At 31.7% G+C, this 72,089-nt stretch overlaps 6 protein-coding genes and 3 pseudogenes across 7 annotated transcripts; 5 read left to right on the top strand and 4 right to left on the bottom strand.

Annotated features, from left to right (window-relative positions):
• Positions 1-4,715: 4,715 nt before the first annotated feature.
• LOC107021038 (glucuronoxylan 4-O-methyltransferase 3-like) lies at positions 4,716-5,784 on the top strand. The gene has a single exon (XM_015221608.2). It carries the CDS (start codon positions 4,839-4,841, stop codon positions 5,670-5,672), a length of 834 nt encoding a protein of 277 aa, XP_015077094.1. The 5' UTR covers positions 4,716-4,838; the 3' UTR covers positions 5,673-5,784.
• Positions 5,785-6,277: 493 nt separating this feature from the next.
• Positions 6,278-10,609, top strand: LOC107021039. The gene is made up of 3 exons (XM_015221609.2): positions 6,278-6,549; positions 9,693-9,807; positions 10,395-10,609. Exons 1-3 carry the CDS (start codon positions 6,325-6,327, stop codon positions 10,466-10,468), a joined length of 414 nt encoding a protein of 137 aa, XP_015077095.1. The 5' UTR covers positions 6,278-6,324; the 3' UTR covers positions 10,469-10,609.
• Positions 10,610-12,416: 1,807 nt separating this feature from the next.
• LOC107021144 (GDSL esterase/lipase At1g71691) lies at positions 12,417-14,993 on the bottom strand. The gene is made up of 5 exons (XM_015221748.2): positions 14,672-14,993; positions 14,341-14,462; positions 13,251-13,481; positions 12,909-13,158; positions 12,417-12,837 (listed from the first exon to the last, which is right to left on the bottom strand). The coding sequence occupies exons 1-5, from the start codon at positions 14,940-14,942 to the stop codon at positions 12,617-12,619; spliced, it is 1,095 nt and encodes a 364-aa protein (XP_015077234.1). The 5' UTR covers positions 14,943-14,993; the 3' UTR covers positions 12,417-12,616.
• A 4,313-nt stretch (positions 14,994-19,306) lies between these two features.
• LOC107023840 (suppressor of mec-8 and unc-52 protein homolog 1) lies at positions 19,307-30,926 on the bottom strand. Its single transcript, XM_015224656.2, has 16 exons — positions 30,769-30,926; positions 29,292-29,502; positions 27,526-27,678; positions 27,106-27,154; positions 26,252-26,335; positions 25,993-26,096; positions 25,366-25,452; positions 25,207-25,260; positions 24,562-24,657; positions 21,981-22,108; positions 21,687-21,813; positions 21,502-21,561; positions 21,273-21,380; positions 20,910-21,010; positions 20,440-20,491; positions 19,307-19,661 (listed from the first exon to the last, which is right to left on the bottom strand). Exons 1-16 carry the CDS (start codon positions 30,798-30,800, stop codon positions 19,563-19,565), a joined length of 1,545 nt encoding a protein of 514 aa, XP_015080142.1. The 5' UTR covers positions 30,801-30,926; the 3' UTR covers positions 19,307-19,562.
• A 12,726-nt stretch (positions 30,927-43,652) lies between these two features.
• On the top strand, positions 43,653-50,538 carry LOC107022584 (agamous-like MADS-box protein AGL11). Of its 2 annotated transcripts, none has more exons than XM_015223178.2 (9): positions 43,653-43,845; positions 45,319-45,500; positions 48,225-48,306; positions 48,458-48,519; positions 48,634-48,733; positions 49,333-49,374; positions 49,483-49,524; positions 49,697-49,886; positions 50,342-50,538. In XM_015223178.2, the coding sequence occupies exons 2-8, from the start codon at positions 45,319-45,321 to the stop codon at positions 49,883-49,885; spliced, it is 699 nt and encodes a 232-aa protein (XP_015078664.1). In that variant the 5' UTR covers positions 43,653-43,845; the 3' UTR covers position 49,886; positions 50,342-50,538. The 2 variants fall into 2 exon arrangements, with proteins under 2 accessions (XP_015078664.1, XP_015078663.1); XM_015223177.2 differs by lacking the exon at positions 43,653-43,845 and adding an exon at positions 43,933-44,227.
• Positions 50,539-50,625: 87 nt separating this feature from the next.
• Positions 50,626-51,272, bottom strand: LOC107022970 (protein yippee-like At4g27745). Its single transcript, XM_015223526.2, has 2 exons — positions 51,180-51,272; positions 50,626-51,063 (listed from the first exon to the last, which is right to left on the bottom strand). Exons 1-2 carry the CDS (start codon positions 51,270-51,272, stop codon positions 50,836-50,838), a joined length of 321 nt encoding a protein of 106 aa, XP_015079012.1. The 3' UTR covers positions 50,626-50,835.
• Positions 51,273-51,406: 134 nt separating this feature from the next.
• Positions 51,407-53,875, bottom strand: LOC107022414 (annotated as a pseudogene).
• A 7,286-nt stretch (positions 53,876-61,161) lies between these two features.
• LOC107022415 lies at positions 61,162-64,998 on the top strand (annotated as a pseudogene).
• A 3,542-nt stretch (positions 64,999-68,540) lies between these two features.
• On the top strand, positions 68,541-70,153 carry LOC107022416 (annotated as a pseudogene).
• The last annotated feature ends 1,936 nt before the right edge of the window (positions 70,154-72,089 follow it).

Genomic DNA, 72,089 nt, shown 5'->3' on the forward strand with positions numbered 1-72,089 from the left:
GATGACAAACTATACATATGTCTATCTACATTATATACTTTCCCCCTTTTGGCATCATTGAAAACCAATAACCAAAGAACTCGAATAACATTCAATGAGTGCAATATCATTTTTAACTCATAGCCACTTGGGCAACACTTTCAAGTACACTTCTGCTAACACTGGATGTGATAGTCTCCAGGTTAGCCATACTACGTGGTGATCGAAGATCGTCCAAAATCATATAATGTGTCTAATCTTCCTTCCCGAAGATGAGAGATAAACCTTCCTTTTGGCATCGTTGCATTACCCTTAATTCCATGTCCGAAAAATGGAGTCTAACAAAATCTCTGTCCAGCACTCAACATGTTATGACTTGTCACTACTAGCTAAAAAAACTGTGAATACCTTCTTTTACATCCAGATAGATAACTTTATAATTTCGAATTTAGAGAACCTTTAACTAGTAAGTAGTGCCCGCAAGAGCATGAGCAGATTACCACAAAATGTTCACTCAAAATATAATAGAGGCTGTGGGTTTACCTGCTGGGGATTCCAAAAAAAGAAAAAAAAAACATGATTAGTAGCTAGTAAAAGCTTGTTTAGTCAGTACAATAAAAATAATTTTTAGCGGCATTAAATATTGATATTAATAAAGAGTACTAAAATCTTTACCGGCATTAGTTAAGTGTCATTAGAACTAATGTCGCTAAAGGCTTTAGGGACATATACAAAGAGTGACAATTATCGCTAAAAATATATATTTAGCGGCAATTAAGAATTAAATGCCGCTAATGGTCATTTTTGTTGCAGCGAGTGAAGATTCTTGGGACCTTAAACCACTTCTTTATTGCAAATTATTTTGATTAGTTCTCATCACTTGTATTGATCATTATTAATCATACATGTGAGTGTGCACATTACTTTAGATCTAGAATATATTATCATAATTAAGTTGATTTTTTATTCTAAATTCTTTCTTAACCAAGTCTTACTATAATCCTTTTATTTAAGCACCACCAACAACAATTAATTGTATTAACTCTAAACCAGAAGTTGACATACCATAAAATTTATTTTTGCAAGTGGAAAATCAAATGGTGCTAATAGGTTCTTAGATTTGACACATGAAGGATTGAAGCTGCGCTAATAGTGACACAACCACGCCAGCCTTCATTTATGCTTTAATTGAGGGTTATAAAATCACCAAAAAAAGTATAATCTCATATATCATCATAGTGGTGACAAAATGGGCGAGTTGGGTTAAATTTGAGCGGGTTCAAACTGGATTAACATAAAATGGAAAATAATTCAATACACTCATATTTGATATGGGTAAAAATGAATTGGGGAACAAATGGTTGGGTAAAATACTAGTTTACCTATATCTACTTTAAGAATTCAACAGGGAGAAATATTGTAGTCTTTTTTACATGAAAAATGTTGAAAATGCTTCAATTAGTTTTATTGTATCATAAATATAAAATAAATTTATAATTAATTAATGTTATAACAAGGGGGGACATATTTTTAATCTCAAAGTAGATGAATATTTGCATTTTAGGACTAAAACATGTTTAATACACTTTAAACAATGTCAATACTACTGCATGATTTGTTTATACTACATTATTATTTATTATCCAATATAAAACTAAACAAATAAAAAAATATAATTATAATTAATAAAAAAAATGTACATTTAAAATATATTTTTTTGGAGGCCAAAGACTTCACCTTTTAGAGAAAAATAATGTTTTATAGAAGAACATAAAAAGGTTAGGGAATATACACAAGTACCATCCTAGACTATGACTGAAATTTCAGAGAAAAATAATGTTTTATATTCATGATGATCTTGTTAAACAATTATCATTGAGAATATCAGTTTGATAAGATTCCAATGCTCGAGTCTAAGGAAAGTACAAAGTGTTTTGGTGAATGTTCTAGATCCTTGGAATTTATTGAATGTTCAACCCATGGAAAAAATCAAATACTTTACCTTTACTTGTTAAGTTAAAACTTTTTCGGGTGTTGCATTTTCCTTATGAGGATCTGCCAAGTTCTTGGCCTACCGCAGTACAATCCCTGACTCACCTAGAAATTTCTGTTGAAAATTTTTATTTCAAACTCTAGTGGTTCGTTCATCTAATATATTAAGGACATCGCCTGCAACTATCTGGAAAATGAAGAAGCTGAGGCATTTGAATGTAAACAAACTTTGCTTGGTATGGGATTTTTGAAGAATGTTCAACAAGTATGCTAGAGAACTTGAAGACATTTTGCACTTATCGTATATCTGTGGATGATACGAATCCAAGGTTCTGGTGGAGATTTGCGAATCTTGAAGAACTTAGCCTCCGTGTTGAAGCTTTACCTAGTTGTCCTTTGTTTCCATCAGCGGAAGTTCATACTCATACTCGTCTTCAATCTCTTAATCTGATCATAAGCCCTCGAGGATTCTTTGATTCAGTTGGTTGGGAGAGCTACTTTGTCTTCCCTTCAAATCTTAGGGATTTGTGCATTGGTGGTTGTTTCTTAACGAAAGGAATGATTCTAAACATTGCAAGATTGGAGAAGCTTGAGAGTCTCACATTAGATGGGAATCAGCTTACTATTGTTGGGACGTCACAAATGTGAAGTTCCCTGCACTCAAAAACTTGGAATTACACTATGTGAAGATGGAAAAATGGGAAGCTTCAGAGGAATCCTTTTCCGTGCTTAAGGAACTATCTATAAGAACTGGTTACTTCTACAAGGAGATCCCTCGGTGCTTTGCAGATATTACAACACTGCGACTTATTAAACTGTATGACTACACCAACTCTCTAAAGGTTTCAGCTATGAATATCAAAAAAGATATCGAAGATAACACAGGATGTGACAGCCTCCAAGTTCTATTATTGTAGTATTTGTTTTGCTTTGTATTCTTTATTTATTTTGTATCAATTATATTTGAAAGGGAAAAGGGTCTGATATACCCCTCAACTTTGTCATTTGGAGCTGATATACCCCTCGTTATGAAAGTGGCTCATATATACCCTTACTGTTATACAAATGGTTCACATATACCCCTGCCGTTACAAAATGAGCACACATGTGAAAAAATTTAGTTTTAAATTTATATTTTTACTTTTATTTTTTTAAAACAAATTATTTAGGGATATATATGATTCTTTTATCAAAGTTCAAGGTATATTTCATTTTTTTTCAAACATAAATTATTTTTTTGACTTATTTTATTATAATTATTTGAGTTTCTTATTCTTATTTTTTTCTTTCATTCCTTAGTGTAAAGAAAAAATATTTAAAACTAATTTTTATGTCTATATTGTAATTTAACTTTTGTACTCGAAGAAAAAAATGGTCATCTACAATAAGTTTTACAAGAATATTAGTGAAACTTTAATAAATTTGATCATCAAAAATAATAATTCTAAATTATTCATTAAAATAAAAAAAAAATATGTTTGACGAGGATTAATTTTACTCATATGGGATTATATTTTTAAGAAAAAAATAATAAAAAATTAGATTAAAATTATTATTATTTTCATTTTCCGTTAGGAAAAGGGTATATGTGAGTTATTTGTTTATAAGTAGGGGTATATATGAGTCACTTTCATAACAAGGGGTATATCAGATCCAAATAACAAAGTTGAGGGGTATATCAGACCCTTTTCCCTATTTGAAATACAACTGTATTCATCCTTTCTTTGATTGGATAAGAATACATTTGACACACATTGTATTTGTATTTATACAAATATACAAAGTGCAGTTTCTCAAATACAATTGAAATAAAATACAAAACTCTAATAAAATTGATACTTTTACCATTTAAACCAAAGTAATGTATGATTGGTAGACTATAACAACTTGTATCTACTCCCAGTATGGGAAAGGATTATTAAGCTTAATGAATAGATATGTCAAAGTTGGAACTATTTAACAACTGGAGCTTTCAAACAGCTCCATATACATTATAGCAAGTAGCCAACCAGGTGTTGTGAAGTTACTTACATATTGCCATTTCTTTTTAACTTAGTGCATCCGCTTCATCAAAATCTACAGATTTCTATATCACCTGCTCGTAGTAGTGGAGCCAGAATTTTCATCTGGGGTGTTCATGCTTTAGGACAAATAAAAATATAAAGATAAACCTTACTGGTCAGATTATGAAGATTAGCTACAAAATAGTCATACCTCAATAGGTGGACTAAAACTGAAATTTAGAATAGGTGGACTAAACCGAATTTAGTCCACCTATTCTATTGATATTATGTATCAACGTTACCATAGTTATAAATATGAAATGAGACAGGAGTAGGGGGGATCGGAACAAGATCAGTTTTAGTCCACCTATTCTATTCAGCATACTTTGTGTATACGTTAACAGAATCAACTAAATAAAGTATAAACAATGAATTTGAAATTCAATAAATGAATGAATTGCAATAAAATATCAACTTCTCATAAAGTTGAAATTTTGAATCCGCATATCCATCATAATTTGCTCCTAGACATGTCTTGTTCCAAATAGTAGTTTATAGTATGTCATAACAAACACGTTTTCAATTAATTTGTTAGGTCCTCTGTTTCTTCTATAGTATTGTACAAAAAATAACTACAAAATGCACTTTATCATTGAATTTTCATCTAGAATATTCAATGCATATGAATATTAATTAAATCAGCTCAAAAGCATTGTATCTTTTTTCATTTCTTTCACTTTAAACTAAGAAACAAATCATGTAAAATCACTATTTAATTGTGAACTCTTTCCCCTCTTCCATTTCAAATCTAGTTAAAAAACCAAACCATCTAGCTCCTCCATATACCCTCACAAGTCTATCCCAATGAAAGAAAACCAAATAACATCAAAAAAACAACAAACAATGATCATGAACAAGCTCATATTATCATGTATTTTCTTCATCTTTCTCTTGTACTTGATACTAAGAGCAAACTCCCCATCTTTCAAGCTAAAAAACTTATCAATAAGCTCATGCAACAAGATTCCACCATCTCTAGCTGAATCAATTCTCCACTATGCCACTACCAACAAAACAATACAACAAAAACACGACGAAATATCAATAACACTTAAGGTCCTTGAGAAGAAATCACCATGCAATTTCTTAGTCTTTGGACTTGGATTAGATAGCTTAATGTGGAGTTCACTCAACCATAATGGACGAACCGTCTTCATCGAAGAAAATATACATTGGATCCAAAAAATTACTAAAGAAGTACCTTCACTAGAAGCTTATCATTACATTTATGACACTAGACTTGATCAAGCTCCTGAACTTCTAAGTATTGGTAAAAGAGAAGATTCTTGCAAAAAAAACTTAGGTGATCCAAGAAATTCTAAGTGTCCACTTGCCCTAACAAATATGCCAAAAGAAGTGTATGAAATTGAATGGGATTTAATTATGATTGATGCACCAACAGGTTCATTTTATAATTTACCAGGGAGGATGAAAGTGATATATACTGTTGGATTATTGGCTAGGAATAGAGAAAGTGGAGAAACTGATGTGTTTGTGCATGATTGTAAAAGGTATGTTGAAGATAAATTCTCTAGGAATTTTCTTTGTGAGGGATACATTAGAGGACAAGTTAGAAATCTTAGGCACTTCACTATCCCAAGTTATAGAAGTGGTTTGGTCAAGTCCTTTTGTCCTTGACTCCTAGTCTTGTCACACTGTGTTTTGTAATCTTTCAATTATCATATAGTTTTACATTTACACGAAAGAGGATCTGTCTTGTTGAAAGCTAAGAATACGTGTATTTTGTTTATTTTTCCTTTTATTTGATCTATTCTTTAAAGGTTTCGTGTATATGTAAAATTTTCCCTTGTGGATCATAAATGGTTTGATCGAAAGCCGTATGATATCGATACGTTGAACATCGAATTCTCACGAAAGTTTCACCTTGAATAAATAAATTAGAAGTATGAACAAATTATGAGAATTCTGAAGGTTTTATTATGTTATAAATTTCAATAAATACGTAAGCAAGAAAAGAAATGCATCTATATAACATATTAACATTAAATTGATGTACACTAAATATTAGCAAGTAAATCAATGATTGATTATCTAAATTTCGAGATGTTTATAGTATGAGTTGGAACAATTTGTGGTGTTTAATCGAAGAACCGTGAGGTTAGAGGACTGATTTTACAAATGTACAAAGTGAAGGCGTCAATTTGTATATATTAAGCTAAAATTGAAAATGACGAGAACGGCGTCGTTTGGTCTCGCCAAACTCTTCTCTCCTTTATCTTCTTTTCATTCGTTGTCCTCCTCAGACTGCAACTTTTTTGGAGCTTTGAAAATGGCGAAAGGGAAGAAAGAGCTGTTAGCGTCAGCACCATGGAGGGTAGACCAAGAACAAGATGAAAAATTCAAAGACGCAAGGCTCAAAGTCACAAGCCAACCAGGTAAAACATCCACTATGCACGTTCCTGGTAAAAAAACCGTGAATTCCAAAGACAATGAAGCAGATGATTCACTTGAAATTGATCCTGAACTTCGTTACAGCTTCCAACGTAACTTCCAGGTCCCTCTCTCTACTCTCTCTCTCTCTCTTTGTTGTTTGTAGATATGAGGGGCGGAGTCAGGTAGGGCTGAGTGAGTTTATCCGAATCTCCTTCAGAGGGAAATCACACTATTTATACCTGATGAAACCCCTTTGTCTTAGTAATGTGTTAAGTTCTTCGTATTTTGAAGCCCCCTTAGTGAAAATCCCAGTTCCGCAGTTGGTGTACACATAAAGTCATAAACTTGTGTTGTTAGTATATGGAAATTGTTACTCCACTATTGAGTCTGGGATAAGGAAGGATTGTTGATTTGCGTAAAACTAGTAGTCCACAATTTGTGATAAATTCTGTGATTAACAAGATTGGGTTTATATAGGCTATAGCTGAACCGACTGTGTAGGTGAACAGCCACTGTAACTTATATTGCAGTTATAAACTAATTAGGCTTTGAGTATTTGGAATTTCTAACTGTATGTGGGTTGGTTTCGCTGTTTAAGTTGGATTCAAAAGGTTGCCGATTTCATTTGAGAGATTAAGAAGATTGTTTATTTCTTTTGATAGGTTATTGCATTCCAGTTATTGAGAATATTACCTTCTAAGAATTGCTTTTGGCTATTTGCTAATGGAATGGAAAAAATAGTTTTATCAACTTTATGTCAGAGAAATAGTGAATTGTTATGATATAATAGTGAAGATGAGTCAATGAGGATTTTCTCTTGGCAAAGTTGAACCACAAACACTTTGAGCATTACTCTATTGGGAAAAGCATAGGACGCAATTAGAATAATTTCAGGGTCTTCAACTCCTTCTGTGTGACTCTATAAGAATGGATATGTCGCAATAGACTTGATTTTTATAGCTTTAATCTTTAGTCTGCCAAATAACAGAAAAAAAACGAGGGTGATGGAACAGGAGACAGAATGAAACTTCCATGTATGTGTTTTTCTGTTCATAGAGCTTTAATCTGCAAATAAAAGACCGTTAATGACTCTCAAACTTCAAAGAGAAGTGATGGGATTACTCTTCCAAAATATGGGAGAGTGAGAAAACTAAGGTAACTATGCTCATAGATCATAAATGAATTTGTGGAACTAACAACAACAACAACAAACCAAGTGTGATCCCACAAGTGACGCAAAACCAACTAATGGTCCAAGGTATCCCAATGTTGGCACTTGGCGATGTAAGTTTGTATCATGAAGACTAGTGTGGTACTTGACTTCAGTCACCAAGTGAATAGATAGAGAGAGCTGAATGGGCTCCACATGCTAAAGTGGTCATATGTGTGAGACCAGCCTGCCTTAAATAGTTCCACTTGTGAGGTGGAGGTGGTCTAAACATACTAACATTTATTTTGGTGAATTGTTTTGGTTCTCATAGAATATAGACCTTAATATAACAACTTAGACCCATCAAACCATTTTTTTTCTTGAGTCAGAAGTTGTGTTGCATCAAAGTGGCTTTCAGTGTATTGCATGTGTCAGACAAGCAGTACATTTAGTAGAGATATATTAGGGTAGATTTTAGAGAAGTTTTGGTGCAGTGACGAAACCTGTATTTTTTGTGGTTTGATTGCAATTACATGCTCTCCATGCAAGTGGAGAGACAGTAAGTGAATTACAAAACTAGTTCCAGTCCATAGTTGAACAATGGTTTTTCCTCAACTAAATTTTTTTTTCTTATTTTGTCCTCAATGTGAAGCATTTGATTTTAAATGAGCCTTAGAGGCACATCTAGAGTAAGACAAAAATTAATTGAAGCAACTTGAAGGTACATGAAAAATAAAATAGTAAAAGGAAACTATAAAAGTTAAGAAAAAGAGAAGGGCACAAGGAAGAAGCTAAGGACATCAATGACAATGGGCAGCTATTCCAGCCATACATACCTGGTATCCCTTCTCAATTTGATTAGCTCCAGCCACCTCTGTGCTTCAGTACACCCTTACCTGATTGCTCCTCCTCTCTCCATTTGCTTTTTCACCATCCTTGTGCTCTCCCTCCCACTCTTTCGAGCTCTTCTCCAATACGCTCTATTCCTCTCGTCATATTTGTTACTTATACTCTCCCCCATCACCTTAGTGGTTGTTGCATATGCCTTTCTCAAACTATCCTTTTTAACATCAAGAATTTCACGTCATTGATAATGCAGAAGTACTTGCCCAATGGGCTGTCTTATGATCTTCTAGTGCTAAAATTCAGGGCTTGACTTGGATTCTCACTTTGGTTTTAGGTTTTTGTTGTGTATCAATGAATGATATGTTGAAAAATATCTTCTGCCCAATGGCCCAGTGGTTTGGGCTTGGGACTTCCATGTTGGAGGTCTCAAGTTCAAAACCCTTTGCAAGAGAAAGCAAGGGGCTTGCCTTCTATGTCGAGCTCGTCATCGAGCTCGCCTATTGCGGGTAACCTCTCATGTGTGGTTTGCAAACTATTGCATAGGAGCGGGGTTTTTACCGTGTATGCACCCAAAGAGTACGGATGCGGGTTTCCCTTGTAATAAAAAAAACATATCTTCCGTTTTTGCATGACAGCAATCCTAGATTAGCTTTAATGGTTTCACTGTGCCAAGAATCCCTGTACTTGAAATTTTGGGCTTATTTTCGACCAAATACATAAATATTTGGAGTAATTGGATGATCTAAGCTGACAAAGGATGAAGCTCGAGGGATTTGGATTAAACAAAATAATAGATGTGTACTTGGAAGTTTGATTGAAGATTGGACTGAAGGAACTGTGGCATATAAATGGGGAAATGTTGAGAGAGAGATGAATGGAATTGTTGGGGAAGATAGCATATTTTATAAATGTAAAATCAATCTGATAAATATTTGGATTGACAATGCTAAACCTGACAATATCTAGAAGAATTATAGATGACAAAAATACATTCATCTGAACCTTTTCTATGATTGTTTATTAATATGTTTGTTCAATCTTTTTACACCATTAGAAGTCCAAATGCAATCTAAATCGAAAGTTAAAGCTGTGTATCTGATAGACTGATACTAGTACCTGATAAAGGAAATTTTAGGAAATTAAGTGGATGCTCTTTTGTGGATGACACTCTTCAATATCAGTATCTGTTTTACTTTAAAAGCTATGGAACCTTTGATATCTCTTGATTTATTAGAAAATAACAGTACCATTCTTTCATCTCTTTGCAGTTTCTTCAACGTGTCTTCAGCATTGACACAGTTGTTAAACCTCTGCCTCCTACAATGGCATACAATGTTTCTCGTAACTTGACCTTCTTTACGAGTATCTTTACGCAGTTCTTTGGTAAGCCTATTTGTCTGTTGCATATTACAATTTGCTTTTAAGGAAAAAGGTCCTTTTTGTGCCGTTCCCTTGGGAGCTACTTTTTGGCTAGTTTGGTTATTTTCATCATTTTGCTGAAATGTTTGTTCTTGTGAAGACCCCTTTTCAATTTGCTTCTTTTGGAGTATCTGTCCTTGCGTCTTTTTGTTTGGAGGTGGGGGATCATTTGGAGTTCTTTTTTCAAATAAAAGCTTGCTGGGAGGTTTGAATCTTTGAGTTCTAGGTGTTAGGCTGGAGATTTTACTTTAGGTAATATTTGTTAAGTTGTCTATGCAAGTTGCAAATGCAAAGGCGGGAATGAAGTCAAGACTAGCAGAGTCTCCTGTGGTATGGCTAAAAGATGAAAAGGAGAAAAAGATTTTCTTTTGTTTCCCCCCTAGTTTTTTTAGATCTTAATTCTTTCCTTATGGGTATAGTACAGGTAAAGCAAATGAAGTATAAAAACAGATATGTTTTTCCCCTTCTAAAACCTTTTGATCATTTTTGTTTCCTTCCCCTTCTCTTCTTCTTTATTTTCGCGCTATAATCTATTATTTTCATTTTGGCAGATCCTCAAGGAATAGCAAATGCACAGAAATCTCTCGGCTTAGGACAGGAAGAAAAAGTTCGTAAGGTCCGCTAAAGGACTCATTTAATCTCTGCAAGGAGTAATGTTGAGTTCTCTTTGTCCTTTGCTTGTACCTCTGATATTCTGGGCAATTTTGTATTCTATATACATTTGCTGATAAATGACAAGTAATCTTTGAACTCATCAGTTTACCAACATAAGTACCAGTAACTCCTATTTAGATATATCCCGGTGCTACTAGCCCTGTTTACCTTCATCCACATCGGTACACACTTCTAATCATTTACATCTAATTTAGCCAAAAAAAAGTGTTAGATCTCTTCTGAATGGTATTTTCTTGATCCTTGACGAAATCTTTTCATCATTACGGTAAGACATAGCTGGGTAACCAGTATTTCTGCTAGATTTTGAATCATGAATCTGTTTCTACTACAAGCATATATTCTTGAAAACTTCAACGAAGGAGTTGTTGGTGCAATTGTCCTCTGCATTCCAAAAACTTTAAGATCCTAGATTTCCATTGTCTAATAGTTTCTGAAGAGAAGTCTTAGAGCAATTGTAAAGTTGTTTTCGTGTAACAAAGAGGGTTATGGTTTCGAGCCATGAGAGATGTTTGTGTGAGAATAGGTCCCTTGTGTAAACGCGCCATGTTTCGTGTGTTGGGTTCCTTTCCTTTATCTAATCGTTCTTCACATCTGTGGGAAATTTTATGGATGTTACAATTTTAAGGTATCATACCTTGGAAATTAAGAATCGTACCCGTGATTACTTATAGCAACTGGCAGATAAGTACAAGGCAGTGGGTGTGAGCACACTCATAATCTTCAACATGAACTTAATTAATAATTGTTTCAATTATTCAAAAACTATATAGTAAATAAGTTCTCACCTACAATTTTATGGATGTTACAATTTTAAGGTATCATACCTTGGAAATTAAGAATCGTACCCGTGATTACTTATAGCAACTGGCAGATAAGTACAAGGCAGTGGGTGTGAGCACACTCATAATCTTCAACATGAACTTAATTAATAATTGTTTCAATTATTCAAAAACTATATAGTAAATAAGTTCTCACCTACAATTTTATGGATGTTACAATTTTAAGGTATCATACCTTGGAAATTAAGAATCGTACCCGTGATTACTTATAGCAACTGGCAGATAAGTACAAGGCAGTGGGTGTGAGCACACTCATAATCTTCAACATGAACTTAATTAATAATTGTTTCAATTATTCAAAAACTATATAGTAAATAAGTTCTCACCTACAATTTTATGGATGTTACAATTTTAAGGTATCATACCTTGGAAATTAAGAATCGTACCCGTGATTACTTATAGCAACTGGCAGATAAGTACAAGGCAGTGGGTGTGAGCACACTCATAATCTTCAACATGAACTTAATTAATAATTGTTTCAATTATTCAAAAACTATATAGTAAATAAGTTCTCACCTACAATTTTATGGATGTTACAATTTTAAGGTATCATACCTTGGAAATTAAGAATCGTACCCGTGATTACTTATAGCAACTGGCAGATAAGTACAAGGCAGTGGGTGTGAGCACACTCATAATCTTCAACATGAACTTAATTAATAATTGTTTCAATTATTCAAAAACTATATAGTAAATAAGTTCTCACCTACTGTTAAAAAATAATAATGGGTGCAACGACACTCCGCACTCCGAATTCATTAATTCAAAATCACAACCTCATTTGTCCATCTCAAACTCCCTATCGTGTTTCTCTTCTATACGCCGAGTAAGAAGATATTAATTAAAAGAGAGTTTTGACTATTTTGTCCCTATTTATTTCTTAAGATATAACCTCTCTTTCATATTTACTTTATTCCAGTGTTTGCATTAGAAATCACGACAGATAATTTGAGGGGAGCCTACACTCTATGTTCTTCTAACAACTTTTTCTATCAATACCACTAATATATACTGTCATTTTATATGTTTGAAGCACATTAATGTGAGAATCTTTAAAAGAATGATAAAATTGTAGAATGTCACACATTCCTAATATATCAGTAACTGCCTCATGATTCTCCACAAGAACAAGACAATTACATTCTTAACTAAATATAGAAAAATACCCACAAAAACATATTAAAGCAGAAAAAAGCAAAGCTCAGTTCACTACACATAAATGGTAATTAGTAGAAGTAATTCAATTTCCTTCCATTACATCAAAGAGTGGCAAGTTGCTGAATATTCACTGGATAAACAACATCAGGTCCACCACTAAAAGCCTTCCTTCCAAACAAGACGTTTACTGCTTCAGTTGGATGAAATGCATCCCAAAATATGTATTGTTCCCTGTTAGAACATGGCGTTTGGAATGGTAAACATGTTATTTGCCCTCTATTTCTCCCTACTCCACAACATCCAAGATTTACTTCACTAAATCCTGTTACATATACAAAAGTTGAAATTACAAATTTAGTTAAAGCTATGGATTAATAACATATATTGACTTACCGTATTGTCTGGAATTAGCAAGAAGATCTCGAAACATATTCCTAATGTCAATGTAAGAAAATTTGAAGCCAGGGAGATTGGTATTTAGGCTGGTGAGCATTGATCTAACATTGTTATGGAATGGAAGAACAAGTTGATTCACTTCCTCTGAACATGCACCATTTTGACTTTGTGCAAGAATACTTGGAATACACCCCATTAGTCCTACTCCACCAATCACAAATTTTCTTGCTCCAAGATTGTATAATCTCTGCAATTTTGTTAAGTAAATTAAAAGAATATCAGAAAACAAACTAGTTTTGTATAATTACAAGAAATGAGATATCAAAAAGAGAATCTTACTATAAGTTGTTGATTATACTGTTGAGTCAAGAGAGTAGCATATTCTTGAGGATTATATTGATTTTTTGTATTATAATTAGGCATAAGGTAATTGTTAAGGTAGTCATTGCTTCCCATTCCAACAAAGAAAATTGATTTTGCTAGTGCCTCTTCCACATCTCCATTGTTTCTTAATTGGTTCAGTGTGCTCTCAAAATTTGTGATTTGTTGATTGAATGGAATGCGCCCTACCTGTATAAAATTCATAATGATAGAACAATTAATCACTACATGCAAAATTCTACTAATTAATAAAAAAGTAAAAAATGTAAATGTACTTGGGTAGGTGGTAGGTAGGTGTAGTGCATTTAAGTTTATTTAATTGTTCATGGATTCATTGTTGCTATATTTGAAGTATCATTTATTAGGTTCTACTTGTGAGTTAGATGCATCATAATTCCTCAAGGTTACCTACCACAATTACAGTGAGATAGATAAGAATTTCTCCGTTTTTAATTAGAGGTTTTGAGCTCAGAGGAAAAAATCTTATCAAAAAGAGTTTCTTCCCTTAATTAGGTCATCTGTTTCACGATTCAAATTAATTAAACCTCCGATAAATATGGGACGCCAAAAAATTAAGGTTTGTAGGCCATATGGTCTCTTTTTTCTTCCTTTCATCCAAATGCAACTTATTTGAGTCGGTGGTTCGTCAAAAACTACTTCTTTAACATCAAAAGATAGTGCTAAAACACTAAATTACTGCATACACATTGGCCTTTTCGAACGAAATTATATTGAATACGTTATTATTGTCGTGGTCATCATCGAAATGCCTAGTTACTTTTTTGAATATAACTTATTTAACTTTTATACACTACTCTAATTACACTAATTACATGTCACTATAGGCAATTGAGCGTTATAAGGGAAATTAATAACCTAAGACAATATACTTTAGGAAAACCTTACTACAACAGGATAAATTACATCAATAGGGTAAAAAAAAATACAATAATAGTGTACTATGTACAAGTTTACTCATTTTTTTTCTAATTTTGCTTTGAGGTTGAGGTGATTTTTGCCACAAAATAAATAAATAAAGAGTACTTACAAAATTTCTTCCAGTATTATCAAGAATGCCAGCAGCAGCAGAGGCGTAATTGACTCCAAATCTCATTTGGTCTCCAGAAGCCTGTGAGTATGGTGGAGTCAAAGGCAGTCCAAGCAATTCAGCTGCATGTACAATGCCATGTGTTAATATTAAATTTTTAAACTAATTTTTATACATTCACTTATATAATAATAATAATCAACATGCATGCTACCATCAAGAATTATGATAGAATAGATAATATACAATCTCTCTGCTTTTAACTAAAGGTTTTGAGTTCGAGCAGTCAGTTCATGTTTTTCCCGACTTACACGACGCGAATTATACGTACCAATAACATCAACCATAGTGAGACCATTGGAGAAGCGACCAGTAGGGCCACCATTAAAATCAATTCCATAAGGAAAATAGTTAGCCTTAGCTAAAGAAGCTAAGTTATTGTTATTGCCATTGTCTATCAATGAGTCTCCAAAAATAAACATGGCAGGCACCAATGCACTTTTTGTTCCACTTCCTTCTTCTTGACATATTACATTATTATTATTCACTAGCAATAAAAACAACAAAAAACACAAAGGAAATAGCCTAAAATTATAAGCCATATTTTATTTTATTTTTGTGTAAAATGGATTTTCTAGTATGAGAAATGTAAGTTGAAATTGTTATGAGAAGGTTTAATATAGAGGTGGGGGGGAAATAAATATGCGGTTGGTTAGAGAGGAGTAAATGAATTCACCTGTATGTTGTTGCTTGATGCAGTAAATTAAATGAGAAATAATTGATGAGTGAGTATATAAGAATTAATTAATCTTGAGAAAAATATTTAATTAATTTCTATATCACGATTTTGTATATATGCCAAAGTGCTACTCACTCTACAACAATAATTAATCATCATATAAATAATGTATATTTATGCTAATTGATGAGTGTGTATTGACTCCATAAGAATTGATCTTGAGAATATAATTAATTAACTTCTATGTCATAATTTTGTATGCCAAGTGCTACTCACTCTACAACAATAATTAATCATCACATAAATAATGTATATTTATGCTAATTGATGAGTGTGTATTGACTCCATAAGAATTGATTTTGAGAATATATTTAATTAACTTCTATGTCATAATTTTGTATGCCAAGTGTTACTCACTCTACAACAATAATTAATCATCACATAAATAATGTATATTTACTACTATTATGCTTATTCATTTCACTAATAATTTGTCCATGTGCGTGGCTATTTGGAAAGTTATCATACTTTTCATGTATTGATTCTTGAGTAAACTGTTTTTATATATTACAATATTTATTTAAATTTATTGCTCTAATTTAATTTTGACTTGATAGCAAATTTTTTAAAAAAAAAATTTAAATTTTGTGGTCATAAGTTAAAAGATAGAATGTACTAAATTATCTTTTAAGCATTTCTTGAGTAAAGTTATTTAAAAAGTAAATATCTTTTAAACAAATTAAAAATGAATTAGAGAAACAAATTGAATGGAAGGAGTATTTATTATTCTCTGTTGATATTATAGTCGTTTGGTAGAGTCTATTAGCAAAAACAATGTTTGCATTAGTTTTATGTATATTTTTTCGTTTTATGTATGATTAATGCTTGCATTAGTTATGCACTCTATTGTGTATTGGAGAGTGTATTAGGGGAGAGCTATAGCTGCGGAGAATGGTCAGCTAAACACTAGTCTTCAAAAAATTAAATCATATATATAGATAAAATAAATGTATTATAAGGATATATGAATAAATGAACACTCTTTAAAATAACAAAGGTTTGTGGTGCACCGGTAAGCTTATCTCAGTTAAGAACCTAAGGTCTCTTTGGTTCGATACGTGCATGCCCCATAATAACAAAATAATGCTTGTATTAATAATGCAAAGAAATTTAATACATGCATTAGCTGGTTAAAGACCTAATTATTCCTTAAAAGTCCTTTTACACTTTCACCATCATAATTGAGGAAGATACTTTTGTCAACGAATATTTTTATACATTATATATTTTTTTAATACAACAAATAAAGCATAAAAATATATTCTATGCATAATTAATACAAACATAACTAATACAAACATTACTAATACACTCTATTTAGTATTATTTTTATAATAATTTATTCTACCAAACGATCCTACTCATTTTTAACATAATTAAAAAATAATCTTAGCTATAAGAGTAAATGCTTAAATTATAGAAAGGGGTCATAGTTGTTTTTGTAGATTTTTCTTAAAAAAAAGTTATATTTGTCTTTCGGCATATTCTTTTTGTATATTTGCTCTTGTCTTTTAACTTTAGGCACATTGATTTAGCACTTCTTAGGGGTTTATTTTGTTAAATTAATCTTATTAATTATGTTTTATATATTCGAATTTAACTAGTACTTTTTTATATAGTTATTAATGATAAAGATAGTGTTGAAAGATACGATTTCTTTTGATTCATTAAAATGGACGATTATAAAAACAAAATTTTATTTTAATATAACAGCCAAATAAAATCAAACCGAAAGAGTACTTCCCTCACTTTATTAAGGGAGATCTTTTTATAGAAAAAAAAACAGTTAAGATCAATAAATGTTTTTCATTGTACAAAAGCATCATGTATTTCAAAACCAATTCAAACTGACAAACGAATATATTAAATTAAAAAACATTAATTAAATTCTTTTTATATACCCTTTTAAATAATTTTTATTTGTTAAAGTGTTCATATTTGTTTATGAAATTTTCAAAAAGATTTTTAAGGAGTGAATTGATAAAATTATTTTTTTATTTATAATTTTTTAAACAATGTGCAAAATGAAAAGTGATCAATTAATATGAGACAAAAAATAGTAAATTTTTCAAAAAAATAATAATCGAAAACAAAGTGAGAAAATCATAATCATCACATGAATTTAGATTAAATGATAGAAATTCTTCATTTTTAATCAAAATTTTTAGTTTAAAGTAATAAGTATAAATTTAAAAAATCATGTTAGAAATGTTATCTCAAGAAATAACCTTTTAAATAGGAAAAAGACATAAATTCTCCCTTAAATTTGTCTCGAAAAATCAGTTACACGTTTGAACTATCATATTGACCTATTACCCATCTATACTATTCAAAGTGAATTTTCTAACCCCCTAAAATTGACATGGCAAAAAAGTAAAACAAAAATAAAAAATAGGCCCGTCAGTTTGGAAAAAAAAATAAAATAAAAAATTATAATCCTCTTTTCTACCCCCCCCCCACTCCCACGCCGCTTCTTCTTCACACTTTACCCATTGTCTTCTTCTTCTTCATTCTTTATTTTATCACATTTTTTAATTTTTTTTATTCGCAATTAGGTTAATTTTCATAAATTTGTTAGTGAATAATTATATTTTATCTAGAAAAATTTATATTGATTGTTTCTATCTTCTTTTTTTTTTTTTTTTAACTTTGTTAACGAAATTTTTTTGATTGTTAATCAATTTTTGAATTTGGTGGTGATGGATTGGGTGGCGCGTGAAAAAAATTAAAATAAGTAATTTGAAGGTGGTGAAGAAGAAAAAATCGATATTGATAAAGGTTGTGGTGACATTTGGTGTTGGGTGACAAAGAAGAAGAAGAATCGAAGGCGATAGTGGTAGTGAAGAACATAATCAATAGTGAAGATGGATTTGGATATGATTTTCCGATGAAATGAAAATTGAAAATGTGAGCTTTAGTAATGAAGAAGATATAATTATTAAAGAATTAAAACAATCAATTTAGAATTAATTAGAGTAAAATATAATTAATAAAAGAAAAGTTAATTAATAAAGAAAATAAAATAAAAAATATATAATTTATGACATGGCGCTGATGTGACAGCGAGTGTAATTTACTAAATATTGTAAGAGCCATGTTATATGTTTTGCGATAATAATAAATTTACTTTTGTATAATTGTATAATAGGTTACTATAATAATTTAAGTGTGTAGCTAATTTTTCGATTGAAAGTTTTTAGAAATGATTGGTCCGTTTGGGCGGAGGGATCATTGCGCGTTTTTACATTTAATAGTGCTCTGCTTCCTTCATTTACTTAGACTTCGCTGGCCGGTAACAATATAATCAAGTCTCACACTTCCCAAGAAAATATAACAAAAGAATGCATGTTTGGGAAGGTTGCAAAAATACACACTTCATTCATACTCACTACCTAAAAGTCTCATCTTCACCCGTAAAACTTCTTAACAAAATGCATGTGCAAATACAAATTCAAATTGCAATTTAAAATTTTATAACCAAACGAGAAAGTTCACTGTACTGTGCAACTTGTGCAGTGTAAGTCTGCAAAAAACTTGTTTTTGTGTGTAGGAGACAGTTGAGAAGGTTTTTTCAATAATAAAAAAACTCACCTAATATTCGACACATTATAAAAGGGTAAAATATTTCCTAATAAATGACTTACGTGAAGTCGAGATGGTTGTTTAGCATTTACCAGCACATGATGGCTCTTTTGTTTGTTAGGTTCACTACGAGTGTATATATATAAATATATTTTCCCTACTATTTGACATGCAAAAATGCGTCTTTTCTAATTGTTTCAAGTTTTTTTATTAGTTCATACTTCGTATTAAGTTCCTCCCAAACCATAGATAAGTAATATGAAATTGTAACAAGTAAATATATTTGTTTTCAGTATCTATTTGCGGACAGACTTTCATTTATTTGAAAAGAAACAATACCTCATTTAACTTTTCAAATCTCCTTTCAATATCACAAACAGATGTCATAATTTTGTGTTCATATTTATGCAAGACCTAGTTAGTCACGTAATGTCAATTCTTTTAAGCCTAAAGTTTTATAATATTATTTGGTTTAAAAGAATTTCAATCCCTAAGAACTTGTACCTAAGTGTCAATTCCACAATCAGTGTGTCAATTGACATACATAAATAACGAACATAGCCTTATCGATCCCTCTAAGAAAAATCACAAAAGAAGATCTAGTACTCATAGCATAAAATTCCTTTTGCTGCCGAAGGTTTATGAAGAAGACACTTACATGAGGCATCTGATTGAATAGACTAAAGTTCAAACAAACAAAAAATATATCAGAGATAAATATACATCGATTATGAAAATAGCGATACACTAAACACCAAGCTTTACTAGTCAACACCAAGAAACAATCACACAGATTGTTAGTCCACTTTTACACGAAGGTGACAACATGGCAAAAGAATGTTTAAGGCTTCCATAGCTTCATGGTGCAGTCTTCTCCATAGGTGGCAACAAGGTTTATATGGGGATGGTGAGTGATACCAATTACATCCTTTTCATGTACCTGCCATGATGCACAAACTAAAACTCAGTAATTTGGCCTTTATCCTGTTCCGAAAGCAAGAACAACAGAGTCCCAGGACTTAAAACCAACAACACTAAGAAGCCACCTACAAATATAATGCATCTGTAACAAGGAATAACTACCATATTCGACATTCAACTTGACACTATGCAAGTGTATGAATAAACAAGTGCATTTGAATAAACAAGTTTGTGTTGTTCAGGGAAGCTGTACAAAATGCCAGTACGGGAGGATAAAGAGTAACCAAATGTAACATTTGGTAAACTGTGAGTGGAATCGAGACCGGGGAGAGAAATAAACACAAAATGAATAAGCTGATCTTTCTATCATTTTATCTTCTTTCGCTAGCAGATTGGTTGGAGATGTATTTTATGAGAAGAGAAATGAGACATGTTAAACCAAAATATTCAAGCTATTTCCCCTAATTTTCTTCGTATAAATATCAGGTAAGAAACTGAAAACAAGGACACATCACCAGTAAATCATGATTTTTGAAACAAAAACATTTTAAGAAATCAATATCCTCCTGTACTCTGTTATTTTTCATCTTTTGACAAATACAGAAAATATTTAACTTAGCCTCAGCCGCATCCACATACGTGAGTACGTCTGAGGTACATACACATATGTCCCAGCAATGATTGAGCGAGCAAACAAGAGACAAAGAAAGCAAGAAAGCCTAGTAATGATACTCTAAATGTAGGACTTGTAACTTTGACAACAAGTAATCAAACTTCACGTCAGAGTTGAAGCTTACCTTCATCAGATGCTCCAGTTTGTTTGATTGATAACTAAAGCAGTACAAGTTTCTGTTGAAATGCACATACCACATGATCAGCATAAAAGGGATAAATCCTTGCATTAAATACCAATATCATCCACTTAATGAAGTTCAAAACAAGTAGCACTTATAGTGATGGAAAAAAGACAAAAAATAATTGCCACTGTACAATCAGCAATGACAGTTCAAAAGATCTACAAGAGAGCTGTAATAGTTTCAGAATAACTCGAAAAAATTAAAGTGAGTAACTACGTTCAATCTTAGAGACGAAGCAAGTCCTTGAAGTTTGTTAAATGTAAGAGGAGAAGAATCCTCAAGGATGAAATAAAATCAAAGTTCACCAAGGTTTCATCAAAGTCACTCTCTCTTTTCCCTTTGAAACAAGAAATGATTGTACCAATCTTGGAACTCCAATGAAGCAAAGGGACATAAATTTCATATCATACCTGTCTTCACCTACACAGTATATCCATTCTCCTTTTGGTGATAGACAAGCAGCCACGAAGTCTCCACCTTCTCTTTTACCAGATGAGAAACTTTTGACGACCTACATGACAATGGCACAGCATAAGTTCACTTATCGTTTGTGCTCCCTAATATTTGGAAAGATTACAACCACTTCAGTTCATTATCCTTGTGTTATCTTCTTTTAGAAAATAAATTTGACATTTTGATTTCTAACTGTTGTTTGTCGGAAATGCTTCCACTCCCCAACTTGTTCACTCCTTGCTTTGGCAAAGGGAAAAATCTCCCAAAACAAAAACCTAACGAATGGGAAAGAAGAATGATCCACGAATAACAATGCTTACCTGTCCTTGAAGTGTCATCAGATAAATAGATGATGTCTTATTGCACACTATAATGTGATCATTATTCTTAGGGAAAAGATGGACAGAATTCACAGATGCATCGCCACCCTGTAAGAGAAAGGAATTCAAAGGAGTTCAAAAAACAAAATCGTGTAAAAGAAGGTATCCTGAGAAAAACTAACATATAATAAGTAATATAGTGGTAATATGCCCCAGGCAAGTTGAATACCCTTAAAGGAGGAGGTGGTCTAAATGTCTGCAAACACTCTGTAGTTTTGGCATCCCAGACCTGTTTTGAGGCAACTCAGACAAATTATGCACACAGAATAAAGCAGATAACCCCAATATAAATGGAAAAGAAAATAGCATGCTTCTCTCTACCTTCACTTGAAACTTGAAAGACAATAATCTTACCTTCACTGAGCCGTCACTAGATGCGGTGATGACTCGAGACCCATCAAAGGTAAAGATGGCATCATTCACATAAGATGAATGTCCGCGGAATTCTTTTAACAATTTACCTGACTTCAGGCCATGAATTCTATAACAAATGAAACAGAGATATCAGGCATGCTTATCCCAACCAAGACAAACAGTAATTAATTAATAGCTATAACGGTGGATCTGAGGATATCATTTAGCTTAAACCACTACGCCTAACAGCTACTGATGACATGCCATCACAGTAAATGGTCAAAGGAAAAAAACCTCGCTGTGCTGTCAAAGGATGTGCTTAAGATCTGAGTTCCATCTCGAGAGAAGACAAGACTGGTGACACCCTGAGAATGTGCACGTTCAAGGCGACGCAAGCACTGACCAGTCCTTATGCGCCAGACCTATAAAACACAGTAACATAAGAACAAGCAATCCAAAATCAAATCTAACACGTTTACAACAGGAAAAGGACATAAGATGGAGGTGTTTATAAGGAAGAACTTTTATTATGGTGAGCACAAAGCAGCTGTTGTTCTGTACATGAGCAGAAGTATATATGTTTTTTTTTCACTTTTTGATGACCGTGGTGTCTGAACCAACTTTCGCGCACCTCGACTAATGGCATGGGATACCTGCCACCTCCCAGTATATATGTTCTACGCCTACACTATAGAGAAATTAAGATCTCAAAGGGAGGTCTACAAGCAACTATGATTCAAAATATGTTGCAACTTCTTTGTTCCCGAAACACCTTGTGTTCCTTGCTTTCTAGATTACCCGAAGTATGCGTGGATGGGTAGAACACAATCGCTTACTGCTATTTTCTCCTTCTCCTACCCATCATGCATATCCAAGCTGTATTCAAGTCACAAGACACCACCCATTTACCTAGTAACAGACCCATAATTGGAAACTATGAAAAGATGTAGAAAAAGGTGATTTATATATCCTCATTCCTTAAAGCACAGATAGCTTCTGGAGCCCGAGGACCCATTCTAACAATTAAAAACTTGAGGAAGAGGGTGGCTCACATCAGTTGGTGCCACATGTGCACATGGTCGGGGAAGATGTGAAACATTTACTAATTCATCGCCAACTAGGGCAATGACTGTGGGGCATGACATGGACTATGGAATGTGTTTGATATTGTGTAGGTAATTTTGTTTCAGTTAAGACTGCTAACAAAGTTGGGCAAGATGAAGAGATAATGAGGAATTTAGAAATAAAAGGAATCAAAAACTTTTGAAAACTTCGTGAACTCCTTGTTACAGAGAAGATGACCGTTGTTATTTCTTGTAAAGTTTTGGAGCACCTACAGGATTCCAGTTAGTATAAATTGATTGTTGGTTTTTTGGTAGTAAAACACAATCTTAACTATTCCCATATACGACTAGTTTTTGGGGTTATTCAAAGAAATATAAGTAAAACACATCATCAGAAAATATCAAATTCAAGTCTGGTATTAGTACTGGTACTAGATATACTGGAATATGCACCAGATACAATAAATTTGACGATTTGTACTTCAGCGTCATCAATTTTATGATGAATTGTAATGTATTCCCTAAATTTCATAGCTTTCTTGACTTCTAATTCTAAGTTGTAACCATACTGATATTAAATATGACACTCCGTACTGTATACAAAATACCGAACCAAACCGTTAAGACGTGATGAGCTTGTCAGATTATGTTCTTATATTATCTTAAAAAGCCTATAAAAAAGTTCAAAGATGACACTCTGCTAAGGGCTGTCCAACATTCTACCAATTACCATCTTTAACTAGCTAAAATAGAGATATGTATAGGCATATGAAGGATGTGCCATAAACTTGGACTCTCGGACTGATTCACTAATTAAAGTTTCTGATAAAACAGGCGCTAAGCAAAAATAGCCATTATAATTTTGTTTCTTCTCTCTTTCAATTGATCATTGAATCCTTCTCCAGCTCCAACAAATGTTAAAGATGATTTCTTTATAAGCAAATTATTAAGGATCTTTATGAAGCTGTTTTCAATTAATTTAACATATAAGGCAACACAATATGTTGCTTCATTTGATTGCTTCAGCATGTTACATCAAATTGCATTTGCACATAATACATATCTGAAGTTCAATCACATCAAATTGCATTTGCACATAATGCATATCTGAAGTTCAATCACAGCATAACAATGTTAAAACAGATTGCTCAAGACCTAAGTTGCTCGGACTCTCCAAAAATGTTGCCGCACCCATGTCGGACCCTCCAAAAACTGTACCCGTTTTGAAGGATCTAATACACACCCAATGACATTTTTGAAGAGTCCGAGCAACATGGCTCAGGACTTCCTCACGTGTCTCAGTTTTCTCATAGTCAAATTGGCAGGATGGAGATAATAAGAAATCAAAAGGTTTTACTATATATCTGGAACATGTTCTTCTCACTTTTTAAAATTGTTTGGTCGTGCCTAATAATGTAAGAAAGCCTATCAGTGCTGACGTTCATTGAGAGTTGGAAAATCCATCAACATCTGGAAAATGGTGCCTGCTTGTATATTTGGGTGCATCTGGAATGACAGGAATTAGAAGATGCTTTGATGGTATCACAACTCCTAATCATGTCGCAAAACCTAGTGCTTATTAAACCTTTTTTTCTGGTTAAACAAAGGCACATGTAACTACTCATGAACTTTCGTTCTGATTGTATCCTTTCAAGTGTTAGAGTAAACAGTTGTACATGAGCCGACACATCTTTATGTCGTAATCTATGCTGCGCATCTACTTGATGCATTTCGAATGAAATCTTATACTACATCAAGACAAAAGGTTTTACTGTATAAACTATAAAGCAGAATATAAACTAAACGTTTACCTTTATTTTTCCATCTTGTGACCCAGACGCAAGCATCTCCGAGTCTCTGCTAAAATCAACACAAAGGACAGCATCATCATGCATCATAAAAGTTTCCTACATAAATATGCAGCAAGTCAGAAAATACAAAAGATCCAACCACAAGCATGAACATCCAGAGTTCAAAAAATAACTAAACACAAATTCAGATGCGTCAGCTGCTGATTAGGAAATGAAAGAAGCAGGAATCCAGCACGATAGACAAAACTAACACACACACACACACCAAAACAAAAAGGAGGAAGAAAAACAAATGACCCTATATTTATAAATTCTAGATAACAAACAGCTTTGCAACCTTTTTGGTAAAAACAATTTGCTTTAGATTTAAACTACCTGCATATTGACATTTACAAAGGAATAACTGCTTAAGGCAATTCATAAGACAACTAGCAAACCAGCAGCTGAAATATTATATATCTTCTATTGATTTAATATTTGGCAAATACAGTGTAGAAGTCACAATACTGCAATTGCTCCCAGCAAAGATTTAGCATCAGTAGTAACATACAGTAATGAAACAGCCAAAGAATTACACTTGAATTCCAAATAAATACAGCCCAAAAAATAATCAGAAAATTTAAAAGAAATAAATGTATAACTCACATCAGCCTGATATTGAAGATCCTTCTTCAGTTTTCCACTTATGTGATCCCAGACCTGGTGAGTAATGTAAAAATAAATTGGATCAACTCATCAATAAAACATAAAAGAGAAGGAATAAAAGTGAAAGATAGCATGGGGAGAGACTTAGCTTTAGCATACCTCAATAAATCCATCAACTGAGCATGAGACAAGAAATTGTCCATCCGGTGAGAACCTAGAACATTCTGGATGACTCTTCTTACCAAACTGCAGCACAAAATTCAGTACTTAAATGAAATTATCAAATTTAAGTTTCTTATCCCCCCCCCCCCTTATTACTACTGAAAGAGGAAAACAGACAAGGCTTGAAACAAAAGAAAAAATCAGAGACTAGGAAAAATAGCTGGACAAACTCATCCAGTGAGAAACCTATTGACAGAGAAAGAAACCAGTAAAAAGAAAAATGGAGAGACAAAACATGCATGAAGGTCATAACCAGCTGAGAGCAGTTTCAGCATGTGGGTAGATTCATAATAGGGATAACAAAAAGTAAACACCCCCTTCTGCTCTAACCTTCCAAAGGATAATGAGCATGAAAAACAAATATAAAAGAAAAATAAGAAAAACAGATATTCAAAAAAATCTAGGTCACCATGTTTTTGAATTTCACAGAAACTTCTGAAGCAAAATCGAAGAATTGAAAGTTTGTGTCAACAACATATCTCTTTGATGAAGTTATAACAAACCTAACATGAAACACAAATTTAAAACCTAACATGCAAAAAGAGCTTATGTAAACCAACAAACCTTAATAGTGTGACCAAGTGTTGTCGGATACATATCCTCTTCATCTTGTTTCATAGCAGCTGTTCCTCGGAATAGATCAAACTGTGTTCCAGGTGGAAGTAAACCTGAAAAGTGTTGTCGGATACATGAGCATGAAAATCAATGTTTGCTTACTCTTCAACAAAGTGAAAATGCTCGGAAGTTTCATGTTAATTACTAACAAGTCAATTGAGAATCTAGAGGTGGGATTTCCAGCAGTGATGAAAATGATATATCTCACCTTGATGTTGTTGCCATTTCAAGGCTTGACCAATCAAAGCCATTAAGCGTGATGGTGGAACAACAGAAACCTCAGCAGAAAGCGCTGCATGCAGCCAAAGAAGATATATTATAATCTTAGTTGTGTTGTTAACCAAATTATGCATTAATAAGTACATATAATTGACAATGACACTCCAACCATTTCAATCCTGAAACATCATAAACTGCTCAGCCCTATTTAGTACTGTAGAATTGGTGTACTTCTTAATGTATTACAAAGACGTGGAGGACCACTATAAGGCCATCATTATGCAGATAAGATAATACAGATCTCAGAATATAACATATTCAAAGATCATATAAATTAGAATAGAGACGGATCATAGAAGGAATTGCAGCAATGAGATGTTAATCTAGTGGGAATGTGGGATAAAGTAATAGGAATGATAGTAAGATGCAGCTTTTTATGTAGTGGTTCTTAGAACGGGTGAGGGATTTAGGAAGTACACCTTCCTTTTACTTGGTAGGAACTTTACGAAACTACTTCAAGGGATTTACTTCAAATCACATCTCAGGTGGTTGTACTTTTTTTTCTGATGAAGTAGTCACATCTCAGGTGGTCATTCAATACCTCTTTGAAGAGTTATACAGGCTAAACAGCTTTACATTCATCTCGCACCATGCATCTATGTCTATAATATCAAGACAGATTGCTAATATTTAATTACTCTGAGTACTGAAACGAAACAGTTGTTCTCATAAAACTTGCTACCGTGTTACATGCAACATTTGCACGTATTGCAAATATCTTTGTTTCAAGATTTTCTTTTAAAATTCAAACTAACAATCTAAGCAAAGTGGGATTTTGGCAACCTTGGGAAATTTGGGCACGCCTTTTCTCCTTGGTTGAGTCATTATAAGCCTGCACATATAACATTTGCAGGCAAGGTCAAAATCCACATTCAGGCAAACCTCAAGTCAAGGGTATCAAGACAACTTCTAGCAGTTAAGGATGCGGCAGACAGTTAACGAAGACAATTATTTTACACCATCAGAGATCTAACAGGAGGTTGAGCACATGTAAGAAACAAGTATAATATTTTCTTCTTAATTTTTTATGAAGAACAAGAATACATTTTCTTTTGGAGATGAAAAAGTAAAAGAAGTATACTTGCGCAGCTAATATTGCATTGTGAATAATACAAATAACAACTGAGGGTGTTCAAACCTCAACTAGCGACATAAAGAAAAGACCACATAGCTTAATCTCTTTTTTTTAAGAATGATTCTAACCTCATGGGGATCAAAGTAAGTCCGGACTAGTAGATGCTCGAGCCGCAAATATCTTTCTGGTTGCTCCTGTTTCATGACACCCATCACGTTGGTTTGCCTTAAAATAGCTCGTGCAGTATCCATCTCTCGAAGTTCAATCATTTCTAAGACAATCTATCAGATAAAGGAAAGAGTAAGGAGCAGAAAAGGTTGTACTGAAAAGACAGCAAAAAGTGATCAAATACATCAGAGAAAAGTTAAAAAAATTTGCACTTCAAGCTGAAGCTCATCTGAATACAAAACCAGATTGCCAAAGAAGCACATTGAACAAAATTTTGAAGTTCTACTGAGTGCATGAGTCAGTCACACGAAACTGAATTCTAAAGTTCTGCCCAGGTGCAAGTATGCAGCAATCACGAGAAACTAAAGTCCAGCCCAGTCCAAGCATGCAACAATCACGAGATATGAAATCAACATGGCAGAGATACTTGGATGCAAAGTGGAACCCAACAACCACATGCTTGGGGATTCCAATTGGGAGCCAAATACAAATGCTATACCACTTGCAATTGGTAAAAGAGATGCTTGAAAGGATATTGTCAAGTTGGAAGAAGCAAAATTTGTCATTTGGTTTTTTGTGTATGTTGGGGGCGGGGCAGGTATATTAACAAATAGTGAATTAGACGGTTAGAAAATAAATTGTGATGTCACTCTTTCCCCTTCCAGAAAAAGGAAAAGAGAATAGGTCGGCTGAGAAGAGATTTCCTATGGAGTGGAAACAAGGAGAACAAGCTGTCATTACAAAAATAGTCATCCCAGCAGAAATGACGTTTAGGCATCAACAAGCGTAGATTGCACAACAAGAGCCCTTTATTAGAATGACCATGGAGGTAGGAAGTATAACTTAAAGAACAGACAATTGTGGAAATACACTGTAACTGCTAGGCAACGGAAGAAGGAAACTGATCCAGTATGCTCTCAAGGAGTAGAAGTGTGGAAGAGTATTAGACATCTATGGGAGGATCATGTAAAAATATATGCTTGTCAGTGGGAAATAGAATGAAAAAGGGGTTTTGGCAAGACACTTGGACTGGCCATATTCCACTAAAGAATGAATCCACAGATAATTAAAATATGGCAGTTAATACTGATGTAACAGTGACACAACATTGGTCAAAAAGAAGATGAGAACTACATTTTAGAAGAAGTTGTTAAGGCTAGGAAGTCGAAGGGATTATTACTCTGTTGGGGAAGCTGGAGAAGATAGAATTTTCCAGGTGTAAAAGGTACAGACGTACAGTTAGATAGAAACATCAAAATCATGGAAGCACATTGTTAAATCTGGGTACACATCAGAGCAAGAATCAAAGTACCACCATACAATGGCCTTGGAAGATAATACAGAGAAAGAAGCACCACCTAAAGTGGCCATATTTCGTTGGATTACCACAGAGCATGTTTGACACAAGAAAAAATGCAGAGTTGGGACATCGCAATGTGCGGTATATGCAATATGTCTGAAGAAAATTAGGAGGAGGTGAATCACTTCTTTATTCACAGCCAGGCAGCCAAGAAGTGGTGGTGCACGTTTCTCAGTATACTCAATCTATTACCTCACTAACAAATACTACTCACTCTCACATCCAACATATTTAATACGACTCTCAAAAATATTGAATCCATAAAAAGAGCAAGTAAGAGGATAATAACCTTAAAAAACACTATTTAAAAGAGGATGACATATTTTAGGCACTAAGCTTTCTTTGAAACAATGAAGAGGTGCAAACCTGCTCATATAAATCCTCCAGTATCTTTCTAGGAAGCTTAAGTTGTGCAACTTGAGGTAGTACAGCATCCCATCTTCCACTATTAATATCAGCTATAAAAGTTTCAAGGCTATCCACAGTATTAAGAGAAACCTGGCACTCATTTTGCAATGTCTGGAATGATTGATGCAGAGAGTTCTCCTTGCAGAATTGAAGAACTATCTTAATGACACTGCAAAAAAGAAAGATAACATTATCTCTCACATGCAACAATAACAATAAGATACTCCTATGTTGTTCCCAATTGATATGTCTATTGTCTGCAAGGTAGTATCTTCAATAAGAGCAATGTCAAATGGCGCTCTTGAGAAAGAAAATGGTCCTGACAACAAATAGCTCAACTAGCTAGAACTGCTACTTCTACATGCATCAGTTCAGAAACAGCTTCTATCCAGTAATGTGGTCATAAGGCTAGCTCCAGTGGCAAAAGGTGGAGGATTCATAACTTAGGTCGCAGGTTCAAGCCCCACACCATGCAAAGGGAAGCCCGGTATGTAAGTGGAGAAGGGTAGAGGGGCGGGCCCATTATCCACCGAGTTAAGAAGGCTGTGATTGGTCCAAAAAGGGTGGCGAGTCACAGACGGATTTCTTGGTTATTAAAAAAAATATGGGTTGGATAAATGCAACGGGCATTGCAAGAAGTCTTCTTGTTATACATGGTTCCCAAAACAAAATTTGCCTAGCCTGATCAAGGATGTGGCCTAATGGTGAATAAAGTGGGTTGAGAACCACGGGCTATCAGGTTCAATTCCCAACAGAGGCAAATATATTAGGTGATTTCTTCTCACTATCCCAGCGTTGTTGGATAGAGTTATCCAGTAGCAGATACCTATACTGGTGGGAGGTGGCAGGTGCCTCGTCGAATTAGTTGAGGTGCACACAGGTAGGTCTGAACACCATGGTTATTGGAAAAAAAAGTTGCAAGTGCTGCAAGAAGTCTTCTTTATTATACATGGTGCCGTTACTTAACTATACAAAAAGGTAAGGCAAGAGTTGCACCCTTGATAGTGGTAACCCCTCTATATTACTTCTCCTAAGAAATCAGTATCTCCATACTGTTATCAACCACACCTCACTAAGGATGACTATACATGAATCCTCAATATCCATTCAGCTCGTCTTCTTTCCTTTTTCAATAATGATGGTGCCCCAGCCAGTGGCAAAGCTATTTATTTCTCATATAAGATCAAAGCAGAGGTACTACAATTAAAGTTTCGATTTTCACCTTTCTTTTGGTCAGAATAAGCAAATTCTATAGTCATGAGGCACCATAGACAACAAATAAAACTTCTTTATCACATTCCTCTATTATATCAACAGATATACTTGCTCATTTCAAATTCCAAAAATTCTTGATATAATTTTTCCACACATCCAAAAAAAAAAAAAAAAAAACTCATTAGGCGAACATACACAGAGAGACAGAGAAGAAGCTTACTCTCGAGCTTCGATTTCCAGTGTAGAAGACATTTGTTAAGAATGAGAGAGCTTATAATCCCTAGCTAAGCCCTGCTTTTGAGAGTAAAATCACGAACAGAAATAAATACATATACACAGAGAGATGTAAGGGTTTTGTCTATGAACTGAAATTCGCCAGAACCGTTGCGCAGTTCTCCAATTTTCTCACTCGTGGGCCTGTTAAGTGGGTTGGGCCTCGAAATGTTCTTTCAAGCCAAACCAATGTATTACACAAGGCTTTTACCTCGACCCGTAATTAACGGCCCAAGTTTTTTTTTTTTTTTATAGAATAATTAAGTTAGTTTACTTATTATCATTATTCTATAAGTTTCACAAATCTCCAAGATCCCTCATTTTTCTCTTTAAAACAAAAAATGCTATTAATGTATCCGACACTCCATGAGTGTATCTGACCCTCTTCTTAATGTACCAGCGCATGTATCCGACCCCTTTTTTTAATGTATTAGCGCTTTGATTTTTTGGTCATTGATGTATCCGGACCCTCCTTTAATATATCCGTTTGAGAAATTTCTGTAATTATAAATTTTTAAGGGAAAGATTGTAATTTTGCCTTAAAAGTATGTGATTTCTGTAATTTGCCTTTTTTTTGCAAACGTTGTAAATCAACGACTTCACCAATCACATTTTGACCTCACTAATTATGATGTTCAACGTGGCTTTGCGCTGATAGGTCATGCGCATGTCTGGTATTCATGAGAGCTCTAAAGACTAGATAAAAGTCTCAAAGAAGTGGTCATATTTCCACTTCTCATATAGGTGATTTCATCAAGTGTATACTGTATTAACTACACTATTCTTAATTAAGGACTATGAATTGATTAAGCGTTAATAATTTATCCTTCATTTTTAGTAGCAATTCAATCACTCTCAGTTAGTACGCAGTGTCAATATTGACTTGATATTATTCATATGAGCTTACTTCATGAGATCACTAATCACATAGATTGAGTTAAAATCTCTATTGACAATCATATTGGCCTTAAACCCTCCCCAAACCCCACCCAAGAAAAACTATGTTTGATTAATTGACAATGATTTTTCTTTGGACTTCCAAATATTTATTTCATATAGCTTGATTGTCCCTCAAAGCGATCGAAAAATAAAAAAACTTGTTACCATATATATATCCAAGATAATTATTTATTTCAAAATATTATTTTAATTCACTTCTAAGCGTGGTATATATAATTTTTTGCACAAATAAGATATTTTCATACCACGCTTAAAAACTATCACTGACTTTTACAATAGTTCATATATGGCCTTTTTAAAAAAAAAAAATCAAACTAAGATATTATTAAGTTGAGTGCATGAAGATGATAAAGTAATGTCAATTGCGGCATGTAGGTCAAGACAAATTGATAAATTTTGATGTTATATTCAACCAATTATCTTGTTGGACAACTGACAATCTCCCATATTGTAATAATTTTTAGTTTTCGCCGACGGTAATTGGCGTGAATTTCTTATCATAAATAGATTTTCTTTTAGAAAAAGATTTTAGGTTGTCTAGTCTTTAATTTTTCTATTAGGAAAAGATTTATTATTCAATAAATAGATATTTTTTTCTTTTAACTTAATTAGCATTCACAATGTAATTCTAGGATTTTGAGGGTTTTGGTTGTGGGGGTAATTTTTGTGAACTTCCTTGTATTTTGGGTGAATTGGTGAGGTTGTTTCTCTCTATATTTTGTACTCTCATATTTATAATGGATTATTCGTAGGTCGATTGACCGAACCACGTTAAAATTGTCTCTTTAATTTTGATATATTTCTCGTTTGTCTTTTTACTCATATTATTTTGCTAGCTTTCGCATTACACCTACTTATTTCGATCCTGACACAATACCTTATTTAAACTTGTATTTACTGCACTTAAATGGTATGTTTTTTTTTTTGTTTTCACTCATCACCTCATGAAAAATTATTTCATTTACTCTATTTAATTATCGTGATGTCTAAATAAATCTCATGCCACTTCATGTAAAGTCATTTCATTTAATCCACAAAATTATCAGGATTTTTAATTTTCACTCAAAGTAACCTCGTATAAATTCATTCATTTACTCCGCAAAATTATCATGATTTTTAATTTTCGCTCATTTTATCTTATATTAACTTATTTTATATAACTCTACCGAGTTGCCATGGTTTCTAGATTTTTTCACATAAAAATGCAAACATCCCTTGACACATTAAATAATATACATGTATATACATAGATATATGTGTGACAAAAATGAGAACTAGACACATCGCAAGGATGCACTGATATTTGCTTACCTATTGATTGAAGCTAGTGGAGATCATCATCAAGTGTTATTTTCTGCATTCTAATTTTTATGGTTGAATATACTGCGAATTATACGGAGATTTTTCTGTAAATTAGTATAAAAATTTACTGGAAATTAAATAACTTGTGAATTTCATACCAATCTCCTAAAAAATTCCCATGTAATTTACAAAAAAAAAAAATTATAGTGTGAGGTGTTTGAAAATATATTTTAAAAAATAAATATTTAAAAATGATATTTTAAAATTCACGAGATCATAATCTGTCTTATCAAGAAGTTCATGATCTTCACGTTATATGACTAATAAATGTGTAGGGTTAGGGAATTAAGTTGGTTAGTAATTAGGTCAAATCAAAATCTATCCCGTAACTTCTGAATGGTGTCTAATCTAATTTTTTTGTTAGGAATGTGACATTGCTATCCAATGCTCAATGCAAATATTCAATTATTTAAGCATTTGTTCATCATTCAAGTAATTTACATTATTATTCTAAGAGATCGAATAAGATTTTTTTTTCCTTTCAATTATCATTAACTATCCGCGTAACTTTTTAAATATTTTTCAATGCTTCAAACCTTAAATCAAGAATTTATGAATAATTGAAATAATCCTATTGCTAAAGACCTTACTCAAACAAATTCATTAATAAATGAATTTTAGGACAAAATCAATCAACCAAAAACCATAACTTTAAAACTACAAAGAAAACAAGAATAACTTTTATTATTCCACATAAAAATCATATTTTAACATGAAAATAGAAATTATTACTTGATCTTGGAGTTGGAGTAACTTGAATAATCCCTTAGAACTAAGAATCCAAAGAAAGATATATATTGTTTTATTGGTTTACCTAAAATTGGATGTGGTCCAAATTGTATAATGGACTTATAAATGGTAAGTTACTCTATTAAGGATACTTCCCTTTTTAGTCTAGGAAATAACTCTCAGTTCACACCATATGATATGAGCTTTTTCTTTCAAATATTCACACACTGAAACACCAGCTTTAATTTTCTTATTTGTTGACTGATCCAAAAATTGAACCCACCACGAAATTATAGAAACATACAATTTTAATATTTATGATGATTGATTAGATATTTCAAATTTAATTTTTGAAAATAAAAGAAAAAATCTTGAAAAGAGTACCTCTCCGGTTCTCAGCCGCCTTCTTTTGCACTAATGTTTCTTACGACGTCTCTTCTCTTATGCAATTCCTAACTAGTTAGTAGTTTTTACGACGTCTCTTCTCTTATGCAATTCCTAACTAGTTAGTAGTTTTTCTAAGGACCTAAATAAGAGGTTTCAACTTTTCAGCGTATTTAACATAACCAATAATTCTATATTGGAAAAATCTCAAAATTGCAAACAATTTTAATCGGTATTCAACTGAGGGCCCTGTTAAGTAAGATGGGAGCCAATACGAAGCTAACAAACTTTCTTAAATGGAACCCTAATCTAGATACAATAAGATCAATTGAGTTAGCAAATCTAAAGTGTGGCGTTTTGCTAGTTATAGTTTTCGATTGTGTATGCATCAAAAAATAGAACCTTAATTTTAAAACCATATTCATTATGCTACACATGGACATATAATTTTCTGTCAAATGTAAAATAATGTATTATTATAAATACAGGAAAAATGAAGTTTCAAGCGATTAAGATTCAATTATTTAGTTAAAAATGTAATAATTGTAGTGATTAAAATTATTACATAGCTGACTTTTTCTTTTCTTGAATAATAAATACCCTCAGGAAGTACAATAATTTGATCCCCATATTAAGCTAAACTGCTCATGCAGTTTGTTGGATTTTTCCTTTTTAAGCAGCAATTTGTAAAATTAATCTCCATGTATTGTTTGCCTTTATCAAGCTAGAATTGAAGCAACTGATTGAATTTTTTTTTGAAAAAGTTAGTATGGTATTTTGCTAGTGGAAGACCTTTGATTTCTCTTTCACCCTTTTGACCTTTAATTTTGTCTTAGTATTTGTAAATTTTATTATTCATTAACTTTAATTATTGCTGATTTATCAGAGCAAGTCTCACTCCTAAATCATGTAGTATAAAACAATAATTGATTTTAACATATATTGCTGATTTATCATAGCAAGTCTCACTCATAAACCATGTAGTATAAAACAATACATATAATTTTCACATATGGCTGATTTATCATAGCAAGTCTCACTCATAAACCTATCATATATTTATTTATATAAAAGACAACTCTACGTCCGCCTACTGGCCTCCAGAAGTAAGAATTTTCTTTTAAATTTATTTATTTCTAAAATCAGTCTTCCTTTTTTATAAAAAGATATAACTTTTATAAAAAAAAAATTGTGACTTTAATAAAGAGTTGTGACTTTTATCAAAAATTATGATTTTAATAAAGAGTTACGATATTTATAAAAAATCGTGACTTTTATGAAAAGTTGGAATTTTAATGAAGATTTGCGACTTTTATGAAAAGGTTATGACTTTATTGAAGAGTTGCGACTTTCATAAAAAAATTGTGACTTTTATGAAAAGTTGAGATTTTAATGAAGATTTGCGACTTTTATGAAATGGCTGTGACTTTATTGAAAAGTTGCGACTTTATGAAAAATTATGACTTTTATGAAAGATTGTGAACTCAAAGGGTTGCAACTTTACTAAATATTTGTAACCGTTCTGATAAGATACAACAAACAATTGTTCACATTATCCTTTGACGTCTATAAATAGAGAGATTTCCTTTCATTTTAAAATAACAACAGTTCTGATCTTCTTCTTTTACTTCCACAAAATTAAATATTCGTGTATTTTATTCCTGTTGAGTGACTTACTGACACCATTGTTTTGTATCAATAAGTTGGTGAATAAAATCGTCTCATCCTGAGAGGATGTAATTCTTTAAGCATCTGGTATTGGAGTGGAATAATTTTCTTAAGGGAACATTATTGTGCATTCGGTGAATTCAATTTTTTCATTTATATTTCATTCTATTTTTACATATCCTAGTGTATTTTTTACACTCATTAATTTATGCTTATGATATTAATTGTAGTTTTTGAGTACAAGTTTTAAACTCTATTTTTATGTTTATGCAAAATTATTGTCTCTGGTTATATTGGACATATACACATATAGTACGTATATTCATTGTGCAGAAAATAATTATTGTACTCAATTCCAATAATTTATGTTTTGATATTCTATATTAAATTTTATAACTTAAAAGTACTATATATAAGTTAAATATTATTGATTTTTACATAGATATGAAAATTTCTCATTTATAATCTATGCAACTTAAATATTTCTTTATATGACGAAATGTCTTTGTATATATATTCTTATTTATTTTCCCTTTAATGTTGATTAAAGAACCAATAGTTTATTATTTTGTGAATAATTCATTCATTAGAGAATCTTGAGTTGTGTGATAATAACAAATAATCAAATTCATGTTGGAATATTGCTAATATTTTTTAAAGAACCCATTCTCCCATTATTTTTTTAACTGTATAGATATTACTAAAAAAATAATTACATATTCAATGCTATTATTATTTATAACCGCGCGAAGTGCGTGCAAATTACCTAGTGTAGTATAAAATAATAAAAAGTACATTAATTTTTGCATAACCAATTCTTGCATTACTAATACATTGCATAGTGTTTCTTATATCGGTTATTTCATCTTCTATTCTACATGTCTTATATATATTTTTGTTATACAGTTTCTAAGTTGCAAACTAAACACCTTATTAGTTTATATATGAACAATTCATCTCCTAACCAATTATTAAATTACTCCCCTCGGTCCATAATTAATTATCATGGTTTTCTTTTTTAGAGTCAAACTATAAGAATTTTGACCAACATTTTACAATGTATATTTTCATCATATTGGTACGCAAAAAGTTGCAATTTATAGTACTTTTTCTTATAGTTTTTGAATATCTAATTTTTTTAGAAAAATTATCAAATTAACGTAATCTAATCTAACTTTAAAAATTGGTCAAATTGACTTTTGAAAAGCGCAACATGACAAATAAAAGTGGACAGAGAAAGTATCAAATATGATATTACTTATACATATTTAATATGCATATATAACTCATCTCCAAGGGCGTACTTACCCATATCGAAGGGGTGTTATCAAATTTTAGTTTAGTGAATACATATATGCAAGTATTTACACCTCTTGAACACGTTAAAGATTTAATCTTGTGATTAAGGTATGGTGAAAAGTCCTTGAGGTCGGTATACTAGTCCTAGTAACCACATAATTATATTTTCTTAATACAATCATTGACACCTCATAATTATATATTTTTTACTATAACCATCGACATCCTTTAATGACACTCCTGAATCCGCTATTGCTCATCTCCAAAATCAGTCACCAAACTAATCCTTAATTGGGACTTGAATCTGCTATGCAGAAGTACACTAAGGAAAGGGTAAATAGTTGCTCGTGCCGAGTAGCGGTGTCATGGATGGATTAATTAAGTTGAATTTGAACAGGTCAAAATGAATTGAGTTATAAATACATGGGTTATAACTGGCCAAAATACTATAACAAAATTCATAAATTTTAATTTTATAATTTTTAGTACCTAATTTTTTTCTTTCTTTATTATGATTATATATGACATATCAACCTCTAATAGAAAGAGTTTGAAACAGATTAGGCTAAAATGAGCTGAACTAATAATAAGCGGATCAATTACCTAACTTTCGCAAACTTTAGCAGTTAGATTATATTTTCATGAGAAAATTTTGTTATCCCTTACTAGTACCTAGTATTTACACCTAATTAACTAAACAAATAACCATAAGAGTTAACCATGATTAATTAAGTGATAAAAGGTACACATACATTTATTGGCTTGACGTAAACCTCGTGCGAATAATTTTTCACCGGCCCTAAAGAAATTGTATAGATCTGGAAAGATGAAATGGGAAACAGAAGGGAATGCATATAAGACTTAGGACCACCTACAAATAAAGGAGGCTTGAATTGCAGAAGAAGATCATAAATATAATATTATGAATACCACCATCTTTGAAATAGACATAAACCATTTAACCCTATACTGCAAAATTCAATTTTTCTAAACCTAATATCTGACCACCTGATAAGTAACCAAAAATAGAAAATGAAAAAGACTTCAATTTGTGGTCCAAAGTCCAGCCAAAGTATTTTTTTTAAAAAAAAAACACCATGTGCACTAATTTCCATCAAAACTTTGGCTTATACACCTTTGAAAATATTAGTTTATGAATTATGATTAAGAAAGGGAAACTTTTTTTTTATTTCAAAAGATAATATTTATATATTATTATTATTACTTATGCAATTCATAACAATATACATGACCGTCTCGGATATTTTATTATCCAAGTATTGGCGAAAGGATGTTTGCGTAAGCTTATAAGCAATGACTGAAATATTTATTGTGTAGTTATATTCATATAATATAAAAAATAATAAATTATAGCTATTTATTTTAAATATATATTAATGTTTGTCATATTTTATAGTTTTTCTCTTTTTTTTATTTTAGGCTTATTTATATGTTTAATTTACACTAAATATACTATTATAAGTTTAAAATTGGGACACAATCATAACATGATCACCCAAACTTATGAAATTAAAATTTTTGGGATGTAGAAATTAAGTATATATTTTAATATTTATATTTTTCAACAATTAATTAAATCTCACCTTTCCTTCAAAGTTCCAAAGCACGTATCTTTCATTGTCATTTGACTAGTAGATAACCGAGGGCAGTAAAATAGCCCATAAAAATATGATTTGATTAAGTTTTGACTACGGGTTATTTTACATATTTTGTTTGGTTTAATTCATCGCATTTAAAACTTATTTTGAGCAGCTCAAATTGATTTATTGAAAATCTAATGTATTCTTTTTCCTGAACATCTTTTTTTTTTAATATTATTATATATATATATTCATAACAAAAGAATTTTTTTTTATCAAAGACTTGAACAAATTAATTTTAAAAAAATAAACAAAAAAAATTAATAAGAGCTTACATGTTGGCTATGACTATGATCCATTATTTAAGCCATTTTAATTATCCAGTACATTTTATCTCATATAACCTTTGGTCAAATTAATGACTTGCTCATTTGGCCTCTTCGAATAATTTATGAATTATATATTCAGCTTTAGTTTGTTTTTTCCGTTTTGATTGTTGTCGAAGAAAATGACACAATTTTGTCTGTTAATCAGACATTCCTTATCTCATTAAGTCAATTGATTGGCAAAAAATTTTAAAAAAAAAAAAATTTGTGGGGAATAATATGTTTTGTTAAAATTCATAACAAAGAACAAAACACTCATAAAGTTAAGTTGAGCCGCAATAATTTTGCTTTGTAGAAGGTTAGTTATTACTTAAGGAAATTTTCTTCAGGATAACCAATAAAAAAAACAATTCTATATACAAAATATTTATACAAGTCAAATCTCTCTATGACGATAATGTTTTGCTGAAAATTTCGTGATGGTATAATGACGTGTTGTTATATACTTATACTGAAATTTGATATTTATATTTCATTTAACTATAATAAACTAAAGTATGCAAAATTAGATAATTTTTTTAGACGAAGTTATGACCATAATTGATGAGCACCACTTAAATACAATTCTTTTTAAAAAGTATTCGTACTTGAAGTTTATTTTATATAATATATTTCTTATAAAATACTTATCGCACAATATATTATTTGAGTACAAATATTACAAAAGGGATGTTTTACAAAGAGTATATTGTTATATGTGTCATTTTTTGCACATGTAATATATTGTCACAGAGAAGTAAGACACATTGTTGTCGATCTGTATTAGAAAAAATCAGAATTATTGATTCTAATAAATTTTGCAGAAATATGAAATAATCAAAATTTACTGAAATAGTAACAAAGATAAACAGAAAATTAATTCATAAAAACTAAAAACTGTAAAACGTAACAGAATCTGAAAAAGTTTAACAGGAAAAAGATTAAGTTCACTGAACTCACATTGTCTCCTTAAGGAAATTATTCCCCTCTAGTATCCGAGGTTTGATTTGGAATATGTCCTTCCAGGATAAAATGATCTCAATCACCAGCGTATAGATACCGAAAACTCTGGTGTCAGCACACCACTCAACAACAGTAAAGGTTACGAAATTTTTTTTTTTGTGTAGAAGAAGAAGAAGAAAATCAGAAAATTCGTAAGGAAAAATTCTGAAGAGTGAATGGTATTTATAGGCAAGAGGAACAGGTTTTGAAAGGTTGCAACCCTTTTAGAATCTACACAACAATTAATGAAAGTTTACAACCTTTCAAATGGTACTGACTGTTTCTGAAAGTTGCAAACTTTCAGAGCAGTCATTTTCAAAACGGCGGGAAATTTAAATAAATAGGGAAAGTTTTTAAATCAGACGAGTCGTGCGCGGATCCGAGTCGGTCGGGTTAATCAACTAAAAACTTGAAACGTTTCGGTTAATTTCAACTAAATAACTGAAAATGTTTATGTTATCAACTAAAGTTTTTGGCCATTTAATTTAATTAATTAATTAAATAATTAAAACAAACTTTGTCTAAGAGCGACGACGGCACGAGGGGGTCCCTCTTTCCAACACTTTTAACAATTAATAGAAATGTTTCTATATTTAAATTCTCCTATTTTTCTTCCCACCATCGATGAGAGACAAATGTTTTTCATTAAAGCATAAGAGGACTTTTCAAGTTCTCAACTCTTCAATTTCTCAACTTTTCAAGTTCCTCTCTTTCCCTTTATTTCCTATCAATTATTGCTACATAGCCAACACACATAACATGTAAAATTGATTTTAAAGAAAATCAATCTGCAAAATATCATTATAACGAGGTTTAACGGTATAACTGTAACTTAGAATCTTCAATTTTTAAGTACTAGAGAGACATTTTAATTCTTCATTTTGATGTCCTTTTACTATGGGTACGCAATGACAGCTCGAAAAATTTATTGTGTCACACATATTTGATATTAATGAATTGTTATACTTTTTCTTGCAAAGCACTGATTGCAATCTATCTTAGATTCTCTGAGGGATCTTTAACCTATGAATTGATCACAATTCCTTTTTGTTCTTTTGGAGATTTTACTGTCCCCAAATTTACCCATCTAAGGTCAAGATTTACCATCTAGAAGAAATCTTTTGAGTGGCAAAAGTAATTTTCATATAGATCATCTAAAGTACTTTTCAAACTATGCAAATCCACATTAAACACAGAGAAAGATATTGTTGAAGTCGTATTTTCTTTTTGTTATTACATTCGATGTTCAGTATCCATATTGGAATCCCATTATATCTGAATTTACACTAAAAAGCCCATATTGGGATAAAAACGCTTCCTAACCCGAGACCTATGGTCAAGAAACTATACAAAGTCGATCACATTAAAAAGGATTTAACCTATGAAAGAAAAAGTAGAGTCATTTTAAATATAAATTTTGTTTTCATTTGTACCAGGGAAAAAATTTATGAAAATATATATTTTTATTCTACTAAATAAACTAGTCATTGTTGTTAAAGAGTTCAATTTTGTATGATATTAACGTGGTATATTTTTTTTGTTTCTCACCTGATGTCTCAAGGAGATTCGAATATGAGAATTTAGATTAAGAATAAGAAAGTATTTATCACTTCACCACAATCCTGATTGGTAACATTTATGATATACAAAGAAAGTATCATAAAGGACTAATTCGTAGCTGTGATTAAGCTGATGCCATACTGATTCATGGTTGAAAAAAGAGGACGAAAGAGGATAATTAATTTATTTTATGAGTAATTTGTGTACTTTCCCCATTTTTAAGGTATTAACTCTTTAAAAAATAATGGTGAAATGTCATCTTCTATAATTAATTATTATATAAGGTGATTTGGAAAGTGTACAAACTAAGATCCTCGAATTCTGATGAAAGGAAATATAAACTAATGGTGTGTTTGATATGATGAGAAATAAATGATTTTTAAAAAATGTTTAGTAATTAGTACATAGGTAAAAATATTGTATCTTAAAAATATTTATATATAATTATATATGCAAATAATATAATATGGAAAGTGTGGGTGTAAGGGTGAGATGGAGTGTGTTGAATGATGGAATGAAAAACAAACTTACAAAAATTTTATTTTTTTCTACTTTCAGAAATCATTTTTTTTATTTTTTATTTTTACAAGAAAAGCCATTCTTTATTGTTAAATTATCTTTCTTTTTTGAAAAAAAAAATATTGACCAATTTAACATTAAAATTAGAGAAAAACATAATCATGTTGCAATAATAGAATTGCATAATTCTGTCTTAATTAAGCATAAACCAGCTGACTGAATTCTATGTGGAACTCAACAGATTAACCCTAACTTTCATTTCAACGTGCGGTTTCACAAAACCCTAAAAAAGTCAAATCTTCACTTTATCTATCAATTGATACTCGGTAACGGATTTAGAATTTTAATTCCATGAGTTAAGCATTTCTAGATATTTAGTATTGAGTCAATTATATTTTTGAAGTTATAATTCATGTAACTTTGCCTATGAATCTATGCTTCATCAGAAGTTATGATTTCAATTAAACTTATATCCTTCCCTATACATATGATATAAATTTATATCATCGAGTTAAATTACTTCAAGTTTAACGGAAATATTATTCTTAAATCTCAATCAAGTTGAGATTGAATATATGAATTTTTACCATGAATTTAGAAGTAGAATTAAGATTTATGTTTTTCTTAATTAAAACAAAATTAGAGCCCGTTTGAATTGGTTTAGAAGTCGGTCAAACCTACTTTTAAATCAACTTTTGACTTCTGAAAGTGTTAGGCAAATATAAAAAGTAATTAAAATAAGTTACGAAGTGTCTGACAAAGTAAAAAATGACTCAAAATAAGTCAAAAATGATTTAAAATAAGTCAGAAACCAAAAGTCGGTCTCCCATTATTATTTTTTTTGACTTAAAAATCATTTCAGTTTAACTTTTTATTTTTAATTTAAAAGCTATTTTTTTAAGTCAATCCAGACGGACTCTTAATATACAGGTCAAACCTCATTAAATTTTTTTTAAATATTTGAAAGAAAAGTTTGAGAGATTTTGAACAGCAGAAGGGGCATATTAGTCAAGAAGAAACAAAAACAACACGCTTTGCAATAATTGGTGAAATTTTAGTCTGCAATTAACAATCCCATAGCATCACGTCTGGTTTATATCTGGAAAAAAGCCATTTGAATGTCATTTTCTTGGCCAGCCATCTCTATTATCTCTCTTCACTTTAATTTTGAGTGATACTTTCTTCGTCCATCTGACTCAACACACATCTTTTAAGAAACAATAAATTCGAAGAGTAATTTTACTATATATCATCAGTCACCCCTATTGGTTACACGTCATCTAAATGCTAAAAAATAAATTAATTCAAAAGTAAATAAAATGGTAAAATATCTCTTGTGTTTTTCAAACTGAACAAATTATTTTTAGTATAGTGAACAAGTAAAAATAGTCGGAGCTAGGGATAAAGTTAGGGTAAGTAGGGATATAATATAAAAAGAAAGAAAAGCATATAAGTATTGTGTTTTTTCTTCATTGATCAGTGTACAAATAAGAAGTCTTTGGAAGTTGTGTGAGTTTTCAGAAAGCCTTTGAAGTTCGCCGGAAAATAGCAATATTTTCAATTCAAGCCAATCAGGTCTATTACGTTGATATTTTACATAGCATCAAATTTTAGAAAGAAAAAAATATATGAAAAAACTTAAATTTCCCATTCTTCCATGCATTATTTTTTTTTTTTGGTTGCAGATTCTGAAATGTTTCTCTCTGTGTTCATTATGACAAAATTAATTTGTGTTTCGTGTGGAACTAAGTCAAGCTTTAGATCTATCTGCAAATTACATAGGTTATAGAAATATGAAAGATTTCATTTTTATATCTATCAAGCGCGTGCACTTTTTTTTTTTAAATCTTTCACTTAGTTGGAAGGGAAGAGTGCTTACTATCTGAGTAACCCCCTCTTGTAACCAAAATTTTGGTTGATCAATAAAAAATCTCCTTGAAACATGATGATTTTGTGTGTAAGTTATGTTTACAAAAGATTTTTTAAATTTGTGTGTATCTTTTCTTGCATATACATGAGTCATTTATATATCATGAGGAGAAAAAAAAAGGAATTGGAAAAACATTTGTACTACTTTTTATTATATTTGGAGGTAGCTTCTCCCAAGAAAATAAAAATTTAATTCTTCAAATACTAATTAATTTGGATGATTATGTGAGTTATTATTGCTTAAATTCTTGTATTGGATGTTGTTTTTTTTTTTTAGTGAGAGAGAGATTTTAGAATCATTTCTCAAATCTCTTGTTTTAAATTTCTTCTTTGTTTAATCTCTTGGAATACTTAGTTCTACACATGCACGTCTTTTCTATGAGGTGTTTTAGAGATACATATAACAATTTTACCGTCGTTTTTAATACTACTTTTTTATTAAAAAAAATCTAATTTGGAGAAATTCTCCATGAAGAACAAGTTCCAAACATTGATTTGGGTTATATATATATATATATATATATATATATATATATTTATTTTTTTTACTACATCATCAATCATGGAGTTACTTCTGCTTCATCTTTCGTTTATTTAATTAGACCTAACTACCTCTTCAATTTCTACTGAATGGAAGAAAAAAAATGATATAAGTTATTGCTTAGATTCTTGTATTGAAAGCGTTTTCATAAATTTAATCGAAACTTTAAAAAATATTATAGAAGATGAATTGAAGAATCAATTTTTGGACTTTTTTTTTGGAGTATAAGCGAAATTTATCCGAAAAACTGATTTGGGCAAATTTTTGGAGTTAGATTTTTTTTTTTGAAGATGGTAAATTTTCAAAAAAAAAAAGAAAAGAAAAGAAAAAACCAAATTTCATGAAGAAACGATATTTTTAATTTTTTTTAGAAAAAATCTATGATCAAACTAGAGCTAATTAGTTCATAGATTTCTTGTTCTAAATTTCTACTAATTTTTCTCTTGTTATAGAATGAGATATGTCCGATTTATTCATTACTCTCAAAATTAAAACATAGGTGTTAATTAATTAATTAATTAATTAATTAAATATAAATGTGTTATATTCTCTTTTATGTGGTTAATTAATTAAAACAGATGGGAAGAGGAAAGATAGAGATAAAGAGGATAGAGAACAACACAAACAGGCAGGTTACATTTTGCAAGAGAAGAAATGGATTGTTGAAGAAAGCCTATGAACTCTCTGTTCTATGTGAAGCTGAGATTGCTCTTATTGTTTTCTCCACACGTGGACGCGTCTATGAATACTCAAACAACAAGTAATTTCTTATTTATTTTTGATATAGTTAAATTGTTCGATTAGATTTTTACCTTTCGCGATGATATATATCGTTATATAACATATAGTATATAGACATAATATGTCATTTCATTAGCATCTACTTCTTTCTTGATATCATAATCCATATCTTGATGTTTGAAATCTGAATGATCATTTTGTTAGTGCATAAAATAAATGAGACGTAGAAAAAATCTTACTCGTTTGGACTTTTGTGTTAGTGATGTTCAATTTAATTAGGAGCTTGAAGGAACAAAACATATATGACCACACTGTTCCTCAAAATTAACAGTAGTTGTTTCACACACAAATGACAGAATCGAAGGTGGAAGATACTTACCATTAATTCTTCTCGTCTTTAATGTATTTGATTTATATGTAAAAAATATTATCATAAAAGGATTTATATATAATAATCTAGATAAATATACTATGAAAGGTTTGAAGGGTAGATAACATAATTAATATAGAATATATTTGTGAAACTTATTTTCCTTACTTTCACTAGAAAATTAGTCTATTTTTCTCAATTTTAAGAAATTTGTTTCTTTTTTTGAGAAAAAAAATAATATTCTAAAAGTTTGGCTAACCAAAACGGAGAAGATAAAAAAAAAAAGTAAAATATAAAATATTTTCCCCCTTATCGAAAATATCCTATATATCCAACACCGTACCTAAGTCACAAAAGATCAATAAGAAAAGTGATCTTGGGCCTAATTAACTTTATCTTTGAAGGTTTGCTTATGAGGTAAAAATTATAATAAGAAAAGTGATTTGAGGCATAATTAACTCTACCTCAAAACTTAATTCATGAGGTAAAAACTATCCAAATCATATAGGAAAGACACAGTCGATCATTAACCATCAATATGAGATACTAATACTTTTCGTACAGTTAATCTTGTTAACTGGAGCGTGAACAATATAATATGAAGACCCAACATCAAAATAAGTTAAGAAATGAGATGAATATGACTTTAATATCACATAATCACAATTAAAAAAAGAAAGGCATTCTCAGGTGATATCGAATAATAGTACTAGTGTTTTAGGAGATGTTCACACATATAGTTTAACTTAGTTGAATCTCTCTATACCGAATCCTCGAGCCCTTTGTCGAAGCTTAGTTAATAATTCAATCTCAAATGCTAGTTTATGAAAATGAGATCTGTCAAAAGCTAAACCATATTAGAAGATTAATAATTGCCACTTCGTTCTGATTTTTGAATAAAACACAAAATTTGCTTTTAAAAAAGAAAAATATTAATAATAAAAAAAATTGCCATATCCATCACCAGCCTGTGATATAATTAAGTGAAATAAAATGTCCTCTCATGATAAAGTTTTGGATGAGATGATTTACACTTCAGTATAGTATAATAGTATCAAAGCTGTCCGTAGGTATAAGTTTTGAGTTTGAACCGTACAGTAACCAACTCACTATTATTAATTAAAAGCGAATTTTTCACGTGCTTGGCCGTGCGTGTTCTCTCTCTAACTTCTTTAAATTCTTAAATGAGATGGTTTATACACTTAATCAACTATGATAATTCTGTAAAAGCTTGATGTGTGTGTATATATATATATATATGCAAGAAAAGTGAATGAGTGGCAAATAATATTTATTGGTTTATACATGAAAAAGTGTCAAGGACACTCCAGATTAATAAGTACTAAAAGAAGTATATATTGAGAAGTCCCATCATGAGTGACTTGTGACTATTGTGTTCTGCTGTTATGAGGGCCTTTTTGTTTCCTCTTGTAGCTTATGCATTATAATTATAAAGTTCTCCTGCTTTGGTTTGTATCTATTCTAGTTCTAGTCAATATATGTTCTCTCTTTCACTTTTATGTCTACATATAATATTAATTAATTAAAAAAGTACTTCTCCCATATATAAGGTCTCCCTATTGCATGCATATGGAATATTTTTTTTAAAAAAAAAGTACATATTATTATCACCCTAAAATGTAAAAAAGGTATGACTCCAAAGATAGTGCAACATAAAAGGAGAGAAGAGAAATCTTCAAAAATTACATCATCACAAATTAGATTTTCTTATCAATGTTTTTTTTTTAATCTGCACTCTGATGAGTAAATCATTCTCTTGCTTTTAGTTGTTTCCATTGCTAGCTTTTGGTTTCATTGAACATGATCTTTTATGCAACAAAAAGTACTACCTATCTTTGTACTAATTTATATTGCATTGTTTGAATTTCAAGAGACAGTTTTTAATATTAAGACTGAATTTAGACATATAATTTTTAAGTGTTTTATAATAAAATTTACATATTTAAAAATTAGATAAAAAGTATGATAAGTCGTAATAATTCTGATTTAATTTCAATGTTGATAGAGATGACTCAAAGAGAAGAGTTCATTGTTTAGGTCCTACTCTGGGTCTGTAGCTGACAGCGGCAGTGATTTTCTTATCGATTATTGTAGATTAATAAGACCCAAAACCTTAAAGGTTTAATCCAATGGCTTGTTTTAATTGACCACCTGGAAATATAAATGATAAAAAAAAATATTCTTATTAGACACTTTCCGTTTAAATTTAGAAAATGACTTTTGGGCATGTGTGTTCTCAAGTACCTATTAAATTGACTACTTAAAATATGTATCACCTTATTTTTAATTATATACATTAGCCTCAATATTTATTGTTTATAAAGTATATGATAAAACTTTTGGTATACACAGCATTAAGGCAACTATTGAACGATACAAGAAGGCAACTGCTGAAACCTCTAATGCTTGCACCACTCAAGAGCTCAATGCTCAGGTAATTAGTTAAGCAAAACCATTAGTGCTAATAACTTTTTGATGCTAAACAATAAATATTCATCATTAATTCTATTTCACGATGGATTATTATAAAAAAAACAAATTATTAGCTATATGACAAAATATTGTTTTGGCTGTCATGTATGTAGTTTTATCAACAAGAATCAAAAAAGCTGCGCCAACAGATACAAATGATGCAGAATTCAAACAGGTAACACCATAATTAATTCAATAAATTAAATTTGGGATGAATTTTAAAACTAATTCGATTAATCGTTTTCTAATAGTTTATATGCACAAAATATTTTATATATTCCACGTGTAGGCATCTGGTTGGTGAAGGATTAAGTTGTTTGAACGTAAGAGAGCTGAAGCAGTTGGAAAATAGACTTGAACGAGGCATCAGCAGAATCAGATCAAAAAAGGTAATATTTGTAAAATTGGTTGGATTACTAAAATATTGTTGTAAGTGCATACTATTGCATTGTTTGGAGTTGCAAACCATACACATTTTTATTGTGATAGACCTTAGAAGTTACTCGCGCTTTGAAGTTACGCGTTATGATAAAATTATTTCATGAAAATATGACTCGGAAAGTTTGTTTCAAGCCATTTGGATCTGCTCACATATAGTACAAGGCCCTAACAAAAACTTTGATATGTGTCATATAGAGAAAGGAAACAAAAACTTTGATATTATTTTTGTTTGGTAATTAAATGAATTATAAGAAAACAAATGAATTAATTGAAACTTGATAAGAGTTAGACAACATTGATTATGATTCATTTTTTAGTCCATCGTGATCCAACTTGTCACAGATAATCGATATACGATCCGTTCATTTATTAATTTAACTCACTTTAATTTGATCCGTTCATTTATTAACTTAACTCACTTTAATTTGATCTGTCCATTTGACAACATAACATGTAGTGAAAATGTTAGCCTAAGTAGCAAAATATTTTATGTTGATTATACAAATCCTCATACAATAACTTTGATGTTTGTTATGTGGTTGAACAGCATGAGATGATACTGGCTGAAACTGAGAATTTGCAGAAGAGGGTAATAATTTATTGAAAATTGTTTTTATCCTTTTTATGTTTTAGGTTCAGACTAAATATAATTATGCTTTGGCATATTTTATAGTCTTTTAACTTGCTGTTTTCATAGGAAATTCTACTGGAACAGGAGAATGCATTCCTTAGATCAAAGGTACTTAATTACTAGCACACATTTCTTTTAAATTGGTAAACTTAGAAAAAGAAAACATTTTTATATTTATAGATAGACATTAACATCGATAATCACTCAAACTTGTTAGTATATTTTTTTAGACACTTAAACTATGGTCTATTCCACTTCATGAAAATATTATTGCTTTCAGATAGCAGAAAATGAGAGGCTTCAGGAACTAAGCATGATGCCAGCAGCAGGAGGACAAGATTACAGTGCAATACAGCAATATTTAGCAAGAAATATGCTTCAACTTAATATGATGGAAGGCCAAGGAGTCTCTTCCTATGATCCATTGCCTCCTCCTCATCATGACAAGAAGTCCCTTGAACTTCAGTAGAGTATGTAGTCTTCACTTCCTCAAACAATAATCTTTATATTGTCACTATTAATTTTTTTAGTTCAAGTTATATACACTGTTAGAGTAATTAAGTAAAGTTTGTACTATCAATAAGTCACATATACATGTCATAGCAAATAACCTATCTTACTTTCGAGATTCCAAATATCACAGTACAAGTAGTATCATTTAGGTGACAAAGCCCAAATTTGAGCCAAGAGTCTTTCAGAGACAGTCTCTCTATCTCTATGAGGTAGGGTTAAGATTTGCATACACTCTACTCTCTCCAGACCCCACTTGTGGGATTTCACCGGATATGTTCTTATTGAATATAATGTAAAAGATTTACACCAATGGTATATCTAGCTTGAACCTTTTTGTTGGAAAACTAAGCTCAAAATGTATGTTTGAACTTACCGATTTCTCCACTGATGATTCGTGTTTCTTTTGATGCAGATAAAATCCCCAGCAAGAGGTTTGAGAATTTTACAAAAGAACTTTTAATGTCTACAACCTATCAAGTAATCTCTAATGATTGTATGTTGCTTAAATTAGTACCTTATTTTGTGTATTTGAATTGTTTGTTTTGGGATTTGTAAGAAATTTGAACTTATGATGAGCTTAGAAAGTATGTTGAAGTTCATTTTCTATTAGTCTTATAGCCCTCAAAGTCAATAGAAATAGGACTGATAAACCAGCAAATCCGACTTATACGGAATGAGTACATATATACTTTCTGAAGATAATCACGAATACAGAGAATTTATAAAACAAAAGTAACAAAATCAGTTAATTATGAGGAACAAAAGATGTTATAACGTGAAATGAAAGTGGCAATACGGATGGTTCATAATTCTGATGGAAAGTTAGGTAGGGTGAAACCTCAGAGACAGGGAAAAAATACTTGCATCAAAGTACTAGCATATAAAATAAAAAAGACTGGTTATGAGTTACCAATTGTCTTTAACAATTTTGCATAGCTCGAGTACGAATTTCCCTTCCTTGTACTTTTGCGATGGCTCAACAGTTCTTTCATACTTCCAGCCCAATACCTCGTCGCAATCCACACAGTGTATGTCAGCAATTGTGTGGAGACCAGTTGTGAGACGTTTTTGTTCATAGGTTCCAACAACAACATTTCTCACATGAGCAAAAAGGAAAGCCTTGCCTTTCTTTGACTGAAAAACAGATAGTTATTTTTTCTACAGTTAATGGACAGAAACCAGACGATCACAGATAAAGTGCACGACAATACCAATCTAGTAACTATACATGGGCAGATGAAATCGTTCACCTGGAAGTTGGTAGAGATGATATCATCGTGAAATGAGACATGTCTTCGACATTTGTAGCAGCTGTAAGAGCGAGTTTTGACTAATTCATCCATCCAACAAAACCGTAAGACAAAAGTTAATACTTAACACCAGGACAACTGGATACAAGGAGTAAGCCAAACTTAGAAGGAAATGAAAACGATCCAGAAATCTGTACTAGTTTATACTTACAAAATTACATCAACAACTAATAGAATAGATACTGACCTGTGAGCTCCTCAGTCTCTCTTTGAGCTTTCTCTAAGCTATCTTTCAATTCACGAATTTCTTTTTCTGCCTCTAAACGAGCAGTACGCTCTTCCTCCAACTGCTTTTCAAGACTATGCATAGTCTTGTTCATCTTAGATTCAACCTATCAAATATGTATAGATAGGTCCATAAAATGCTCAAAAGCACTATTAAGAAAAAATAAGATGAACTACCTTCATAGACCATAGCCAAAAACTAGAATTCGTTATGAGTCAAATAATATTTTATCTCGTATAAGGAATTTCCCAAATTAAACTTTTAGCATTAACAAATTAAAATAAATAATCTAATATTCATGTTTGACAATACTTTTGAATGCAATTTACAAATAGATAACTTTCCTGATGAACAAAACTCAATTAATTTCATCCCAAAATTTGCAAATTGGCCTCTCGCAAGAGACTGTCGAAAGTCGAAGCTGACATCAGCTATCAATGTAGCTGTTGAAAATGATTTCTGCAATAAATGTCTCGCAGAAACGAGAACGTATTGAGCTAGAACAAAAGCAATTTAACAGTCTCACTTTTTTGGTCTGTTTCTCTCTGTGAAAACAGAAAATCATATCTTTCAGTGTTGTCCCACCGCTTATTAGACGTAGAATATCTTAAAAAGGAAAAAAAGAGAGGCTAATCGAAACAAATTGATGATTATAGCAACTTAGGCAAAAGTGTGCCTACAGTGGTACCTACCATTGTAGTTATTCGCCTTTTTTGCTCCACTAAAGAGAACCTCTGCAGTCGTTCCTTCAACTCAGTTACCCCTTCCTTTAAATCTCCGAGCATAGAACTAACCTCCAATGAGTCATTACGAAGCTTCATCTTCTATAAATGAGAAGATGAAAAGATAGGTTATTGCTCCCCTTCATCTCCACATTAAGAAAATCCAACAAATTAGTTAATGTTGTATACATACCTTTACTTCCTCAAATAAGTTACTCGTATATGGTTTTCCACAGGTTGTTTCTACAACCATATTCACATGGAAAATAAGTTCACTCAATTGTTTAGCTTTCTTCGCTGGATCTTCAGTTTTATTGTCGAAAAGCACTTGTCTATTCCCACACATCTTAAGAACTTCCTGCAATGGTAGGAAGAATTAATTTTGGAACGATCTACACATTCTTGAGCACGCAAAGGTGAAAATAGCAATGGACAAATGGGAGTATTTTTAAAGTAACTATAACAATTCTCTAGTAGATTCATCCCAAAAACTGAATACATTTAGCTACGGAAGGAAAAAGAATTGTCATGAGCCAACAAAAATTCTTCGTGAATATAACCGTTGAAGAATGAAGATCAAGAAATCATCCAAAATTGGAACAAAATGAAGAAGCCTCTTAAGTAGACGAATGTTAAAACACCTGTATATTAGTTAGTAGAATCAGTCAGCTTATTCCAAAGGATATAGTGCAAATACATTAAACAATAAATCTCTGAACGGGACTTTACCTTTAAATCCTCGGGGCAGGAATGATCTAAGTGATCATTCAAAGAGTCATTATCTTCGAGCTTATCCCCTCCAGTGAAGACCACAATCATGTAATCAGTAATTTTGGTCCCAAAGAGCTTCTTAAAGTACTGGATAGCAGCCTGTTCTTCTTTTGAAAAGCTAGTTCGTACAGACAAAACAAAAAGAACAGCGTGGACACCAGCATCAGCCAAATCAATGCATTTACCAATTTCTTTTCCAACTAATCCAGATTCAGCTGTAAAACAAAATCCTGCATTTTCCACAAGGCACAGACTAAGCTATCAGTGACTTTACAGATTATCTGACGGATATAAGAAATAGCGAAGCAAGATTCAGAAAATTCATGTTATCTACTAGGCAAATTTCCTATGATGGTATTCACTTTTCCCATATACTAAGGCGTTCTTTCTGCAAATGTAATGCATCATTAGCTTGTTTCAAGTATGCTACAACAACATACCCCGTGTAATCCCACAACTGGTATCTGAGGGAGGTGGTGTGTACACAGCCTTACCTTTACTATGTGAAGGTAGAGAGACTGTTTTCAGATAGACCCTCGGGGTTTCAAGTATACTACTTGTCATATAATAGGAAATGTTAATCATACACACATAAAATAATTGACTCTACACTTCTCTTAGAATTAATTGACTTCAAGGTTCTAGTTAACACATAACAGTAAAAAACGAGCTCATTCATAATTGACAATACCAGGGGTATCGATGACATCAAGAATCTGTCCATCGTCTAATCGAGTCCTTTGAATCTCACAAGTTCTTGTAACAGCCCCAGCGCTAGACCTCAACTGGAATGCATCTCTACCAAGAATGCTATTGCCTGTAGCACTTTTTCCTTCACCTATACACCCAATCATAAGTAGTGTCTGAGCTTCATTCGCAATAAACTCCCAATCATCACTGACTGAATTTCCTCCCATCGTATCTTATCGGATCAAATTACCTTAAGCAACAGGTCACAGTCAGGTTAACCATGAAACAGCTGAATTAAAAGATCATCAACAACAAACCAAGTCTTTCTGATTGTTATATAAATCTATATAATGGTAACCCTTCAAGCCATTGGAAGCAGAACAAAATAGCCACTTTTTTTAAGAAGGGATTTCACATGCATATCTAAAAACCTTTAACAATGATATCCAAGACGGATTAGTTCCTGGATATGGGAAAACTAAGATCAGGATCATGTTTAGGCCGAACTTAGTAACTTACAAATTTTAAGTTTAACTCAATTATTTACACTTGAAACCATAATTGTAAAATTCAAAAACAATAAGGTTCAAAATTCTGGCTTCGCTTCTGATCTCATAGACTGAGATATTACAATATCTACATTTTCTTGGTGGAAATCAGGTTTTAAGTCTATTAAATCTAAAAGTAATGACAAGGTTAACAAGGGCACGTATGAATATTCACTTATGATAAATATATTGAAGGGTTGGAATTAATGACAATGTTCTTCGTCGAAAAATTATATAGTATCTATAGTAATTTAATAACTACTTATCGACGAAAGAACTAATATAAGGAATTCCTGATAATACAATGTCATATTTCACACAATTATACACACAAAAGCAATATAATAGTAGAGATTTCTACATTATAATAAAGAAGTAGAGAGCCAAAATAGATGGAGCATAATTTTGCTAACCTATAGAGAGTGGGGCTGCAGGAGATTGACTAGTGACGGCAGATAATCTCTTTATTATTAAGAGAAAAAAAAAGGAGTATTGGGCCACAATAAAACAAAAAAATAGGCCTTGATTAGTGCGTTAATATCTCCGGTGAAAATAACCAATTTTTAACCCAAAAAATAATATTTAAATAAAATTATTTAAGCTAAAATATATAGAACAATGCCAGCGTTATGGTGTTAAGGTTGAATTCTTTTACAAGTGAAACTTGTACGGAATTTCAAAATGTACAAGATCAAACTCAAGGAAAGATAGATGCAGTTTAAACTTAGAAAGATTCAAATTCAAATATTTTTATGAAGTTTGAAATTGATAGTAATGGCAGAATTTTAAAATAGACATTATGAGTAAAATAATTATAATAATAATATATATATATATATGATAACTTTATGATTGTATCTTGGTGTTTGAAGAATAATTGGTTCAAAAAAATTACTAGGAAATTATATTTTTAAAGTCGGGTTGGAACTCTAGCATATTGAGCTGGAGTGCCGCTTATTAGATTTTTTTTTATTTTTTTTTTGGAATCTCAACAAATCGTGCTGGAATTTGACTCATTAGAGTCTCGAGGTTCAGCCTACCACATTAGAGTTCTTCATGTTATAGGAAAGAGTATTTTTATCCTAATATTATTTCCACATTAGAGAAATGTTTATATATGTTGAATAGTTTTGAGATGGTGATTAACACTTAATTAACCGTCCTAGTGGATGTTTGTCAATGTATCTCCCAAATATATGTTAAAATAGCATATTTATCTCTAGCAAATTAATGATAATTCTCATCCTATAAATAAGATTCATCTCGGATAATTACTGGTGTAATTAGTTCTTTTTCAAGAGAATAATGGTGAAATTTTAATGAAAGAAAAAAAAAAGTGAATGATGGGGATAGTGAAAACTGAAAAAGTTGATGAAAGAAAAAAAATTAAATAGTGAAAGATGAAAATAAATTTAATGATATTAAAGTATAAGAAGAAGTGTAAATGGGTAATGGAGGTAGAATTTGATTTAAAGTTGGACTGTTTTGAAAAATAAAATTTGAATACAAATTATTTTCTAAAATATTGACATTTTGATATTTTCAATAATTATTTTAAAGTTTAGATGTTTTTACTAATTAAGTTAAGGATTATGGCTAATTTGATAATTTTTCTTTAAAAAATATAAATAATTAATTTTTTTTTAATTAGAAAGAGTCCTGATAACTCCTAACTGCGACTTTCGAGTGGCCAAAGAAGGCAGACGATATTGAAATCCGTCTCCTCTCTATTTCTCTTTCTCTCCATTTTTTTTGAAGTTTATATTTGAATTAGTGATACATAGATTAATTTATAAATATATTTTATATTTGATATTAAAAATTATTGCAATCCTACTATCTTTCTTTTATTTTCTTTTTAAATTAATCATTTTATCTTAGAGAAGGAGTGTGGCTGAACAAAAGGCGAAAATAGCTCAGAAGGGAATGTGTATGTTTTGGAAGTTATGGTTACTCGGGTGTTAAATGGGCGTGTTGGATTGAATCGCCCTCAAAAAGGTTGCGTTCAAATAAGCAAAATAACGGGTTGGTTCTTGATCCGTTTAATTCGATTCAATTAATCTCAATGATTTTAATATAGTGATATTTAACTTTTATAATCACAATTCGAATTTCAGCTCAATATTTTTTTTTGAAAAAAGTAACAAATTAATAGATAAATCCTAAAATATATTAAATAGATAATAATTCATACATTTAATATAGGAATATATGTTCGTAAAGAGTTCTAAAACGGGTTGAAATTAGATATTAAATTGAGCTCAATTGAAAATTCTCTTAAAATTGATTAGACTTGAATGAGTTGAAATTAAAATCCAATTTAAATTATCTTAAACCGAACTCTTAAAATTCTGAACGAATTAAGCAGACTACCTATGTTCGGGTTCATTTTTAACACCCGTAATTGCACTCGATTTGACTTCCACCCTCTTCCATTTTGTGGAATTGACAATATGTAGTTGGATGTGCATTTTCATTTGCAACGTGCACGTGAGTTCTTCGATTATAATAGCAAATTATTTAGTTTTAAAATATTTATTTTATAATTAATAATATCACTTATTTTGAATTATAAATTTCAAAAATTAATCTTTCTTATTTAAATTTGTGTCAAAACAAATTACCTCGTATAAATTTGATTGATAAAAAATTGCTAATGGGAGAGCCTATCAGGAAAAAAACTAATGCCATGTTGAAATATATCATACAGCCATTTTATTAGCCTATATTAAAAATTATAATAAATAGAAATAATTTAGTAAATTATTTTTTTTTATACATGGTGTATATTTTGTTTAAAATGATAGTGATTAAATGGGATGAAAGGAGACTTAAATTTGTAATTGACAAAATCTAACACTCCCTCAGTCCCATTTTACAGTCCCATTTTACAAGAAAGGAAATTTTTTAAAATTTGTGGTTCAAAATAAATTATGAAAATTGATATGATTGTAAATTATTTTATTAAGCATAAAATAGATATTTTACACATAAATTAAATTGAGACAGAGGGAGTAATATATAAATATGTCTTTAATTTGTGCCTTTCAACTTTTGATCTCTACGAATAGATTTTTTTTTTTAAAATTAAATAAATAGATTACGTCATTTAGGATTCATGTGTTTTCTAATTTAATTTTATATAAAATTTAAGGGGCCGTTTGGTTACTGGTTAGAGTTATGCAAGTATTAGTTATGCAGGGTTAAGTTATGCATGTATTAGTTATGCAGGGTTAAGTTATGCAGGTATTAGTTATGTAGGTATTAGTTATGCAGGATTTTATGCAAGGTTTAGTTATGTTGAGTTTAATTATGCGGGTATTAACTATGCGGATATTAGTTATGTAGGTATTATTTTGTTATGTAGAGATTATAATACATGAATTATAACTATTGAATATTAAACTTGTTGTAAATCATTAATATATATTATTTACAAAATAATAATACATGCTAATAAAATGTGAAATATATTCAATAATATATAATTCTAATATTTGATTAGCATATGTACCATAAAAATATATACAATCAAATTTTTAATATTAAAAAAAATTATATTTGCATAAATAAGTAAAAATGGTAAATATATAAAAAAAAATGAAAATAGTCTATATATAATAGGAAAACAGTAAAGTTTCAATTAAAAAAAATTTAAAAGAAATGAAAATGGTCTATATATAAAAAGAAGTTAACAAAACAAAGGAAAACAATAAAGTTATCAATTAAGAAAAATAAAATTTATAGGGTAAATCTGTAATTTATCATTTTTATATATGTATAACTAATACTCACATAACTTATTTCACCTTCTACCCTGCATAACGTCACACATAGATTCCCTCATAAGTTATGTTGGTATTAATTATGTAGCACACAAAAAATGTAACTAAACACCGTATAAATTAATACATGAATAATTTTTATACAACATTTAAATTCTTACTAACCAAACATGGTATAAGTTATGCTAACTTTTATACCTAACACACAACTTCTATCAAACATTATAAAATTAATGTAACTTTTAATACATGTATAAGATGTTTCTTATACAATAACCAAACGGCTCCTAAGTGTTTACTTGAATATTCAAGATTGAAGAGAAATAAATATAAAATTAGTTCAAGTTACGTATTGTCCCATAAAAAATAATCATGAGAAATGGACCTAAAGTGCGGCTTTTTAAGTGGAGATGAAACGTTCTTAAGAAATTGATAAGACAAGGTTTGAAAGTACTTTAAAATGACTAAGATATACTTTCATAGGAATAGTATTACATACTTGAAATTCTTCTACAAAGACAAGGGTCCAATTGACTTTTTAGTAGGGTCAAGCTGCTCAGTAACCAAGAAAAGTTTATTTATTCACTACTACGTTAAGTCAACATATCATCTAAGCGAAAAAAAATAATTAAGAACCAAACCTATCTTTTTCAATAGATAGATATGAATGATGGAAGTGCATTTTTAAGTGATAGTTGGAAATTTGCAAGCAATGAAGCTCGGACCATAGTTCTTTTCACAGACTCTGTATTTAATTTGTACTAAAAAATTATATACTTACAATCGCTAACAAAATTGATTTATGATTTAGTGGTAAGGAAGTCACCACGGAAATGTTTTTCACACTAGAGTTGAGGGTTTCAATCCCGCTCTATTTTTTAAAAGGATATTTGGAATTCAGATTCTTAATCCTGATTTCACCTGGATAAAACTGTATTTTGTTTCAAGGCTGAAACAAAATTTTTCTGTGGAAATCGTAGGAGTTGAGTCTATTATTTTCTTTAAAACTGTGCTTATTTTTATCCCAAACTTAAAAGTTCGGGATGACTCAATTGGTTTGGAGGGTGGTTATCCAGACGAATGACTTGGGATCGATCCCCTTCAATGTCTTATGAATTGAGTTTGTCGTATAGAGTTTACCTAATGTGGTTTACATTTCCTGTGTGGTTTGTAGCGGGTTATATTTGTTAGGACCGGAAATAAACAGGTGTAAACGCGGAAGCTAGCAAAGCAAACTTCAAAAGACCACGAGTAAGAAGACAACGAGAAATATACCAAAAGACACAAAGATTTAACGTGGTTCGGTCAATCGACCTACGTCCACAACGGAGATGTGCAATCCACTATAAATATGAGAGTACAAAATACAGAGAGAAACAACCTCAACCAATTCACTCGGAATACATGGGAGGCTTACACAAGTGATAACATATCAAGCTTGTGACCCATAAATTTTCTCCCTAACCAAAACTCTCAAAGCCCTTAAGACTACATTGTGAATGCTGATTAAGTTAGAAGGAACATTCCTCTATTTATAGAGTGCTAAACCTTTTCCTACAAGAAAAGAATTAGTCAATTCAAAACCTTTTTCTAAAAGGAAAATCTATTTATGGTAAGAAATTTAGGGCAAATAAAATCCAACAATATTGGGGTTCCAAAAAGAAGGAAAAAATACGTTAAGACGTGGAAATGCCTAATATTCTCCTTGCTTAGAATGATTGTCACTTTATTTTTTACTCAAAAGCCACTCTCAACTATAGGTATTTCACTTAGAATGTCAGTAATTTGGTAATAAGTTATAAGATTGTGGGAATTGCAGGGTTGTGTGATTTTTCTGGTGATCCAGAGATTTTTAGGAATGAAATTGTTAAGTGTGTTGATTTGGCTAAAGAGGGCATCCATGCTGTTCTTTCTGTAAGAACTCGTTTCTCAAAAGAACATCAAGCAGCTACCCAGAGTTCTTTGGTAACAAAATAAATGACTACATGATTGTGGTATTCACTGGCGGAGATGATCTTGAAGCTAGTCGTATGACTTTGGATGATTATCTTGTGGGCTCAATGTTGGTTGAATTTTTTCAAGTTAGTATCACGTAAGTCGAAAAAGGGTAGAAAATTACTTATAAAATAAGTTCAAAATAATAGGATCTTATAATATAATATAAATGTGTCTCTGGAATTTCGGATATAGATTGAAAACAAATGAGGTCTAAAAAAGAGTCTTTGATAAGGCCCCACTGCGACTTTCAAGTGGCTTAAGGAAGGCAGAGCCAATATCTACCGGTAATGGCATGTTGAAAGTAAACTACATATATCGGTATTCTTTTAGCATTAGATAAGTATGTTTGATATTTAAAAGAAGAAAAAAATAGTCTAGTTTTATGAAATAAGAATAATTTAGTAAAAAATAACTTGAATTGGTTAAAACACCAATTAAAAATGGGATCTGTACTCAAATTAACAAAAATTGAAAGAGAGTAAATCATGAGGAGGCCTAAAGTGTGACTTTCAAGTGGAAATAAAACATCTTTGGAAAATGTAAAGGCAGGGGGAAAGCCTTTCGACTGTCTTTTCATCGTTACCCAAGAAAGGCTTTATTTATTTTACTCTCAACTCTCAACATATCTTCTTCACTCTCTTCAACTGCAAACTGTTTTCCTAAGAGCAGGTATTAAGTGTTATACTGTTTCCTCTTATTACTTCTAGATAGTTCCATAGTATGATAAAACCAGCAATGTAGGCTGGGAAACTATTGCCTTCCTCCATTAATGGAGGTTGAGCTCCCATCAACAATAAGAGGAGAAGAAGATGATATTTTGGATTGAAAAATACTTAACTTGATCAATACAATGTAGATGTGTATATATACATATTAATGGAGAGCTAACAGATATAACAGACAAATTTCTGGAAAAATACAAAAACTGTAAATGCTTAACTAACTAACTAATTACTTGAATGAATAGTGCCTAACTAACTAACTAACTAATTAAGCTACTAACTAATTAAGCTAATCTTATCATAGTATGTACTCTGTCATCTAATCATCTGAATATGTACTACTTAGTTTTATCAATGGAAAATCATTTTCTTCATTAGTGTTTACTGGCGATGTGTATGACTTGATCCTTTTCTGTTAACATCATATTAACCCTGATCTGAGCCCCTTTTATTTTAGGTGATGGGTGGAAGTGCAATTTTAAATGAGGATTGGGAGTTCACAAATAATGAAGCTCGGACAGTGGTCCTGATTGGACCTACTGGTGATGGCAAGAGTTCTACTGGCAATAGCATTCTTGGGGGAAAGATATTTAGGTCAATGACTCAATCTGCTGGAGTTACGGCTACTTGTGAGGTCCAACACACCCAATTGCCAAATGGACAAATACTAGATGTGATCGACACGCCTGGTACCAAATCTATATATGTTTTATTATTTTACAAACTCATGGAAAAGTTTGATACTTGTTCGATTTTTGCAAGTTAAAGATTGTGAGGAAATTGCAGGTTTGTTTGATTTTTCAGATGATACAGAAATTATTGGAAACAAAATTGTTAAGTGCATTGATTTGGCTAAAGATGGCATTCATGCTGTTCTGTTAGTTCTTTCTGTAAGAACTCGCTTTTCCAGAGAACATCAATCAGCTATCGAAAGTTTCCAACATTTCTTTGGTAACAAAATTAGTGACTATATGATTGTGGTATTCACCGGTGGAGATGTGACTTTGGACGCTTACTTAGGCGACGGCTGCCCTGAGCCTTTACAGGTAAAATCACATCATGTAGTAGAAATCTTATAATGTCTTAAGGCTTATATATATTTGTTCCATTGAATTGTCATTACAGGAAGTGCTTGCTATATGTCAAAATAGGGGAGTGCTTTTCGACAATAGGACTAAAGACCCAGTCAAGAAAGCAGATCAATTAAAGTGAATTTAGTTGTGGAAAAGAATGGTGGAAAACCATATATGAATGAATTGTTCAAGGAATTCAAGGTTTGATCTGTTGGGCTTTGTGGAGGCTTGTGAGCCAGCCCGACCCATTACTGAAACCCTAGGTTAACTATTTGGTTTTCCTATAAATATGATCCTTGTATTTGTAATTCAAAAGTAGCACAAGTGAAATAAAAATCCTCCTGTTACAGTCGTGGAGTAGGGAAACCGAACCACGTTAAATTCTTGTGTGTCCCGTTTGTGTTCCGTTTCTCTTTTCTCTAGATTATTTGTGTGTGTTGTGTGTTTAATTCCCAACAATTGGTATCAGAGCGAGGTTTCAACAACATTGTAACACAAACTGTGAGAAATTGTCACCTAGGGTTCTTGTGTGAAGAACTGTGTGCAGGAAGGAGTAGCCGCCGTTACCGTGTGGGTAACCTCAAGCAGCAGCCGGCTAGGAGAACCGCGCAGGGTGCGAACAGCCGTCGTCCGTGTGCTGTCCGTCGCGCCGTTCCGTTGGCCGCCGCGTCGAGGAGCCTCAGATCCAGCCGCGAGCGTCCAGATCGTGAGCATCGTCCAAATCGCCGCCCGCTGTCTGTAGACGCCGTTAAGGGAATTGCCGAAGTCCTTTGAGATGGCAGAAGATGGGAAGTTCCGAATTGAGAAGTTCGATGGTACAGATTTCAGTTGGTGGAAGATGCAGATTGAAGATTTGCTGGTTCAGAAAGATTTGGACGTAGTGTTGGGTGACAAGCAAGGAAAATTGTCTGATGCAGAGTGGGCAGTTTTGGATCGGAAAGCTATGTCAGTTATCCGACTCTCGTTGACCAAGAATGTTGCGTTCAACATTCTTAAGGAGAAGACAGCGAAAGGCATCTTGGAAGCCTTGTCTAACATGTACGAGAAGCCATCTGCAGCAAACAAAATTTTTCTGATTAGAGAGTTGGTGAACACAAAGATGAAGGAAGGCAGTTCAGTTACCGAGCACATCAACTCATTGAATTCGATCTTAGCCAGACTTTTGTCAGTTGGCATTAAGTTCGATGATGAAGTTCAAGCTTTACTACTGTTATCATCATTGCCTGACAGTTGGTCCGGAACGGTTACAGCAGTTGCCAGTTCAGTGGGACCTAATGGATTCACCTTTGAGAAGATTCGTGATCTCGTTCTTGGCGAGGATGTCAGAAGAAGGAGTTCTGGAGAATCATCAGGTGATATGCTAAACGTCGTCAGAGGCAGAGGAAATAACAGAGGTAGTGGGAGCAGGAACCGAAGAAGGAGTCAGTCAAAGGCTCGGGATGGCTCAGGTGTAACATGTTGGAACTGCAAGGAGGTGGGGCATTTCAGGAATCAATGCCAGAAAGACAAACAAGTCAACATTGCAGAAGACAGCGTCAACGAGGATTTGTTTATCTGTTGCGCGGAGAGCAATGTGGATTCCTGGGTCATGGATTCTGGTGCTTCTTTTCACGCTACCCACAGCAGTGAAGCATTGCAGAATCTGGTTATTGGAGACTTTGGAAAGGTAAGGCTTGCAGACGATAGAGCTCTTGATGTTACGGGCATGGGTGACATGGTGCTGAAGACGCCAGTCGGTTTCTGGACCTTGAAGGATGTCAGAGTTGTTCCAAGCTTGACGAAAAGTTTGATTTCTGTTAGGCAGTTGGATGAACAGGGACATCATGTGAAGTTCGGAAATGGGCAGTGGAAGGTCGTGAGGGGCAATCTTGTCATGGCTCGTGGAACAAAAAGAGGATCGTTGTATATTGTCGGATTACCGTCTGAGGGAGTGACCGTCCCAGTTCAGAAGAAAAACAAAGTCCGGTTCACAGAATCTCGTGGGCAGAAGAAGGTTGTCTTTGCAAGAAAGAAACCCAGAGCCACAGGTCAGATTCAGGATGAACGAGCAAGGAAAGGTTCAGGAAGACCAGTCAGAGGCGTTTGTGGCAGTGGGAGCACCGGCCGTGCTTCAGCCAAGGCTCCTAGAAGACAGTGGGTCAAGAGAACCAGTATTCCAGCTGTTGATACGTCTCCAGAAAATTTCTTGCTGAGTATGGAGAGTGTTTGTTCTCAGGGAGTTCTAGGATCCGGCAGTTCGTGTCTCAAGTGGGAGCCGGTAGGGACCGAGGACGAGTCAAGGGCAGTTTCAGCCGTGACTGATGTGTTGAAGCTTCGGGGAGCTTCAACGGGCCTTTCAGTTGACTGATGAGAAGGCCGCTGTAGCAGGAGAGAGTTGAAAAAGATTACTAGACATACAAGTGTTCTAAGTGGATGACAGTTGAAATTCTTCAAGCCTCCAAGTGGGAGATTGTTGGGCTTTGTGGAGGCTTGTGAGCCGGCCCGACCCATTACTGAAACCCTAGGTTAACTATTTGGTTTTCCTATAAATATGATCCTTGTATTTGTAATTCAAAAGTAGCACAAGTGAAATAAAAATCCTCCTGTTACAGTCGTGGAGTAGGGAAACCGAACCACGTTAAATTCTTGTGTGTCCCGTTTGTGTTCCGTTTCTCTTTTCTCTAGATTATTTGTGTGTGTTGTGTGTTTAATTCCCAACATGATCTTAATTACTAGTTATTGATTTAGAACCTTTTGTTGTCATCTTCCATCTCATTTAATGAGCTATAATTTTTCATGATCACAAGGAAAAGGTTGATTCTTCATTAGGACATTCTAAGGAAGACAGAGATGGATTGAAGGACCAAATGCAGAGATCTCATGACGAGCAACTTAGACGGATAACTGAAATGGTAAATCGTGTTGTTATGGTTAAATTCCCTTTGCTTTCAGTACTAGAAAAAAAATTCAATGTACATAGTGGTAATGGACTTAACAATAACAAAAACTATGCCTCATTTTGGCAGTCCATGTTGTACCGTTTTACGGAACAATGTTTATGTTTTTGACAGGTAGAGTCGAAGCTCTATGAGACCATACAAAGGCTAGATAAGCAATTAGAGGAGGAACGTTCTGCTAGACTTTTGGCTGAACAAAATGCTAAAGAAGCTCAACAAAAATCAGAGAATGAGAGTCGTGAACTGAAAGATAAACTTGACAAGCAATTAGAGAAGGAACTCTGCTAGGCTTGTGGCTGAACAAAAAGCAAAAGAAGCTCAACAGAAATCAAAGAATGAGAGTCGTGTGTTGAAAGATCAACTTGAGTGCTCTCGTAGAGAAATTAATGAGCTCCATGATCGGTGTAATATTTTTTAAGTTAAGATATGGTAATGTTTTGAAGGTACCATAACTAGCTTACGTTTGCATTTTGTGAAACTGACAATATGTTGCTGGATGTTTTTTCATTTCTTTTATTTAGTACTTTTAATTTCTGCTCTTGGATTATATTATTTGTCAAAGAGATGTACTGAACTTTCAATATAATATTGCTTCATTTCATCTCTACTCAAATAAGTTTGAGAGTGAATGTTGATGCTTTATTGTTCATATCACATCTCTCCAACAAACAATGTTACTTCCATTCGCATGCATTAAGACTCATGTTCCATAATTTAATATGATCTTATACTACTAAATATGTATGTGTTTTTATTTACAAAACATGACAACATTTTACGTTAGCTTAACATATTACAAAGTCCTTAGACACATAATTAATCTTTTAAGTACTATTTTTTTCTCCAGCCTTCATTAGTAAGGCTGTTCATGGTTATAGTTAACAACCAAACCAAATCGCAATCCGAACCAAACCGATTAAAAAAATCGATATCTGATTTAGTTTGTTTAGGTTTGGTTTTTAAATTTTGAAAATCGATACTATTTGGTTTGTTTTTGATTTTACTATAAAACAACTGCAAAAATAACCAAATCGAACCGATAAATTAGATATATAAATTTTATAATTATTTATATATTATTCATAAATAAATTTAAAAAAATTTGGTTAAATTTTAATTAACTTAAGGTTTTAACTTTACCATTTTTTCAAGCCTAACACTTTAGCCAAGGTATAACAATTTCGAATCTAAGTCCATCAAAATTCATTTTAGTCTTTACTTACTGTACTTCACATAAAATAATCACACTTTATCTTAAATAAATCACTTTGTTCGTGTAATGATAACTCTAATATTGCTTAATTGCTCGACTGAACAGACATTAGTTTTTCTGTAGACTGTTCATGTATTTGGTATTTGCGTCTATTGAGATATGTACGTCCCCAAAAAAATTATTACTTTCAAACCGAATAAACCAGAAAAACTGAACCAAATCGAACCAAACCGACAATAACCAAAACCGATTGTTATTTTTTTCGTTTGGTTTGATTTGGTTTTAGAAATTTAAAAAACAGACTAAATTGGTATGGTTTTGATTTTAATCAATATCCGATCCAAACCGAACCACGAACACCCATATTCATTAGGATCACTCATATAAAAATTCGAGAAAGGGTTCGAAAAGACAGGGTTAAAAGTGTTGTAAAATGATAAAATACCTCTTCATACCAAGAGAAATAACTTGTAACGTAGTACTTGGAAGTTCTCAAATTGCTTTTCTAGCCTTTGTATCGGAGTTTGAAGCAGGCATGGAGTTAATGATTTTGATGGTCACTCAGCTATTAATTGTTTTCACAGAAAGTCATTCAACTTCTATTTTCAACTCAAAAGTCACTCAACTTTCATTTTCAACTCAAAAGTCACTCAATTATGACTTCTTTGCACAGAAAGTCACTCAACCTATTTGATTGTTTTTTCATTAAGATTTAGTGACATAAAATTTTAGTTATTAACCAAAATTTTAAGAATCAAATATATACTCATTTAATGACCCGCTCCATTTAACCCGACCCGCTAAAAATATAATATTGAACATTTTATTTTACTATTAATTCCCTAAATCATTTTCCCTTGTCTCCCACATTCTTTTAATGAATTAATGGTAAAATAAAATGTTCAATGTTCAATAAGGAATGATTTAGAGAATTAATGGTAAAATAAAATGTTTAATATTATATTTTTAGCGGGTTGAATTAAATGGGCGGATCATTAAATGATTTAAATGGATATATATTTGATTCTTAAAATTTATGTTAATAATTAAAATTTCATGTCATTAAATTTTAATGAAAAACAATTAAATAGGTTGAGTGACTTTCTGTGCAAAGAAGTTATAGTTGATGACTTTTGAGTTGAAAATGAAAGTTGAATGACTTTTTGTGCAAAGAAATCATAGTTGAGTTTGAGTTGAAAATGAAAGATAAGTGACTCTGTGTGAAAACAATTGATAGTTGAGTGACCATCAAAGTTATTAACTCAGCTGACACGTCTTTAGCAAGGGCAATTTGGTAAAAAAAAGTAAGTTAGCTAAATCAATTTTTTTTGAAAAAGTTATATTTATTTTATGATGATAATCAATATAAAAAAGATTTTGTGTGATTTGTGGAATTACTTACGGTGAAGAGTTATAAAATTGCTCTCTAATAAAGCTAGTTAACGGAAAAAATAGAAATCTTAGAACTTAAATAAGGGAGGAAATCCTCTATTAAAGCTAAATCAGTTTTTTTTTTACTTTATATTTATTAGGGAGGTAATCAATATAAAAAAGATTTTATGTGATTTGAGGAATTATTTATTGTGAAGAATTGTTATTGTAATCGATCTCCAATATAAAAATTTAAGGAAAAAAATACAGAAATCCTAACACAAAAAAACAAATAGAAGTGGTCTATTTATAGATTGTCAAGGGCCAGGCTGCTCTGTATAAACCTAGAAAAGTTTATTTACTACACGTATCTCTAAATATCTCAGCAGAAAGGTATTAAGCTTTTTTTTTTTTTTTCGTTTTTGTATTAAAAAATACGGTATTTCCTCTTACTAATTTTTATATTTTTACTTCCCGTTTTGTTTAACATGTATGGTTTCAAGAATATGATCTAATGAGTAATGTTCTATGCTCTGCATCTTATTACAATGTACATATTTGTGTTTTTTTAACACCATACCACAAGTCCACAACTAGCGCCTTGTAGTACTAGGTTGCTTGGACTCTTCAAATTCGAGTGTGTGTCAGATCCTTTAAAATAGTGTATTTTTTGAAGAATTCGACGCAAGTGCTCTAATAATTTTAGAGAGTCGGAACAACTTAGCTTCTGGCTAGTTCCGTACTTTTAGTATGTAATTAATTGAAATTGCAGCCTAAATCCATTCTATAGGTTTTACAGTAGCAAATAAGATGTTTTCCCTTACTTGTAAAGAGTTCTGTACTTTCACCAAGAATAAATTACGCAGAAAATATTATCTCGAAAGTATGTACACAATCTATTCAAACACTATGGGGTGAGAGTGGAGTTAGGGTGCTGGGGATGAGGGCTATGGAGGGTGAGGATGAGGTGTGTTGGGAGGGGAGAAAACTGGAATGCAATATGTATTTTTAGCTACGATTAGCCCTCTTTATATTTAACAACATTTAATCTAACGATACTTAACTAATGTTGGTAAAGGCTTTAGCACTGTCTACAGATGATGAGAAAAATGTTTTCCTTCGTATCAAACACAAACTAAAGCCTCTATTTTTCTGATGATTGATTTTGCGCCTTTTATTGTATTTCTTTAGCATCATTAATGCCTTTTAGTATCAGGTTACCTTTATCTGTTATAGCAGATAACTCGTGCAATTGAGGTATATAGATAATTCGATATCTCTTTTTGAATGACTTGATGGTTTTTGGCACTTTGATTGATCAGTAAGATAAGATGGGTGGATGTGGAACATTATTTGATGGTTGGGAATTCGATAAAACTGAAGCTCGGACAGTAGTTTTAATTGGATGCGCTGGAGATGGCAAGAGTTCAACAGGGAATAGCATTGTTGGAAGAAATGTATTCAGGTCGATGCCTCATTCTGCTGGTGTTACATCTACTTGTCAGCATCAAAGTACTAATCTGCCAAATGACCAAATACTACATGTGATTGACACGCCTGGTACGTACACCATTTTTTCCCTCTTTTATTAAATCAAGGGAACTACAATGTGCATACAGGGGAAGTCCCTGATACAGAGTAAATTCTCATAACTAGAGTTACTGATTGTTAATAATATTGTGGGAATTGCGCGCAGGACTATTTGATTTCTCAGCTGCTTCAGAAATTGTTAGGAATGAATTTCTTAGATGTGTTGATTTGGCTGAAGATGGCATCCATGCTGTTCTTTTAGTTCTTTCTGTAAGAAATCGCTTTTCAAAAGAACAACAAGCAGCTGTTCAGAGTTTTCAAGAGTTCTTCGGTGGAAAAATTAGTGACTATATGATTGTAGTATTCACTGGTGGAGATGATCTTGAAAATCATGATGTGACTTTGGATGATTACTTAGGTTCCGACTGCCCTGAGCCGTTGAAGGTAGGATTATATTACATGTAGAGACTTTTTTTCTAAATCACATCTTTATTGCCTGCATTCATCTATTCAAAGGCTTTTATCTCGATCTATCAGAGTATGTATTATGATTGTTCCGCTGATAAATTATTTGTATTGTCGTTACAGGAAACTCTTGCTATGTGTCGAAATAGGGTAGTGCTTTTTGACAACAAGACTCAAAACCAAATTAAGTGAGCTGAGCAATTAAGAGAGCTTCTTTTCGAAGTTAACTTGGTTATGGAAGAGAATGATGGAAAGCCTTATACCAACGATTTTGTTCACGTAATTTAAGGTTTTACCTTACTTACCACTTACTTATTTGTTCAATTCCATTTAGCATTATTCCTTTTAAAACCTTTGTTGTCATCTCATTGACAGGAAGGACCGATGAATTTTCATGATGAGAAGGCAAATGTACTTGAGCAAGACATAAAAGAATTGAAGGACCAAATGCAGAGATCCCATGAGGAGCAATTTAGTCGTATAACTGAAATGGTAATTGTGACCTTGTTATTACTAGATCCCCTTTTGCTTACATTGTGTGCCTTTTGGCCTGTTTATGGATCAACAATAACAAAAACACGCGCCATAGTCCATATGTGTCTTTCCATTTTATGGACGAATGTTTGTGTTTGACAGGTAGAATCGAAGCTCGAGGAGAAAATGCAGAGGCTAGAAAAGCAATTGAATATGGATCGTGCTGCTCGGGTTGCTGCTGAACAAAAGGTCAAAAAAGATCAGAAGAAATCAAAGCATGAGAATCGTAAGCTGAATGATCTCCTTGAGAGTTCGATAGTTCTTGATAAAGCATTTTCATTTCTTTTGTGCTTATGTGCGTTTGCGTTAATTTATTGGTTTTTGAAATAGTAGTAGTTAGAGCTTTACTCTCCATTCAACTTTCAACATACTTATACAACACCAAACTTTTGGCCTGGAGAATTACTTTTGTTATTTCAAACACAATTTGTGTTGTAAAAATTGATACAATTTGATCTTGTTCCTTTTCATCTTTTACTCAACTTAGTTTGTTTCGACCAAATAGTATGATAGCTCATCTTAATTCTCGCATAAGTAATATTATGTTTGGTTCGAGTTTTTCAAATATCAAAACCAAATCATTTGTGTAGGATTTTTGAATTTATAAACAAAACCAAACCAATAAAAGTCGGGATTATCAACTTCGGATTTTTTGGATTTTCTCGGTAAAGTATTCATAAAAACATATAATTTACTTGTCTTTCAAATATTTCTTTAGTTTTACCAAAATGCAACTACCTAAGTTTTTTCTTTAGAATAAAACAAAAAATATGATATGATTAATGACACTAAAATATATATAAAAAAAAAGAAGAAATGAAATCACGTGTACAAATATTGCAAATTAATAAGTCATAATGAAATTGATCATAATTTAAAAGTACTAAATCATGCTAAAATAAAATAAGTATTAGTTAGATGACTAAATATTAAAATAAAAGTAAAATTAGATTATGCATTTAAATTGTCTAAACCTATGTAAAACTAAAAAAGAAATATTCAATATTATAATCTTTATTGGATCATTAAGAATTCTAACTTTCAAACATGAAATAAATATATATAAAGATAAAAATTATGAAAAAATATAAGAAATATTTAAAAATTATATCAAAGTAGATATTTTTACGCATAAAATAAAATTTTAAAAATTATATATATAATGTCAAGTTGGTTTGGTCTCGGACTGATTTTTTTAAGTTGAAACTAAACCAACCCAAATATAGTCGATTTTTTTAACACCAAACTAAATCAAATCAAACCATCAGTTGAGTTTCCTTTTTCGATTTGACTCAATTTGTGATTTGATTTGATTTTCGGTTCAATTTTATACACCCCTACTTTCTCCATTTCAATTTATTTTGTTTTACTTTTCTTTTTAGTTCATTTTCAAAAAGAAAGTCTTTTTTAAAAATTTCACAAGTTTTTAATTTTAACTTTCTACATAACATAATTAAAACCACAAATTTAATAGACATTTTGAAACATTTGATGTATCTCTAGTTTATGACCACAAGATTTAAACTCCATATCAAATAAAAGTGGGGCAATAAATTGAAATAGAGGAATTATATGTACAAGTTATGAAGAAATTTATTTATTATTTTATTATTCTTATGTAGAATAATAGGTGGAATAATTAATTTTTAAATAAAAATAATAAATAAATTTTCTCATTACTAACAACCGCATAATTCTATGTAGCTTTAAAACAAACCCGTGTGTTTGGAGAATGATTATCAAAATGTATAAGGTTAATTGGAACTTTCTTTTCTCATTAAGGTTCAAGTCTTTATTTATTTGACATATATATGAAATAAGTTGAAATCTTAAATAGGTTTTTATTAATCAAGGAATTAAAGTTTGGTAATTTAAATTAATCGTTTGACATTTGTTATTTTAATTTAGGGAGTTAAATAAGGTTTTAATGAAAGAATTTATAAGTTAATTAAGGAATGCAATTATGACCTTTAAGTGAAATTAATTGTACTAACTTTTAATTTTTTATGATAAAAATACCATCATAAAAAATATATTTTCATAGTAGGAATGTTCATTAACTTATTATGTGGTTATTATTGTTCGTAAGCCCAATTATTACTTCGAAACATCGTATTTTGATAAAAAATTTTATTAACGAAAAACGTAAGCACACTATAATACTACTTATTTAATTACTGTGATATTTAATATCGAAATAATATGATTAATTATTAATAGTAGCCATTTTTATGTCATTTATCTAATTACAATGACACACTTTGCC

This window comes from Solanum pennellii, chromosome 6 (genome assembly GCF_001406875.1).
Source record: "Solanum pennellii chromosome 6, SPENNV200".
NCBI classification, from domain to species: Eukaryota; Viridiplantae; Streptophyta; class Magnoliopsida; order Solanales; family Solanaceae; genus Solanum; species Solanum pennellii.

What these genes read in the sequence shown, in the direction of transcription:
- LOC107022970 (XM_015223526.2), bottom strand. Translation starts at nt 51,272, where the DNA reads ATGGATGAATTAGTCAAAACTCGCTCTTACAGCTGCTACAAATGTCGA. An exon ending in TCATCTCTACCAACTTCCAG is followed by an intron (nt 51,064 to 51,179) that starts GTGAACGATTTC and finishes TCTGTTTTTCAG; the next exon opens with TCAAAGAAAGGCAAGGCTTT.
- LOC107021038 (XM_015221608.2), top strand. Translation starts at nt 4,839, where the DNA reads ATGAAAGAAAACCAAATAACATCAAAAAAACAACAAACAATGATCATG.
- LOC107021144 (XM_015221748.2), bottom strand. Translation starts at nt 14,942, where the DNA reads ATGGCTTATAATTTTAGGCTATTTCCTTTGTGTTTTTTGTTGTTTTTA. An exon ending in CACTATGGTTGATGTTATTG is followed by an intron (nt 14,463 to 14,671) that starts GTACGTATAATT and finishes TTGTACATGCAG; the next exon opens with CTGAATTGCTTGGACTGCCT. An exon ending in ATAATACTGGAAGAAATTTT is followed by an intron (nt 13,482 to 14,340) that starts GTAAGTACTCTT and finishes AATTTTATACAG; the next exon opens with GTAGGGCGCATTCCATTCAA.
- LOC107021039 (XM_015221609.2), top strand. Translation starts at nt 6,325, where the DNA reads ATGGCGAAAGGGAAGAAAGAGCTGTTAGCGTCAGCACCATGGAGGGTA. An exon ending in GCTTCCAACGTAACTTCCAG is followed by an intron (nt 6,550 to 9,692) that starts GTCCCTCTCTCT and finishes ATCTCTTTGCAG; the next exon opens with TTTCTTCAACGTGTCTTCAG. An exon ending in TATCTTTACGCAGTTCTTTG is followed by an intron (nt 9,808 to 10,394) that starts GTAAGCCTATTT and finishes TCATTTTGGCAG; the next exon opens with ATCCTCAAGGAATAGCAAAT.
- LOC107022584 (XM_015223177.2), top strand. An exon ending in ATGATGCAGAATTCAAACAG is followed by an intron (nt 48,520 to 48,633) that starts GTAACACCATAA and finishes TTCCACGTGTAG; the next exon opens with GCATCTGGTTGGTGAAGGAT. An exon ending in GCAGAATCAGATCAAAAAAG is followed by an intron (nt 48,734 to 49,332) that starts GTAATATTTGTA and finishes GTGGTTGAACAG; the next exon opens with CATGAGATGATACTGGCTGA.
- LOC107023840 (XM_015224656.2), bottom strand. Translation starts at nt 30,800, where the DNA reads ATGTCTTCTACACTGGAAATCGAAGCTCGAGA. An exon ending in TGGAGGATTTATATGAGCAG is followed by an intron (nt 27,679 to 29,291) that starts GTTTGCACCTCT and finishes TTTATCTGATAG; the next exon opens with ATTGTCTTAGAAATGATTGA. An exon ending in CTAGTGACGGCTCAGTGAAG is followed by an intron (nt 21,562 to 21,686) that starts GTAAGATTATTG and finishes GCCTCAAAACAG; the next exon opens with GTCTGGGATGCCAAAACTAC.